The sequence below is a fragment of the Accipiter gentilis genome, chromosome 25, assembly GCF_929443795.1.
Source record: "Accipiter gentilis chromosome 25, bAccGen1.1, whole genome shotgun sequence".
NCBI classification, from domain to species: Eukaryota; Metazoa; Chordata; class Aves; order Accipitriformes; family Accipitridae; genus Astur; species Astur gentilis.
In genome coordinates, this window is record NC_064904.1 from 11,747,968 (window position 1) to 11,818,531 (window position 70,564).

The 70,564-nt window shown below is 49.3% G+C and overlaps 2 protein-coding genes across 4 annotated transcripts; one reads left to right on the forward strand and one right to left on the reverse strand.

The window, feature by feature from the left end:
- The first annotated feature begins 11,422 nt into the window (after nt 1–11,422).
- TNFAIP2 (TNF alpha induced protein 2) lies at nt 11,423–31,137 on the forward strand. Of its 3 annotated transcripts, none has more exons than XM_049828511.1 (12): nt 11,423–11,450; nt 18,449–18,800; nt 20,779–21,406; nt 23,057–23,171; nt 24,432–24,557; nt 25,397–25,497; nt 25,586–25,684; nt 25,854–25,977; nt 26,924–27,046; nt 27,943–28,098; nt 28,709–28,830; nt 29,249–31,137. In XM_049828511.1, the coding sequence occupies exons 2-12, from the start codon at nt 18,461–18,463 to the stop codon at nt 29,388–29,390; spliced, it is 2,076 nt and encodes a 691-aa protein (XP_049684468.1). In that variant the 5' UTR covers nt 11,423–11,450; nt 18,449–18,460; the 3' UTR covers nt 29,391–31,137. The 3 variants fall into 3 exon arrangements, with proteins under 3 accessions (XP_049684468.1, XP_049684469.1, XP_049684467.1); XM_049828510.1 differs by lacking the exon at nt 11,423–11,450 and adding an exon at nt 12,520–12,592; XM_049828512.1 differs by lacking the exons at nt 11,423–11,450; nt 28,709–28,830 and adding an exon at nt 12,516–12,592.
- Nucleotides 31,138–59,992: 28,855 nt separating this feature from the next.
- On the reverse strand, nt 59,993–68,114 carry LOC126050441 (exocyst complex component 3-like protein 2). Its single transcript, XM_049828305.1, has 5 exons — nt 68,045–68,114; nt 66,704–66,814; nt 65,025–65,180; nt 61,741–61,862; nt 59,993–60,173 (listed from the first exon to the last, which is right to left on the reverse strand). The coding sequence occupies exons 1-5, from the start codon at nt 68,096–68,098 to the stop codon at nt 59,993–59,995; spliced, it is 624 nt and encodes a 207-aa protein (XP_049684262.1). The 5' UTR covers nt 68,099–68,114.
- Between the last annotated feature and the right edge of the window lie 2,450 nt (nt 68,115–70,564).

Below are 70,564 nucleotides of genomic sequence, written 5' to 3' on the forward strand. Positions count from 1 at the left end.
GGGGTGGTTATACACAGCTTGCCAAGGCATCCCCTGGATGCACTCAGCCCCTGGAAAGGGGCTGGCGACCTGCAGCTGAGAGAATGATGCTGATAATCAGAAGAAAGCCCAGAAAACAGGAATGACCACACCCACAGAGAAAGAGAAGTTTGCTTAACATTTGTTAGTGCAGAGCAGTGGCCTTCAACTTTTTTCTGTCTATGGACTAAAAAAGTATTTCCAGGGAAGGCACAGAGCACAGACAGTCTTACAGTCAGTTAAAAAATTGCTGCAAAAGGGAAGGAATAAGCTCCTCTCCATTTTCTGTGGGGGTCAGGCATAGACAAACAAGCTGCTGCAGCAGCAAATAGATGCAAGTCAGATGCAGCAAAACCACCGCTAGTGCTGATAGGGCTGAAGCACTGAGGACAGCGTGGCATGCGTACCGTCAGTGGCATTCACCAGCAGGCCAGGCAGGTACCCACAAGAGATGTGCCAGCATGGCTGGTCCTGGTCTGCTGCGGGACAGACGTGCTGAATCCCTTTGAGCAGTGCTGCGTGACCACACAGACACAGGAGCAGGAGCGCGTTGGTGACCTGAGCCACCAGGCTGACAACATGTGGTGACACTGATGCTGTGGCACTCTGGGGCTATGGGGATGCGAGGGACCATGGGGCCATAACCAGCCCCAGGGGCTGTTTTACTTTCAGATGCCAACCTGCAATGAGGACCTGCAATCTCAGTGGTGCACAGTGCCAGCGGCAAGAGCAAGACAAGGGAGTTTCTCTTGCTTTCATGTGCACATATCCAACAGCACTTTCCGCTGATGCTCACAATAGGTAATCCCAGAACTAAAATTAAAGAAAATCAAAGTAATCATAAAAGTCTGGCATCCTGAGCAAGGCACAAAATGCTGGGGAACATTTTCTGAGTGAGGGAGCTCACAACTTTACAGTACTTTACTTGGGGAAAAAATATTTCCTGAAGGAACTGTGTTATGAACAGAAGCTCATTGAGTAGATAAGAGGTAATCATGGAATTAATCATCAGAGATTCACTAGGAGGAGCAAGGCCAAAAGAGCTGGTGGCTTTTGTCTCCAAAAGCATGTCACTTGAACACATGGACCATCATCTTCCCCTTGCAGCCCCAATTACAGCACAAGAATGCATTACACATGCTTTCAGCTTGAGAGCCCTTTAAACGAAAGATCCTTGAGCCCTCCAAAGCACTAGTGAAAGCCCACAGTGCCCCTTTCCCTCAGTGATCTCAAGGCTGAATCCACCCTGCGCCTGTTCTTGCTAAGCAGTCGTTCGTCACCCTCCAAAACAAAGACTGTTCCCTGGGATGACGTGTGTACCGTCTTCAAGGAGATGCGTGGAGAGAAATAACAAGCCAAAGGGCCAGGCTTAATTTGCCCGTGGTAAGAAGTTCTCCCAGCAAGCTCAGGGAGGAGCTGTTATTTGGAAGCACGATTGCTTGTGGCTGCTGAAGGGTGCACAAGACACCACATTGGCTCAGGAGACCTTTTTCCAGATCCGATGAACTGGATCCTGGCGGCATGGGGAGAGGGGCAAAGGGAAGACAGTGGGATACAGGGAGGGGAAGCACTGAGAAATAGTTTGTGCTTCTTATCCCATACATCTCCTGCCCCTGACCTAGCCTGCAGCCCGGCCCTCCACTTGCCTCTGCCCAGCAGGAGATGATGGCCCCGGGAAGGAGGCACCCACACGGCTCCGGTCCTCCATCCCCACCTACCTCAGGAGTGCCTCTGGCCCTAAGAGTGGATGTGTGGCCTTGTGGCATCATGTGTGAAATGCCTCTCTGTAACTCGGTTTTATCTGAAAAAACCAGCTCTTTTTTCCTTTTTTGTTAACCGTATGACTTCTGCTCGTTTCTTCACTACCAAACAGCACAAAACCAAATTCAGCCCTGGCACAAGAGAAAATAGATCCATGGGATTGTACCAAGTTGTGGTCTAAATTTCAACCTGATTATCCTGTGCAAGGAAAAAAGCCATGCTTGAGAGGATCCTGCGCTTGCAGTGCTGGCCAGGATCTCGGAGCAGCTGCAGCACCCTCCCAGGCTGGGCATGCCCTCGGCACGGCAGCCGTCAGCATTGTGGCGAAGGCTACGTACGCCACGGCAAGAGAGCACCTCCCAGGACCCCCCATGGTGGAGTCCCACATGGAATGTTTCAGTGCTGCCCACGGGGAGGGGGCTGAACCTGAACACACCATTTCTTCTGCTTTTGGCCCCAATCCTTGGGTCTGGGATTTCTCATTTCCATCCAAATGCCTTTTGCAAGAGATTAAATACTGAAACAGCTCAAGGTTTTCTCTTCTAAGTGAATTAATAATAAAAAAATGGACTTGTTTGGCTTGCAACAGGGCAGGAATACTTGAATGGATGCCTAGTTTTGCTTATTAAACATCCAGAGCAGGAGAAAAACTTCAGTTAACAAAACTGCCTACAGCCAGGCAGCAAAACTCACTGCAATATTTCCCAGAGTTATTCACAATCCATTGCAAACAACAACTGCTACGTCTTCACAATCAGTCACCTTGGGCCTTGGTGTGTGGATTTAGATGCCATTGTTTTAGTCACGACACAAAAAATGAATTGCATTGTTGCTGTTACAGCTCTGTTTCTGGGAAGAATGCTTTCATGGGGTGTACAGAACAGAATCCTCAAAGGAATATTATTTTCCACAGTTTAAAAAAAAAAATGAACTTTAATACTATATGTAACAGCCCTTTCAACCTCTTATAAGTGAAACTGTTTCTTCCTAATGCAGATGGATAGAAGCCTGAAGGAGCTAAAATTGCACACACGGGGTTTACTTTTAAATACTGCATCCAAAATACTGCCTTTACATAGGCATTGCAATATTGGTTTTCATATCCGTCACTCATCTTCACTTGCTTTGGAGCTTTTAATCTGTTTTATGAAGGGGATGTTAGAAATACTATGACAACCTCATCTGATGCTGGAGTGGTTTAGGAAGGATCCATGTCTGGCCCCTGCGCTATTGGGACAACTCTTAGGAGAGCAAATATGTACAAAGCACCTTACCCAGCCCAGCTGTGCAGGTTCTGCCAGGACAGGGGGAGGCAAAGAAAAATGTTATCGTCCTGAAGAGCCAGCAGGATTCCTCAGATGTTTGTTGAGGAAAGAGAAACATTTTATTGCAAGGTCAGTGGGAATTTCAGTCCTCGGGAGATCTGTAAATCTCATTCAGGAATACACCACTATTTACGAAGAGATGAAGGGCCTCTCTCTACTGCCAGTAAATTTGATAGCAACAACTCCGTTGATTTCAACAGTGCAAGATAAGCGATGAGTTCCTTAGTGAGTCAGAGGGTTTCAAACACAGGCTATTGAGTCCTCACGGCCACTTGGATTTCCCCTGAAAACTTCCTTCTGTGCCACTCACCAAACCTGAATTTGCTTGGACACATGAGGATAACCCAGCAGGAGAGAGCCTGGGAACAGCAACGGGCAAACCTTGAGGACCCAAAATGAAGTTCAAAATAGAAGAACTTCTTGGTGTCTTGCTTTCAAGACCTCAAAAAGAAGTACTGCTTTTGCAGTTTCATATGTGTTTTCCCCCCACCAGTACTTTCCACCATGCAGTAATGGGGAATTTATGGGCAACCTTTCCTGCTGGGCAAAAAGAGATGCCCCATGGCAGCAAGTTCTGGGGCAGGGAAAATGCCTGGGCTGGAAGAAAACAACTGCAGCGAGAAGATGTCCTGATTAGTCCATCCAGGTCTAAATATGATGCTGCTACCATCATGAGGGCCAGCTGGGATTTGGTTCCATCCAGTGACCTTTGAGATCTGTGTTTCATTCCCTCATCTAAAATTAGGCCTCTCACCCGCTGTATACAAACTGTGTGCCAGCCCGAGCACAGACATCGGTGTCTGGGGAGGACCCACGAACTGAACACTAGTGAGGACAAGCATGCCTCGGTCCCAGCTTTTAAACACGGTTGGGCATATTTGTCCCGCAGCCATGGGCAGCAGGTATTTGAGCAGCTCGGCCAACACGGCTGAAGCAGCTCTGGCTGCTGCAGGGTGGTTTTGGCAGTGCCAGGGTTCAGCTGGCAAGTTTTGTTTTGCGGCAGCTGTTGAGGATCACTCGACTTACAGGCAGCCCAGTGCAAGCGTTGGTCTCGAGCTTGGTTTTGTATTCAAGACCTGACGCTGCAGAGAAGGCGCATCAGGACCAGGAGATGGGCAACCCAGCCCTGCGCTGTGCAGGACAGCTGTGCTATCACATCTGGGAGCACCAAGCCACATCACAGAAAGCACGGCTGTCCGATGCTGCCCAGGATGTGGCTTCTAGCACCATTTCTTGTAGCTTAACTGGTGAGGCAGGTCCCATTTGCCTTCCCTGAGCCCCTGGCTGTGCCGACCTCTGAGGGCATCCGAGTCAAAAGTGGCCCCGTCTTCATGACTCCTTTTTAATGCAGGAGAACTGTGAGAAAAACAGCATGCATCTTGCAGGCACACACACAGATGCCTGTCTGGCTTTACAGAGAGCTGGTCCTTGTGTGTTCATGCTGCGCCCCCCCCCCCCCCCCCCCCCCCCCCCGACCCAGGGGCATTAGGAAGCTGGAAACAGAGAAGCAGTGTTATATAAAGAAGCAAGAGTAAGCTGGGGAAAATAAAGAAGAACCGTGGGGTAGTAAGTGCTGGAGTACTTTAAAAATAGGGTGATAAAAACGATGGTGCTTTTCTGTCAGAGGATCTCTGAGGCTTCTCTGAAGCAGCAGTGTTTCCCAAAATAGCTGTGGTACAGGCAGATGTGACCCTCCCCAATTGCCCCAGCCAAGAGCTCTTGCAGATCTACTCTGAGTGCCTCGTTCAGCCCCATCCCAGACCCGAGCCCGGCGGTGTGACCCCACAACATGCCCTCTGTTTCCCAATGGGAGTGGGATGGCAGGAAGCCATCCACTGGAGTGAGATGTCATGAGACTACCAGACTTCCACACCAGAAAAAGCACCTCCAATTTCCTTCAGGTGAGGAGAAAAAAGCTACACCCTTCCCTTAGCTCCTGTCGCTCCTCCCCAAGTCACCGTGTGGCAGATGTTGAGGATGCCTGTCTGTCTGCAAGCAGCTCCAAACACAGGGACAGTATCACTACTTCCATTTCATGGGGGAGGGCCATTTATCCCAGGCTACGAAGCCTCTTGGCCAAAGGTCCAGGGATAGCAAACTGGGAATGTCCGGCTGCCAGGGTTGTCAGGACAAGGGGACCTCATTTCCAGCACATGATGTCTCCTGCCCGCTGTGAACATGTCAGGGACAGCTGGGCCCAGCCAGAAACCTGTGATACGGACCCCTCCTCCAGTCTCCATGACAGGGGGAGGCTGGCAGAGCAACCTCAAAAATGCACACCTCCCTCGCACAAATATCAGGGGGAGGGTGCCAGAGAGGCCGCAGAGACGGGTGCCTCCTCCACCAGAAATATCATGGCAAAGGTGTCATCAACCTCAGCTATGGACCACTCCTCAAGCAGAAATATCAGGGTGGGGATGCAGACCACGCTTGCATACAAGTCCTTCCTTTGACAAAGATTTAGGACATTCCTGTCAGATTTGAATTCCTGGTTCATTACTCAGACATGTAGGATTTCTGATGCCAGTAGAAACCAAAATCAAGTAAGCTCTGTATGGTTAGTTTGATGCAGATGTGGCTGGAGAGGGCAAAACCATCACTATGTGAGGTTTGTACTGCTGGTAACAAAGTTCTCAAAAGGGGTTCACACTTTTGAAGCTGCGGGTCAAACCTCCGACACCAACCTCCCTCTAACAGACCTGGGTAAAAACATGCATATTCACCATTTGGGGAGGAAGAGAAGGGAGCCAGAACTGTGAGAGAAGGATGAAGATACACTGCTGCAGAGGTTGTTGCTGCTGAACATGGTTGGTGAAGGTCATCCTGCTTGGCTTTCACATCTAGATTCAGCAAAGCCTGAGCAAATCAATCTGCTCAGCACAGGGCAGCCTTTTGTCTGCAGCAACAGGGTCCGTGTTGGAAAATGGATTTTGCAGGAGGAAGGGAAATTTTTGGATCTGAGAACACCAGTTTGGGTGAATCCAATGTTTAAAAAATATTCCATATTGTTTAGCCTTAAGTTGTTGATTAAACAACTTGTGTGTTGCTTTTGACCAGTAAGATATTACTAGAATTGGCCAACTTGATGGTTCCCTTTAACGTCAGTCTGAGCTATCACAGATGAGGGAAGAGTCTGCTCTTCACCTACCACAAAACATAACCTGCACAAGGAGTTCTTCAGACAAGGCTATGAGTAGGCTTCAAAGACAGCAGAAATCTGTCCCTTGGTGTGTTTCTGTGACCATTTTGAAAGCCAAGGGATTTTGTACTTCAAAGCATATAACTTAACGCATGTCTACAGACAAAGAATTCATTGCAAATACATAATTTTCAAGGGTTGTGGGGCACAAATGAACACAAAGTTGGGCCAGGGAAGTAGTTTGTGAAATAAGAGAAAAAATGAGAGGTTAGATCCTGTCATCTCACAGGAGGTGTCTCAGACTGGCTAGAAACAATAGTCCCATCAGCCTGACAGGTTTCAGACTTGTGTCCCAGGAGGTACTCTCCACTCACCTGTTGAAGCTGGGCCCTAGGACATATAGAAGTCCAGTTAGCTGCAACCTAGGAGGTCCATTGGCACATAGAGAAACCACAAGAGGAAGCAAAACTTCATCCTAGTGATTTTGGTTATTTTCAGAAGGAGAAGTCCTGGGTCCTCCATCTTTGCTCACCAGTACTTATTTATGTCTTTTACATGAAGCAGTCATCAACAGTCATGGGAAATTTCCCCACAGTGGTTAGTACTGTGTGATATAATCTGCATGGTGAACTTGGGTCCGCTCACCTCTTATTTCCCATGCTCTGTTCCTGCTGCTCACAACTACCCTGTTCCTGTGCTATAAAGCCAATATTTGGGTATATCATCACAGCTCTTCTGAGCCTGGTAGCTGATGGAGAAAAAGAGCTCTTGTTTCCATTACTTGCAGTCATCATGAATACTGGAGAGGAAGACAACTCAATCAATCACAAGTAACATATTTTGGTGAGCACATCATTGAAGCAATCCTTTCATGACCCGAGTGGTCCGAGTTAAAATACACAACAGTCTTGAGAGCTGGATCCATCTCGTCTAGACCTCACACCAGTTACCAGCTGCTTTGCCTCAGCTGCTGAGCAGCGACAGTGCCTTTTGAGCCAGCACGTTCCTCCACCGACCTGCCACGTCCATCCACTCAGGGAGAGGAGCTGGGGCCCCTCACAACCTAGCTGCCATTGCTCTGGCCTGCAGGTCTGAGTCAGTCTTCAGAAATCAAATTCTCAGCCCTTTCACTGACCCCAAACTTTATAAGCTTCTGGAGAGAGACAGATAAACATGGCTGGTGTGACCTCTTGGTCTTTTACCCTACAGTTTAATAAGGACCCCAAATTCTCCTCTGTTACCCCTGTTTGCACATCACCTCTTCTATCAAAATATCCCACAGTGAGCAGAAATAAAAGAGGTATTTTGTGCACAAGAGCAGTGAAGCAACCAGCTATGAGCAGCTCAGGGCACAGCAGACGCAGTTGCCATGCTTCTTCATGTGCCTCCCCCAGCACTGCAGGCAGGTCAGCCACCATGGTGGCATCCTTCCCCATCCACCTCCCCAAGCTGCTGCACACCCCATCTGCCATGGAAAAACTGCTAGACATTACCTGACCCTGGTTTTCCAGTCCAGCCCCACACTGAGAGCATTTTTTTTTGACTCTCAAGCTCTACTTCAGGCAGCTCTACTTGGGCTTGTGTGCCCCACCTGCTCCAGGAGATGGTCCCTAAATCCCCAGCAGAAGGTGACAGGGTGATGCCTACTCACCCAGACGGCTGCTACCAGTCACCTACACCCAGACCTGCTGCTTTTCTAGCACTGAAACATGCACAGCTGGAATTACTTAGGACAAATGAGTTAAACTCATGGAAAATCTCACAGGAAAACTAATAGTTCCCCTGTCTGGTAATAAAGGTGAGTAAAACAAGCTTGAACAAAAATCTCAAATACTATTCAATGAATAAGCACATTGAATTAATGGATTCCAGGAAGAAAACCTCTACCCTTGTAACAATCTGCTTCTTGACACGCCTTTAGCTGGCAGTGAAGGATAACAGCTCTTCGGCAGGCTGAAAGAAGAAATTGAAACTTTACTTCAAAAATAATCTCCTTATCAACACCTCTTGTTTATAGTCTCTTCATTTTTACAGGTAAGACAAATCTTTCGTTGTCTAGTGCAAAGGATTCACAACTTTTTTTTAGTAGAGACACGTCCCTTTTATAGGCTCGTGCTCAGCTAAATTTGGATATTAGGACTGCTAGTGAGAAAGTCTTCAATGCTCAGTACAAAAGAGGTGAACGATCCCATGTAAGTTTTCTGATCAATTTAAGGAAGCATCTGCAAAATTAAGTAACAAATCTCTGAAGTACATCTTGCTTTTAAGTGTAGGTTGCAGCTGAGAAATATATCATGTATATTATGGAAGTTAAGTGTAAACCCCCAGATTTCTCAAAATCACAGACTTAAGATAGCTTCTTAGATAGCATTAACTATAGACACAGAATATCAGTGTAGCTCTATGCAATACATTCTAAGTAGTTACAGAGCACGGAAGAATTCCCATGCAGCACTAGAAGATGTGCAGCCTGGTATAACTTGGTTAGCCACTACCCAATATTATGTAAGTAGATATAAGATGCCTGTCTCAGTAATCAGACTACATAGCCAAGCAATGGCGTGTTGGTCTACCAGCAGGAGGTCAAAGTGCAGTGATAGGTTTGTTTGGGGTAAATAAGGTCACTAGAAGGACGACACCTAAGCTCTAGGTTTTAAATTAAAGACCCAGTTACAAGATGCTTCTTGTTCCCCTGTCTGCTGGCAGGATTGCCCTGACCTCACTGCAGTTAACTTACAGTAGCTAAAGATAAGGCCCAGCAACAGATCACACTATGTGAATCTGCTTTGGATCCCACATAAATCATTCTGTACAGACAGTTATCCAAGAAAACAAACAAGGATGCCTGCAGATTTGCAGCTACATTTGCTAACACCAGCTGAGCATCAGAATCCCTTGGGCTTTCCCACATCACTTGCTGCAGGAGTCTCCTACAGCCAGGGTCTCCTGTGTTAAGCTGGGGATGAGACGTCAGTGTCATAAAACAGTAGCACTACTGCTGAGCCAAACGCAAAGACCCCTGAATATTTAAAGAGAGGTTTCAGTGGGTCTGAGACACGGGTCACTGAGCCACTTCCCGCTGCAGATTCACAGCACACCTGGGGACAGACACCCCTGCGTCCTGCAGAGATCACATAACCGAGGAGAGGATGGGAGAAGCGAACCAGCCCCGGGCCCTCCTTGCATCCAGAACAGCATCGTCTGCTTTCAGCCAGCCACGAACGCTGCCTGCCCAGCCATGCCCACAGCTACCTGTGTATGTAACTCCCAGGCCACACCAGCCTCCCCAGTGCTTCCCAGGAACCACGTCCCTTTGCCTCCTGCACAAAAGGGACATTGGATGCAGTGTCAAGCTCGCCTCCAGCTGCACCATGCTGCCCCAAAACCGTCTGTAACTGCAGATGGCAAACCTTTCCTCTCCCCTTCACATTGCCGTTGGAGGAGGCAATGAAGCACAGAGAAAGTTAATGCACTTCAGGGCCAAATCTCGCACCCTTTCATGTTTCCAATGATTTTCAGACTGATGTGGCATCCAGCATTTCTGTCCCATGACGATGGTTTTTCCTGGCTACCGGTTGTCAGGCAGCAAGGGAACCCAGCCCCGAGGCAGTCCCGGAGGGGGACCCTCCACCCTGCTTAGGCACAGGCTGGCCTGAGGTCAATCAGTGTTTTCCAGAGATCACGGGCTTGCCCATTAGGGTGGCCCCTCCGCTTCTGCTTCCTGTTTTGGCAGACTTTGCTGGGGGGGGGGGGGGGGGGGGGAGTGTTCCCTGCTACCATGATCTTTTGGAGGGGAGGATGCCTGCTGAACGGCACAAACTGGGAGAAGCATCTGCTCTCCACCACCGTGCCTGCTCAGCCAGGTGCCTCCTTCCAGCAGAAACGTTGGCTCCAGACCACGTCTGCTGCAGGGGGATGCCCCCATGCTGGGCCTGCATAGCCCCCCTGAAAGTTGTGCAGCTACAGAGGCGCTGAGGGTGGGCGTCAGCAGCACCATGAAAGCTCACGGTTCACACTCAGCTTTAAGTCTCTGGACCATATTTTTGCATTTTGCTTTAGACCACAGCTATCACATATAAAACAGAAATCATCCCAGGCACAGTAACCAGGCACTGGGACCTGCTGCTTGCCCCACTCCCTGCCCCACAGCAGCTTCCCAGGAAAGGAGAGAGGAGGTACTCTCTGCAGGACCACAGTCTTTTCTGATTTTCTGCCTCCAGGGCAGCTGCTTCAGCCCAGATCTCACCCAGATGGGTGCAGAAGATGCTCCATGTTGAGGCTATCTAAGCGAGGGACAGCACAGCCCTGGCAGCCTTCACAGACCCTCTGCAAGGCCCCCGACGCCCATTGCTGTCACCCAGGCATCCCCTGGCTGTCCTCCAGCCTCCCCCTGCCGTGGCAGCGCGGACGCTTCCCCAGTGTAACGGGCTCACCACACCTCCACGGCCAGGGATGCAGGTGCCTAGGAAATCAGGGGCAGAAATCAGGAAGACAAATGTCCCTTCTGCAAGAAGATACAGGTTCAGAGGCTCTGGGGTGAGGAAGGGAGCCTGTGTCTCCAGTCCCGAGGCAGGGACTCAACCCGCTGTACTTGATGATATCAGTGGCTCCTGGGAGCGAGCCCTGCTCTGGGGAAGGCGCTTCGCCTTGGGCACAACGCGGCACCCCGATACGGCCTGGGCTGTGTTTTCGGGCACGCACCTCACCCCTGCCAGCCCGCCCGTGGCAGCACCCTGCTCGGGGAGCAGAGCTTTTGGGGGCACCTGCCCCATCCCTAACGGTGCCTTTCCAAGCCTGCCATGGGACACATCACACACACAACCCCCCGGGCAGCGAGGCCTGGGTGCCGCCGTGCCCCATCCACCGCTCCGTCAGGGCACTCCGCGGGGGCTCAGCTCCCCGGCAGGGGCAGAAGCCCCCCACGCCCGGGCCCAGCCGTTCCCCCCCGTCCCCGTCCCCCCCCCCCCCCTCCGCGGGGACTTCTTCTCCCCCGTCGGAGGGGATTTCTCGCTTCCCTTTTGGCTTTGGAGCCCATTTGGGGAGGGGAGGCGCAGCCGGAGTTTCCCCAGCCAGCGGGCTCCCTGCCTGGCCGGGTCTCCGCCTCCCGCGCCCTCCCCCTTATAGCCGGGCTGCCCCGGGGCTCCGCAGCCAGCGCCGCCCGCCGCCGCCCCGCCAGCCCGCCCGGGACCCGCCGCCGCCGCCGCAGAGTAAGTCCTTCGTGCCGCCTGTCCGTGCTGCGGACCTCGGGCCTTTCCCCTTGCTCCCCCGTGTCTCTCCCGCTTCTCCCTCCCGGCTGACTTGTTACAAGGCTAGCGAGCGCCAAGGTCCCCTGTTGGGTCCGGGAGAGAGGAGGAAGGAGTAAGTGGAAGGTGCTAAAGGATGGATTCGGGGACAAAGCGACAGATTTCAGCCCCCGCCTTGTCATTGCCGGAATAGAGAATAAATCGGGCTGCTGCGAGAAGGACAGCAGCTCCAGGCACACACATCCCGGGGCTGGGGATGGCGAGAATACGTCTGGCAATTGCACCGACAGCTGCGTCCGATTTCTGTCGCTCGTCCCCCACATTTCAGGGCACGAACACAGGCTGCGAGCAGTGGTTCCTGTTGCTGTCCCCTCGACCCCTCCCCCAGCCCCCTCCCCAAAAGCTGGACGTAGGTCTTGGGCACCGAAGCATCCTAAAGCCAGATCAGGCACTGGGATCCAGGTTCAGCGTGGCACTTCCCGCCCCCTCCTCTTTGTCTCTGTTCGGAAGGAAGTGGTTTTCTCCCAGATCACAGGAAAATAATTGGGTTATGATTCACTCAGCCCGATGGCACTGGAAAAACACCATTTCAGTGCCTGGATCCTGGATGGTCCCAGGCAGCCCCTGTGCCCTGCACCCTGCCAGGGTCGCTGCACTGAGCTGGCACATTTCTGCATTGCCATACTTGCCATTTTGTGACTATTTTTTTTTCCTAGTCAGGCAAGTCCCACTGCCCCTAGGACCTGCCTTTTCCCAGAGCACTGAAGTGCCTGTCAAAATTCCCTCCCATCCTTGGGCAGCCGCCCCACATCCACTGCAGGCACAAAGTGAAGGGTTCAACCTCAGGGTTGGGATCCTCAGCGTGTTTAAAGTAGGATTTCTTCTTGAGGCTGCTGCAAAGTAAAGAAGAGACTTTCTGTGACTGAAGCATATGGCTGATCTAGAAGCCGTGGTCCCTTGCCATCGTACCCAAGTTCAGAGCAGAAAACCTGAAGAAACAGTCATTCTCCAAGGCATTCAGCCGCCTGCCCCCGCCGAGGGACTTTGAGGCTTGCCAGTTCCAATAGATCCGATCGAACAGGAGCGAAGAGCTTTGGAAAACTCAGGTTTGGGTTTCCTTCAGTCACCCTCTCTGTAAAAAGAGGCCTGGAAAGCCAAAGAGTCTGAAAGTGCTGGCAGAGGCGAGCGCTCCAGGAATTCTGGGTCTGGCTCCCGGGGATTTTGTGTATCTTCTCAGTCACTGTTAGCTCTAGCAGTGAACTTTGCAAATTCCGGGCCTGAATGCAGGATTTTGATTTGGGAATAGTAATACGAAAACAAAATCCTAGACGGCAGCAGCTGGTTTCTCTTTCAGCAACAGCAGTTTAAAATTATACTGCCCAGATTTGAAGTGAGAAGAAAAAGGAGCACATTACACTGCATTTTCTCTGTTCTTTCCCAATAACAATATCAATGTGTAATTTTCTCTTCTCTTTCACTATTTGAAAAATTCTCACTAACAACAGGAGGCGCTGGTTTACAGACCGTTTTCAGTTGTGCCTCAGTAATTTAGGGAAACCAAATTCTCATTTAAAAATGACCGAGGCACTGAGTAACTCTAGCTATGCTGTTCCCCAGACAGGTGGTAACACAGCTGAATGCTGGTTTAAAGCATCTTGCACCAGGTGACATGCCTGGGGATCCTCTGCCTGGTCTGCCACTGCCATTCCTCTAGGCCCCTTGGGTACCCCATCACCCCCAGCCCCATGGGGGTGGCTGGCACTGCCAAAGCACGTGGATCGAGTCCCCTGGGGAGGCTCTGCTCCTGCCTTGTCTTCTTTGCTGGAGACATAGGTTTTGTTTCCCCTCGGCTTTTGACCCCATTAGGAGCAGAGCTTGGCCACCATCAGAGTGGTGTTGGACCACATGGGGTGGTGGGTGTCCCGTAGGGGTCCCCGGACAGGAGCATGGATTTGAGCAGCACAGTAAAATTTCAAGGTGGGGCTGTTGGTGGCCCAGCTCATCTGTGGACTGTGATTTCCCAGGCAGAGCCAAGTGGGAGCCCCCAGCTTCACGGTGTCTCCATTCAGTACCCAATCCAGCTAAAGAGAATGGATAGGAAAAACCCCACCTCCTAGGAGGGCTTCCCAACTTGCAAAGACTGGGGCTGGCACCTCTGTAGACTCTTTGCTTTGATTTATTAGCAGCTTATTTAGGTGTCACTGCATAGTCTGAGGTACACTAAACTCAGACTGGCTGCACTGCTTTGCCGCTTCAAAAGATGGTTTGACCAGGTGCAATTTTCTCAGGTGGGCAGAGGTGACCCCACTTCCATGGGAAGCAGGTGGGGGGAGAAAAGGCTGATGCAAACGCAGAGAACAAACTTTGCTAAATAACTCTGGATTTCTGAGACGCTGTGGGAGTGGGGGGGATTTCCACTAAAACAAGATAAATCGCTGTGACCTAGGATGTCAGCAGGCTGGAGAGGACTGAAAATCCAAACAAATGCTTGTTAATACTGGCAGCAGCTCAGGAAAAAGCAGTCAAGAAAAAGAACAGGAAAAAAATTCAGAATAGGGGTAATTAATAAATCTCTTTCTCTGAGTGCTCTCTGGCACACTATGAGCCGCCCCTTACAAATGAGCTTACTCCTAAGTGTGCAGTTGGAAAGCCATTTCCTTCAAGGAGAAAAAGGAGAAAACAGGAAGCCACCATGCCCGGAGTCTGAGTTGTGTCCTGTGTCGTGGCTCTGCTCCAGGCGTTTCCCTTGCCCATGCTGCCCACCCTGGAAAAGCTCCAGCCTGGGCATACATGCCATGATCGGCACCACGCGGGGAGTTCGCTGGGTCCCTCTCTGGCGTGCCAGCAGCCAACAGCACCGCTGTCCTAATGGTACAGGACCTCTGTATAGGGTAGCAGAGGATGCTATGCAAGCTGTGCTGCTCTTCTGGTTGGAAACCGTAAGCTGAATATATTACGTCAAAAATAATTGGAGCTAAAGACTCCCCTGGCTCAAACTATAGTGCCACAAAATAATAACGAGGATGGTGATGATTATGATAACAGTAAATTAACAGTAAATTAGTAATAATAGGGACTTGGGATCTATGTCAAGTCTTGACCTTAAATCATTACATTTCCCAAGACTTGAATTTTAGCTCTGTGCCTGGGAAATTATTCAGCATTTCCCAAAGTGTTAACTGCTAAAATAATTAGAAGCCTGCTGGAGTTTTAACAAGCTTTGCTTTGTGAGCAGAACACAGGCATACAGGAGCAGCCCATGGCCATCCGAGCCAGAGTCGAGCTCCTGGCATGTCCTGTCTGCCGCAGCGGGCAGGAGCGGGTGCTGGGGAGGGCACAAGGAGCAGTGCTGGCACAGCATCTCCCGCCAGTGGCCTCCAGCCATAACCAGTGCCGTCTCTTTTTAGCTGAGTGTTTCTTGTAGAAAGTGGGGGTTTCTTCTATAAGAAAGTTTCTTATAGGAATTTTTTTATAGGCTTTTGTTACAGTAAGTGGTTGGTCATCTAATGATAAGAGAAGAGATGGAGGGGGAGGTTTTGGTACTACTTGTCATAAGTGTCTGAGGCTGCGTTTTAAGGTAGGACTGGGAGCTGGAGTTTAATGGTATTTCCTGCTGCAGATACAAACATATGCAAACCAGCAGTGGCAAACTGATGAACGCTGGGCGAACATTCAAGCTGGCCAAATGTGAGTGAGCATGGTAGCTATTGCACTGACAGCCTTACTCAGATGTTTAACTCCTTCACTGTTTATTAGCTCAAGATGAAAAAGCACACCCTAACAAGCCAATATTGCCAACAGTTCACCTGCTGCTGATGTGCAGCCCCTGGACAAAAGTGCTGGAGCTGATATTATCTTTCTTCTAATTCGGCTGTGGGACTTCTTTAGGCAGGTCAGGGCATAGGGACGCGCTGCAGACGATGGCTCGGTCCGCTCTGCAGAGGGACCGCAGGGGCTCACCCAGGCTGCAGCCCCCGGCAGCACATGCCCAGCTGCCTGCTTCGCTCCCGGGCACCACCAGCCCCTGCGCTTGGCCCTTTCAGAGCATTACCAGGACAAAGTTCTGCCAGATGTTAAAAACTAGGCTTTTAACCAGCTTAGTCTTTCCCTTACAGACTCTTCTATGTGTAGTGTCATTTCAATGGTTTTCAAAGATACATGACATTCATCTTAGTATTGAAGCAGCAAAACCATTTTGAAATCCACCTTTCTGGCTGTCATTCATCAAAGCAAAAGACTCTAAAAGTCATCTTTAGCTATAAGAAAGGGAGAGTTACCTTCTTTGTTTAGAAACCAAAAAAAAAAAAGGAACAATAAATGCTTTGTTTGGAATAATAGGAGAGAGAAGAAGGACTCGGCTGAGTCTGTGCTTGAATAAACAGGAAGGAAGGGATTTGGCAGAATGACTCTAAACACAGCGTTGTATTGGGAAATGCAGGCTAGGAAAATAGCCCTACAAAAATTAGGAAAGTCCCAAACGTTTATAGAGAATGCCTGTTGCCATGATTTTTTTTTATTTATTTTTTTTTAATGGAAAAGTAACAAAAAGGAGCTCATTTGCACCGTTTTTAGGATTCTAGTGGGGCATCCTGACTAGAGTAGCCAGAGTGAACCACAGGGGGTTCTCCTCCCTCCCTGCCCAATAAATGTGCTAGGGGAAGAAGTGGGTGAAGAGGTAGCTTGAGCCATGACTCACTGCCGCTGGGCAGCTCGGGTGCTCCAGCGCCCTTCGCTCGCCCATGCAACCGACCCCGCAGCCCTGGGCGACAAGGGCTCTGCTCAGCAGCAACCCAACGCAGCGACCCAACGCAGCGACCCAACGCCTCTGGCAGCCACCGCCGTCCTGCTCAGCCATAGAAGCGCCTTAGTTTTACCTTCGCGCTTTGTCCCAGGGCACAGACCACCAGTGTAGCTGAGAGCCAGCCAGACTGTGCACACACACACACCCCTCCTTTCTCTCCTTCCTGAATGAGTTTTCATCTTTATTGTGTTTTAGAAGCAAATAGCATTACTAATCCTGAACGTGACCTGGCAGCCGAAGCATGGAGAAGGAAAGCTTTCAGCCGCGTCAGGCTTTAACTGCTCCACCTGGCTGCTACCACTAACCTGATGCGTCAGAACTCTCCAAGCTGCCGGGAGCCAGCAGGAGCAATCACAATTAAAACGAAAATCACAGTCTTCCAACCAGTTTGCCCAGAAATAAGTATCACAGTTTGTATCAGCATGATGCGTATCAACAGTATAAATTTAACAAGGGTATTTGAAGATCACGCCATTGTGGCCTTCTAACTGAAGCCAAATTCTTCCTTTATTTACAGCCTAATTCCTCTGCCCTTACGCAGTACAAGTAAGCCAGAACTTGCCTGACTTCTTCATACAGAAGTGCACTGGTCTTCCAGAAAGTCACTTAAAAAACCAGTGTTGTTAGAACAAAGATTGGAAACTACGAGTCACTTTATTTACAATAATTACATAGTTATAATCGTTATATAAATGAATAGAATTATGCAAATAAATCTATAGCAATATATTAAATGATACATGTACATAAATAATTCTAAATATAAATTCTAAAAAGATGTTGTTACAATAACAAATTTTTATCGTTAATTATTTGTAGCGCAGGAGTGTTGGTGGTAGAGCAGGACTCTGGCAGGATAATGTCTGTTTAAACAAGGCTAAACCTCCCTGATCCTCACGCCTTGTTCCTCTTTCCCCCTCAGCCAGGTGAGGACTGCTCTGGACATGCAGCAGCCCTGGTCACTAGCACCAGTTTAATTTAGCAGCCCTGAGAAAAGTCCAATCTGGTTAGTCCCTGCTCTCAGAACCTTATCCCCTCCACTCCCCCATTTCACTAGCATTTCTTTCTGCACAAGCCACGGCCCACATTTCAACACAAACAGATGGGACAACAATTCCTCCCAGGTGTTTGAAAACACCCAAGTCACACTGAAGTTTCAACAAGCTGCACTGAAGTTGCCTTGTCTTGGGATGTTGTAGTCACCCTGGGACCATTTTGAAAATAAGATTACGTAGACTCTGAGTGGGTTTGAAGGGTCTGAATGCATCCCTGAGCTTGCATCTGCCACCGTAGGGATGCAGGCAGCATGTAAAGCATTGAAGCCATGCTTCTGACTGGGATTTTGGGGACTAAAATGATAAGCCTCGTGATGCTCATATCAGGAGATACTGCTGTGCTTCCCACATTCCCATCCTTTCAACCATGTTTTTCACATCCCTGATGGTTTTGAACTCTCAGCCGCCTTCTTTTGGAGCTCTCCTCAATAAAGCTAAGGATTTTATTACTGACTTAAATGGGGACACAGTTAAACCAGCAGGACTTTTGCTCAGCAAAGACTGATGCATACCTGGCTTGGTAGGCTCATCTCATTTTCATGCTGTAATTGCAGACTCATTGTGCAATAAGCTAAATGGGTGCTTCCACAAACAGATCTGCAGCCAAATGAGCAGAGACCAGCAAAACCAGGCCCTGAGGAAGGTGGGAATTGATCCTGATGCCGTATACAAGTATGAGAGTTTGTGGTTGCTTTGAATAGCCACAGGACGCTTGTCCCACTCACTCACATCATTCGTGTGCAGCATCCATGCTCACGTCCGTACTCCCACAGCGTCCCGTGGGAGAGCCCCGCTCTCCTGTATCCAGACAAGCTCAAGGTCTCCAACCAGGCCATCTGAATCACCCTTAAAATCACTCATCAATTTTCTCTAAGTTATTTATTAGACCAGAGGGCTGCTTCTGTCCTCTCAGTTACCTGAGGTGACGTTGCTCAGGAGCAATCCTGCAGAGCTGTCCTTATACCAGACATGTGTAGCGCTCCCCACACAGGGACAACTCATTCCAGCATTTGGGTTTTTTAGTGGGAATACACCTTGCCACATTGTGCCATGGTAGTTTTTATGCAAACTGTTATAATCTGACCAGTTCTTTCTGAAATTTACAGGCTAGAAGGAAAATGATGAAATTGTTACCTTTTTTCCAAAGTGGTCCTATTGGAATACGCAATGGATCAGAGGGTTGCATTGGTGCAAACAGGCAGCTTGAAAACCCTTCGACATCAGTAGCTGAGCAAGGCCCTGCCTGTCCTGAACCTTCTGGAGACGAGATCTGGTCCAGGGACCAGGAGAAGATGAGTGAAAGGCCAGAGGCAGCCTGCAGACCCTCACGTGCATCTTCCATCACGAGCAATGGGAGCTGCACCTCTTCTGGGGACAGCCCTGAAAAGGGAAAGAAAGGAATAAAGGGAATCTTTACAAATGCACTTAAGAAAATGAAAAAGATCAAGCCACCCAGTGGTAAGTGCTCCTCCATCCTCCTTGCACCACCTCATAGGCCATGGTTTCCTCTAGAGGGGCTGCACAAGGTGAAGAATTGTCCCCTTGAGAAACAAGGGCACCGACAGACTGAAGTGACTTGGCCAAGGAGCCTGAGGAAACATGGGTTGAGGGAGACACGACCTCAAGTCCTAGTCCTTTGGTACCAAGGGCACACTCCTTGAGAAACTGCCAGTTTGCAGGTTTTCTGTCCAAAATGAAACTTATTTCTACCTCTCATGGGGGCACAGAGATCTGTGGGTAGGTGAGAAACCAAAGCTTACCTCTCTGCTCTGTTCCTCCATGAAACTACCACCCTGTGAAATCTCCTCTTCCCCCAGGGACAGCGGTGAGCAGCACGCGCAGGTATTTCCCGGGGCTGATATATAAACATACAGCTCCTCCAGTCATGGGCACTGTCCCTGCAGGGTGCTTAGAGAGGTAGAAAAGTATCTGCTCCGTGAAACCCAGAACTGGAGATGGAAGCGTCCTTTGGCACTTCCAAGGCTCACTTGCCACCTCAGGTGACATATCTTGTTACCTGATTCATAAACTTAGCAAGCTGTACCTTAAAATAAGTTCATTTTTTAGTCCTACCTTCTTTACTGGGGCCTCTTCCAAAGTCTCACTGGTTTAGTGCAAATTATTTCATTTCCAGGCAAGCCTTTACCTGGCTAGTTGGCATCTCTTTCTCCATGTGCCAAATGTTTTCCCTAACTGGTGGTTTTCCTTCTCGGCCTTGAATTTGCTCAGCTGAATGAACTGAGTCTGCTGAAAACAGGCCCTTCGTGCCTTTGTTCTGACTGCCCCATTTCCCCATTCCCAATGTTTTGTTTTGAAATAAAGCAACCAGAATTGCAGAAAATATTCCAGACGAGATACCATTGATGCCTGGTACAATATGTTACTATTTTCCTATCTTAGCTGGACATTCCCCACTGGATACATCCTGCGGTCATATCTGACATTTTCACCATCATCTCACAGTAATGATTTACTAATTCTCCAGGCATCTCTCTTCTTCCTCCATCTCTGGCTGATTCACATCCAGCTTGCAGCAGAAAATCCTATTTGTTACTAAGTAACCTTTGTTCTATTGAATTTGTATCTTATACTTTGTGCTATTGAATTTCAGCCCATTTACTATTCAAGTTATCCCGTTGTTCCTGTATCACACACCAAGCCCTCAGTTTCGATAATGTCTCTGAACTTTGTGTAATCAGCAGATGCCATTAGGGCACTCCCGGCTTTCATGCCACAGTCTCCAAGGAGAATATGAAGTAAGATGAGTTTCGTGAATAATGTAAGCTTTCTCCACCCAGGGTTCTCCATACAAACCTTACACACCTAACAAAACTTATTCTGGGTATAACGTCTCCAGTTTAACTAATAATTTCCCAGATTGCACCATATCGAGTAGTTCAGATAAAATAGTTCAATTGTATTTATCTTGCCTGCTAAATATGTCCTCCAAAAATATTTCGCAGGTCAGATTGTGCCAACCTATTTCTGGAACACCCATGTGGTATTTCCTCTAGCACATCTTATTTAGCTACATCTTTCCATCTACACCTTTTCTAAAGCCATGCTTCTGACTTGAGGTCATATTAATGTGAAGAGGGATAATAAATAAATAGATAGATAGATAAATAAATAAATAAAACTCCACAAATCTAAATTTAGGGGGAAAAATGCAGGTAGCTCATGAATAGCTGTCCATATGTAACACATTGGTGATGGGTATTTAGATTTCCATTTCCCCACTTAGAGGCAAGCTAGAAATAACCTGATATTTAAATAAACAGGAGAATTTTCTATATGGTGAAGGAGCCTAAGATCTAACATTATAGAATTATAAACATTTTTTTTAAAAAAGTATTCCAGAGCCATCATTTTTTTAAAAAACCAGAAATTCAAATCTTCACTACTGGGTAAAGAAAGGCTGTTCTTTTTTCACCAGTCAAACAAGTCATGGAACTCCTTGAAGAGCAAAAGCTTTGTGATGCTGCTCAGCATCTCATTGTCCTGGAGAAGAGCCTGTCTAGCAAAAGTGAGGAGGGACTGAACATCAGCCAGCAAGACGTTGAGTCCGTCTACGAAGTTCTGAAGCACAAAGTCTTCAGTATCTTGAAAGACTCCATACTGCTAGCAAAAACAAACCCAGAACTGCTGCAGCAGGCTGTAGAGGTGCTGAAAGAGCAGGAGAAAGAAGATCAGAACTACACGTCAGAGAATCCACCTGACCAAAACATGCAATTTAGACCTAGAAAATGGAAAGACCTTTGGATGGCTACAGTAAAGGAGTCAGTAGAGACTCGAATGAAGGACACAAGCCATACTTCTAGAACTGAGAACCTCTCCACAGTTGGCCAGAACCTCCTGCACATGGGAAAGACAATGAAAGAAGATTTGACAGTAATTGTAAAGTACATTAAACAGCTTTATCCCCCTGAGTTTAATGTGTTCAGCACATATGCAGAACTCTACCACAATTATTTTGCATCCCAGGCGAAGAAAAATGCTGAGTCTCATCTGGAAGACAAGGATATTTACCTTCTCCTCTCATGGGTGCACAACATATATCCAAAGTAAGTGAGACTTTTACACATGTTTACCTCTGGTGATCAGCACAGGTTCACTGACTGCAAAACCGGGCATTTGCTTGATTTATGGATCAGTATCACTGGGAAGCGGTCTGGCACCTGGCTAGGTTTTGGTGTCATTGGCATCGTGCTGATGGCCAGGACAGTTGGAAGGGACACACTCAAGGATGCTAGTCTGTAAACCATGGGCTAACCCCACCATTCAGGCTTCTGGGCAACAGATATACACACAGATGTTTAGGGCTTCACTTCTGGCGTAAATTGGACAGGTTCATTGCCCTGATCTCTATTCCAGTTGCAGACCTGAACTAATTCTTGGAAAATTTGGGAATTTCAGCCCTCTGGACCAGACAGCAGCCAATAAATAGAACAACCTGAGATACAATTATCCTGGGCATGGAGGGTGTTGCTTAGGTGTTACCCACAGCCTATGCTCTCCTCCCAGTTAGGCAACCAAAGGGTGCATCTATGTGAGAGGACATCATCAGTCAAGGGTCACCCTTCATCCTCACTGGCCCTGTATGTTATAGAACTGAAAATATTCCTTGTTGTGGCTTATAGTACTGGATGGAGAATTGAGAGCTCTCATTTCTTGGGTGAAAACCAGTAAATACACCAGCAGCATTTCTTCTGTTGTTCTAAAGCCATTCAATCTTCACCTCCACTTTTTCCTTCTCATGTTTCACTGGCAGAGTATAATGAGTCAGTGCTGATGCTGGAAGTTTTCCAGAGCCAGCGCTGTGCTCTAGGTCAGGATATTCAGGCCTGAACCAGCGTGTGTTTGGAAATCAGTAGCTGCGAGGAGCACGGCTCAGCCACAGCAGCGCAGCCTGGTACTGGGGACGGTGTTGGCCATGGCAGCGGCTGCTTTGCAGTGTGTTCCCAGAGGCCACGTCCAGGTGTCTGCTGAGGGAACACCGTCTCCATAGCCGGCAGTGAAGGGAGCAGTGAGGAGGAGGAAGAGGAGGAGGAGGAGGGTTGCACAACAGCCTGGCCCCAGCTTCCAGTGTCATATCAGAAACAGCCCATGTGTGGGAAGCACGGCGGTGTACCCATGTGGAGCTGGGTGATGTGCAAACACGGGGCTCAGGCGATGTTCAGGGTTATTCTCTGCAGCTCCAGAAGGAGAGGCTGCTTCCAAGTCAGCCCCCCCCAAACCAAGTGCTGGCCTGAGCCACCCACAGCTGGCAGGTCCCTTCCCTCAAAGCTGCTGAGGAGCACCTGGCTCAGCCAGCATGCGGTGGGGATGTGACAGCAGGATATGAAACCACCCACCCCATTCCCAGTTAGCCACAAAATGCCAGCTTTTCATCTGACCACCTCTATAGATGGAGAGAGGTCGTGTCCTGGGGCTAGATGCTTCGGTTCCCCCATCCCCATCAGAGCTCAGTGGCCATTGTTCAGGAGCTCGGCAGAACATGACTCCATTCCCCAGCATTGCTTGGGCTCCCACCCTCACAGGTCTCACCCCTGGCTCAGATTCAACTCCTCCAAGTCCTGCCTGGACTAAGGACAATATACATTTCCATCTGTTTTTTCACTGATAGCCTCAAAAAGCGTCAGTGATTTTCATCAACAGCTGTCTTGCATTACACTGCCCTTGGAAAATGTGATTGTTTGGCTTTTTCATTCCAGAGATATGAGAAAAGATCATGCTTTAGCCGAGGAGTTGGAAAAAGTTAAGCTTGGAAGCCTTTTGCCATCAAGTCTGAGCAAAGAACTTGAAAAGAAATACCTTGACAGTGAAGAGGTGAGAATCTGTTCAGTCCCCCCTCTTCCCTTTACTACTCCCATATGACCCCTCGGAGGAGCTCTGACTTGTCCTGCACACATACTTCTCACCTATGAGCCACACACCCTTCCAGAGACAAGCAAAAGCAAGAATGCTATTGTTTCTTTTGGGGGGACAGGTCGACTTGCTGCTAGATGGGACTTGCAGAGCGAACTTGATAGCCCTGTGAGCCATCAGAAAAGAACTGCTCTGTTTTTGCAAACCTTGTGGTAGGAAGGCGGGGAAAAATCCCACAACAAATCTTTATGGGTAATTTTCCAGTTATCTGTTAAATCCCCAGAGGGATTTATGCTCCCTCTCGCGGATGATGGATTCAGAATTACTTCTGGTCTCTGCAGCAGTGCCAGACCTTGGGTGAGCGCAAAGCATACAGGTCTGGTCTTGAAAAATCTGTTTCTTTGATGGAGAATTGCCTGTTCTGCAGAACATAACAGTTGCTCTGGTTTTTGGATCACTCTTGCCTTAATGGAAACAAGAAGCAACTTTTACAGTACTCCCAGATCTTAGGGCTTTTGGCATTTGGGGCTGGAATTCCTGGAAAATGAGAAGACAAGTTCCAGATTTAGCTGTAGCCTGTGATGATTTGCATATGGGAAGCGGTGGGTGTGAGGGCTGCAAGGCGCATGAACAAGGCACCTGGAGATCAGAAATATAGGCCAGCCACCGTACAGATCGTTTCCAAAGCCTTGCTGCACAGTGTGCACACAAGAGGGGCTGGGGCAGAGAAAACCTGAGAACATTTTGTTTCACTTCCCAATGCTCGTAAGATGTCAGAAGGGCTCATGAAAAGCGATTGCAAAACCAGGCCCAGAGGGTAGCACTAAGTGTGACACACAGGCAGTGCGTGGCTGGGGGAATTTGGGCTCCGGCACGCGTAGCTGCCTGTAACCTTCTTATCCACCGCTCCCCTCCCCTGCCCTCCAGACCACCACTGACGTGGTGGGGTGGCGGGCAGGTACGTGGATCTTGGTCTTCATTCCTACCCTGAAATATTCAACTCGCTATTGCATAGGTGGATATTGGGGGAGGGGGAGGGTCCTTGCTGCCGTGAAGTGGTGGGAAAGGCATCTCATGACAAAGAGCCTTAATTTCTCAGCCAGGGCCAAGGAAAAAGTCTGCTGAGCCAGACAAACGGTGGGTGGGCGAGTAAAACCTGCATAAGGCAGGAGCTGCTACATCCGCTTTGTGGTAAATGCTGTTGTTCTTCCTTCCCTAAAGGCTACTATCAAAAATTCACTGAGCAAATGTTTAGATAAAGAAATTCAAAGATGGAAAGAAGACAAAGAACCGGAGAAACTAAATGGGCATTTTCAGAGTGAACTACTAGCAATATTTGTTATCCAGGTAATACAGATATATATGAAAAATAAACAATTGCATCCTGCACATATTTAGGCTTTGAGAGCAGCTATGGTCAATGCAGGAAAGCAAAACGCCAAGTCACTGGTGTAGGGCAGTAGTAGAGGTAGGTGGTACAGGGGAGCCCATACCCACGGTCTGGCATGGTCCTGGTCTACCACGTGCTGGAAACAAACTCCTCTATAAGCAAAACGAGCAGGAAAGCTGCCTTGGTTTCTCCCTGTGCAGTCTCTTCTGCACCCCTAGCCAACACCAAGCCACTAGGTGCTGGGTAATGTAACAGCAGAGAGACCAGAGACAGGTTTCGCCGAGTGAGGAAGCAGCACGGTGCTGTTGCCTTGCTTGCTCCCGGGGAAACTGTCACGGGCAGAGCGCTCCAAGCGCTCACACCCTTTCCCCACGCTCAATGCTCTCCCTCCTCCAACTGCAGAGGATTAGTAGAGGTTTTTATTAAAAAAATAAACCTTGCATATATTGAGATTGTTTTCCTTAAATTGCTTTTTTTAAAGCAATCATATGACGTTCAGCAAAAAAAGCAAAAAAACCCCAGGTGTCATTTTCCCCATTTTCTCAGCTACTTTATAGCCTTTCTTTAACGCTTCTTTCTTCTTTACTTCCGTCCCCCTTTGAAGATGGAGTTCAAAATTGTCTTGAACCCACGAAACAAGTATAGCTGCTCTGCACGGTCCCTGGCTCAGTGGCAGCGCGGGATGCAGGAGAGCTGGGTGCAGTTACTGCAGTTAAGGATCTGTAGCCTTTCTAACCAGCAAACCTGGCCTTTTTGGAGCGGGCGACCTTTAAAGTTGATCTCGTTTGTCTGTTAGAGTATCTACAGCGGCCAGAAGCGAGCCAAGGACATCAGCGCGGCAGTGGGCGAGGAGCTGTCGGATCGCCTGTGGAAGGAGCTGCCTGCCTTCCTGAAAAGGTGCGGTAGGGCAGCGTCGGGCAGCGGGGCTGGCAGGGCCACCCGGGGCACGCACTCATCCGCCTCTCCTCTTCCATCTCCCCTCCAGCTACAAGGATGCTTTTGAAGACTTTAAGGAGAAAAGCAAGAAGCACAGATACTACAAGGCTATACTAATTGCAAATATTAACAATTGCTGGAATTTTAGGTAAGGGTCCAAAAGAAAAGGCTTTGCTCCTTCCTCTGCAGGCAACGGACAATAGTGTGGCAGAGGGGAGGTACTCCAGAGTGGGCAGAGGAAGGTTTGGAGACCTCTGAATTTCTCTCTCTCTCTTTTGAGGACAGATAATTCTGACCTTGCTGATATTTCCCTGCAGAGACTACGCAGAGAAAAACATGGCAGAAACGGACTACAATAAAGCCAGTATCCTCAGCACTCTCAGCGACATTGAAAACAGCGGCTTTGATGTGCTGCTTCAACAGCTGTTTGCCCAGCTGAAGGTACCCTACCCATGACCCACACCCTCCTGCCCTATGGCCCAGCCTGTGCCAGTGCTGGGCATGTTCTCCTGCCGTGCTATCGGCTGCCCAAATCTCTGACTGAAATGCAGCAAAGTTCAGAAGGGCGTCACTGCCAGGAAACTCAGGCTCACCTCTCCTTGAGCTGCTCCTGGAGCCCGCAGGCAAAACGGGCGCAGCTACATAGGCGTTACTGTGCAGATGAACGTAGAATGTGCTGATCACATCTAAGATAACTGCTGCAGGAGGGAGAGTCTCAACCTGCAAGAGTTTACACTCCAAACTGTAGGAAGCAATCACAAATGACATGAACTGCGATTACGCAGCTTTTGGCTTCTTCATAAAGGTGGCCTGAAAGGCACTTTTGGCTTCTTTCTTTTTTTTCTTTTCTTTTTTTTTTATATATAACACAAGCCTTTTAAGTTAAGGCTTAACTTAACTTAAGGAAGTTAAGGAAGTGTGGTGGAGGAGAAGGCGTAGGAGTCAGGAACGTTCAGCCACAGTCTCTCCTGCTTTCTCTGTAGGGCCTTTTGGAAGGCATGACAGAGCAGGGGTGCTTTTTTTATTTTCATATTTATTTACTGTGGCCAAGAAAACTTGTGATTGAAAATGTCTCATAATGATTCATGTTTTTGCCTGATGGTTCCATAATTCTCTAATCAGACAAGATGGTATGGACAAAACATTAACAATGTGGAAATAAAAAAAGCATCTCCAATATGAGCCTCTCAAGCCTTCAGTCGTCTTCATCATGAGAAACCCAGTACAGCCCCCTCTCCCCCTGTCCCTGTAAGTCATCGTCACATGTCTCTGCATAGGACTGCACACCACGCTGTCACTATGTAGGATACTGTACATATAGAAATGCTAAATATACATGTGCATAGAATTTGTTTTGAGGGAACTAAGCAGATTTCCCTTTTTTCAGCCAATTTATAAGAAGTTTACAGAAAATAAGTGGGACTCCAGCAATGAAATTATGAATGAGATCATTAAAACCACCAGCAAACATATTTCAGACTTCCGGACCCTAAAGGACCCTTTCTACCATGTAAGTCCAAGAGAAATACTGGAGGGATTATGGGATGCCAAGGCTGCATTTTCAGCACTGATCCTCTGCGACTCGAGTTGCCTTGACCTGTATTAAGCTGGTGAGCTGGCCTGGCATCGGAGAGCCCTTTCAGGCAGGATTTCCATCAGCATGCGGTATACTTAGATTAGCCAAATAAATCTCACTCTTCTCCAACAGAAGCAAACTCCTGTAGCTCTGCTGCAGTGTTTGCAGAGAAAACCAGCCCTTCTGTAGAGAAAATGCTTTAGGGACTACCAAAAATACCGCTTTATTTATGTATGGGTATGGTTTAGCAACGCTGAAGCACGGATGCAATTGCATGGTTCTGACTCATGGCTCCTTTGATTGCCCTAAGGACTGGAGGAGATGGATGCAGCCGGGACAAATCCCAGAAAACTGAGCCACAACCACATTTTCAGTAGTGCTGGAGTATATATCAAACATCATTATATAAAAAAATCTTTGATTTCCTGCCTTTGTCTTTTTAGTAGATGAAACAAAATTATGATGTTTTGTGTATTAGAGAGAGGAACAGGAGGAGCAGCATGAATTCCTGTTTCTCTGGAGTACTGTTACTTCTCTAACACACAGAGATCTTTTCTATGCTTTAAACTCTTCCCAGAAGGAAACAACACTTGGAAATTCCCACACTTCATTAGTTTGAGTACAAAGAAATTACTGGCATCTAGGATGTCCCGTAACCAGTTGTGGGGAGGTTGGCAGCTAGCGCCATTCCCGATGTGTGATCAGCAGCAGGCATTTGGTGGGGCACGTCTTAGAGCACCCAAGATGTTTTTGTCCTCCATCCACACACATGGCTTGTTTTGTCCCCAAGCAAAAGACAGATGGATGACCCCCCCTTTCCTTCCCAACAGGCTATCATGGAGAAGATCCACACCCGTTTGGTTAAAGAGTACATCGTGAGGCTGCTGAAGAGGAAAGTCAGCCTGAAAACTCCAGCACAACAGCAAAACCTGGCCCAACACATCTCCAAGAACGCTGCTGACCTGGAAGCCTTCTGCACCAGCAATGTACGTGAGTGCTCGCTGCGTCCGCAAGAGCACGGGGCATGGGCACGCTGAAAAACAGGAAAATAAATTTTATGGGGCCTCTTGTTAAACTTTCCAACTCAGCTTAATTTCCTGGAAGGCAGGACCTTAGACAGAAAGAGGTCTCCAAGTGCCTGTGGCAGGAAGGCTCCCCTGCCACCAGGCTGCCCTCCCCCGGATGGAGAGCGATTATTTCATCCTCCTTTGTCCCATGGACAGCGGTTGCCTTTTGGAGATTTATATTAATAGGGTCAGAAGATATAGCTAAACACTGCACTGCTCTGGTTTCAGTACAGCTTGTGTGGAGTCTAGGTTTTGACTTTTCCCTCTCGCACTTGATTTCCCTCACTCTGCTGCTTTTAGGTCAGGCAGGGGCTGGCAGGGGCAGTGCTGGGTCTCTGGGACACAAGAGTTTCCTCCACAAGAGGCATGGCTGAAAGACCCCTCTCTGTCCTTTGAGAACACCTTCCTCCTTTCACGCCTCTAAATTTGCCTGCAAAAAAGCTAAGCCAAGCCCTGTCCTCCACCATCCTATGTACATCTGAGTGGAGAAGGAGCAAGCCTGAGCATCACTCGCTTTCTCTTCTGGCAGGGCTCTCAAGCAACGTGGCTGAATTCGGCGCTCCCCAAACTGGCTGAAATAATCCGACTTCAGGATTTAGGTGCTATTAAAATTGAAGTTGCAACACTCGCCACGACATACCCAGATATCCGGTAAGAGGCGCTGAAACAGATTTGCAAATACTCGTATGGAATTTTAGCTGAGCCAGGAAACAGTCAGATATGAGTATAGGTGAGGTTCATATAGCCTGAGTCTATAAAAACAGGTGGGGGCTGCCCGCCAGGCTGTGGCAATCCCAGTGCCATTGGACAACAAAATAAGATATTAAAAAAAAGCCTATTTATATATTCCAAATTCTGGTCTGGTTTTCTCCTTTGTCTCGGAGATTCTCTACCCTACCCCAAGCCTCCTGGGATGGTGCTGGGTCCCATGTAGGATGGCCAGATGCCTACCTGGCATCTGCCAGGGACCTCGGTGCCATGGCGGGGTGGGGGCCGTATCCTGGCACAAGGGACCAGGCACACAGCGATCTGCAGGAGGAGATAACACCTGCCCATTTTTCTTCCACAGCAAAAGGCACCTGGAAGCATTCCTGTACATCAAAGCCAATTTGTCACGCAGTGAACTCAAAAGCATCCTGGGCTACTTGGCAGACAGCACAGCATCCACGCCACCTGGGGCCCCACTCTTCTCCAACATAAATGTGTCCTAGGCCAAGGCACCCCTTGACATCCACCTTGTGCCGGACTGTGGGCTAAGCCTGGGATGGAGACCATCCTCTGGAGTGATGCACAGTGCACGCTGCTGCCTTTTCCTACGGAAAACACTTTGTCCTAACCTGGTGCTCAGCATCTTTACAGGAATCACTGTCCTCCATGCACAGCTGGGAAAAGGGGGCACCCGTGGGTGGAGCAGTGCTTGCAAGGAGCAGGGCTGCCCCTCACAGCAGTCACAGACTCCCTCCAAGGTCTCCTAGGTGCCACCACGTTCTCTGCCTGGACACTGCCCTGGTGCTCTGACCTCCGTCTACCTCACAGGGTGCCACGAAGGCCACGTCACTGACTCCCCAGCTAGCTCAGACTGAGCACGTACCTCCTATGTAGCTTTTTGTCTTCTAAGGAAACGGAGGGAAACAAAAAACGAAGCCAAAATCTAGAGATGTTGGAAAAGTCCCATGTGAGCGTGCTTGCACCCCATCGGCCTCCCTCTGAGCCGGGCAGGGGCGGCGGCATTAGGCTGATGGGAGAGGCACCAGGTTCGGGGTGAGGAGGAGCTCTTGCTCAGCCACGGCAGGACTCCCGCTGTCCCCCTGCGCTGCAGCATCCCCAGATCTGGGGCTTGGAGTGGCCTCGGCTGCACGCTCTGCCCCATGCAGCAGCGTTGCCCGGGGGCATCGAGGTTTCTGAACCGGCCCCGGAGAGCCCTGGCTGGGCCCACAGCAGCAGTCCAGCCAGGGCAGCGAGTGCTTCCTTCACCTCTGTGAGGTGGGAGCGCCCGACCCCCCGGCAGCCACCAGCCGCTCTGCAGTGACCCCGTCCAGTGCGCCTGCACTGGGGTGGCACCCCGCTAACAGAGGAGCAAGCTGCCTATTGGAATGGATCATGTGGGGTAAGCCCCAGCATCTAGTAAAGCACTTTGGGTGTCGCTTAAGCCTTCCCTATTGAGGCAATGACTTGTCCAGACCCCATTAAAGTCGTAGGCTTTGGCTGGGTGGTGGAACTGGCCTCAAATGCCATTAAAACGTATTGAGCACCCTGTGTGCGTCACCATTTTCTTGCTCACTCCTTCCCCTCTTGCTGTGAGGTAGATATGATGTGAAAACACAAATGGGTCTGTTGTGAAACTATGTTTTGTTTTTACAGCCCAGTTTTTGGGGAAGCAAAACACTTGCCAAAACAACAATGTGTTCAGTTGAAGACCTTTCCCTTCTGTTTTTCTCTGTTTCAACTTTTGTATCAGGCTGCAGAAAGTCAGTTCGGAAGGGAGACACATAGTGACTGTGCAAACCATGTAATGTATTTATATGCATATGCAGTATACCATGGGTGTATTTTTGCATCCAATTTTTTTTTCTCAGTTAGAGATATTAATTTGCAATGTTTATATTTAAACAGTATTCAAATATGCTAGAAAAGTGACTCATTTATTCTGTCTCTGGCTGTTGTTTACTGTGTTGCCACATGTAGTCCTATGTACTCCTTCAAAGGGCCAATTCTTCCACTACTCCCAGCCTGCTCCGGTGAATGTCACCCACTGGTTCCAGGAAGGGAGCCTCTTACTGGACTACAGACAAGCTGGAAACGCAGAGGCACCCTCTGTTTGTGCTGTGTATGGGTCTCATAGCATGGCTTTCCTTGCTCTCTGGAGCAAGGACTGCTGCGTGCACTGTGTTTATGGCATCTGGTATAACAAGGTCCAACACATCAGACTAAGCACTACTGCAGTGTCAGTGTTAAATAATAAAAGATATATATTTGACACACATCTCATCCTTACTGCTCTGGCATCCCCCTTTCTCCATCTCTGTTGTCTCCTCTCGTTCATACAAGTCTTTAGCAGATGCAGCCCTCTAGAATTTGGCCCCAGCTGGCCCTGCTGCCCCCCTTTTACCCTCCTAGCAGCTGCTATTAAACCTGTGGCTTTGCTGCTGTCCGCAGTGAGACGGATGCAGGAGTCCCCAGCCAACAGGTTGTATGACAAAATTGTATACTGGGAGAAAAGCAGTGCTTTGGTTTCAGGCTGCTGCCTGGCCGTGGGTAGTGCAAACCACCCACTCCTTCCATAAGCACACTCATGCTCACGCAAAACTCATACATACACATAATTTAAAAACTTATTAAACATTATTTAAACACTTATCCCAGCTACAATTTAAGGCCAAATGCCAAAATGATTTCTAGCAGTGCTGAACATTCATGGCATATGTCACCTATTGTACAACATTTTCTTTTCCAATTAGTGAAAGGTCATATTATTGCTATAAATAATTGCATTTTGATTTAGTGATCTGTTAAGGGCCTACAGAAATGCATCACACAAGTGATTACGCTGGTCTTTAAAAAAAAAAAAAAATTCCAGCTAAGTAAGTGCTCGAAAGAAAATAGCGAATCTATTTATATGTCATAATTAGGATGGGTAGAAGAAAATGGTTTTCATACACATTTCATAAGCCATATGGAACTGCATTGTGCAATTCTCTTCATCCTGCTATAAAAACCCAGCTTTCAGCTCTAATGAGCCCAGGAAACTACTTTATTTATCTTCCTTTATGACTCGACATTTCCAATGGCATTTATTTATATGTGGCATATTACACATAGCCAGGTACTTTCAGGAAGTTGCACGAATGTCTTCTGATAACAGTGTTAGATTAATACTTATAAATAGCACTCCTATAAAATAACTAAATAAAATTTTCTGAGGTCAGCGTGGCTAGATTTTCTTTATCATGCAACCTCTGCTGATGTTGATGTCTGCCCCTCCTTGGAAGCAGAGCGGATAGCCAAGATGAAAAAAATAAAATCTGTTTTGTAAAAGCTGGTTGCGGTGGCATCGCCAGCTCTCCCAGTGGGTTGTCATCAGTGCCACCAGGACATCAGCCTGCAACAGCCACCGCATTGGACACGGACTGAGCTCACACACGCACGCACGCACACTCCTGGCTCCCTACTCATCCATCGCACCAGGCACTTCCATCATTTGGCAGAAGACTTGCAATTTGCAGTGCAAAAGGCACAGGGACGCAAACCACAGCGTACCAGTGGGCGGACTGAGGCATTACTCACCTCCCCTGCTCCTGCAGGAGCCATCTGCTGCACCCCAAGTCCCCGATGACACCTGGGGAACCTCTGCCCTTGCTGCAGGGCAAGCCAAAACCAGTCAGGGAGCTCCTGGGCTCCTCCCAAGTGTGAGCATGGTGTAAAAAAGCAGAAACCTTCTGTTAGAACCTGCTGAGAAACTCTGGGGTTTGCAGACCTCGAAATAAAACGTTAAGAAACCAGAAAACCTGCAATACTTCCCCTTTGAGGCTGGATCTTCTCACCAGGATCCCCTGAGATAGGACAGCACTGGACTAAAGGCCATAGGATTTATTGATGTACTGGTTTTAAGAGAGACACACTAGACCAAAGTGCTTTGGTAATTGGGCCTTTCTGAATTCAGCCCACATCTCCGGGCGGACAGTCCTGGTTTCATTGACATGCACAGTGACAGGCACAGGTGACAATTCCTCACCTACTAATCGATGTAAAGCAGGCAGAGTACATGCAATTACATATTCACAAAGGGTGTGGCAGCAATTTGCTGACCTCCATTTGCAAATCTTGTATTTTGTTTAGCTGGTATGTACTTTAATAAGAGAAAACCAGGAAACCCCAGTCCAGTGGGAAGAGACTGTGAAGCCTGGCAACGCGTGGAGCATCCCGAAGGAAAGGTGCATGTGGAGCAAGTGGGGACAGCAGAACCTCCTTCCCCAGGGGAATCAGAGCACACAGGCTGCGGGTCCTGCATCTCCTGGCACGGTTTCACATGCTGCCTCATCACCTGCCTCTGCTTTGCACAGCTTGGGTCAAAAGCCAGTGCTGGGGACCAAATGGGCAGGAGTCGGCATCACCGAGCGTTGGGGAAGAAGGATATTTCGAGAATGGGCCAGAGGCCAGTAAGCTTGGGTGTGACACTAGCAAAATCGCGCTTTGCCTGACTGTGGATTGAACCCCATGAGAGTAATTGCTGCCTTCCTGCATGACTTAAAAGAGGATGTGGCAATACCACTCACACTGATATCCTTGAAATACAAAATAGCTCTTCTGTAGCCACAATAATAGAGATGGCAGGTAATGTCAGGGGATTTCAATAATTACTCATCAGTGCAGCAACCACAGATTTCCCACTTAGCAAAGGTGCAACTCCACATTGCTGGGGAGGGAGGCAAATCTCACCTCCTGGGGGAAAACCAGAGGAAATGCGATGGAGCAGACACACACATCAGGCTGTTCAGGTGCACATTACTGGAAGAAGGTTAATTGCATTTTTTTAAAGCTACTGTGATTGTTTGCACCTGCTAGGCACCATTTCTTCTTGCTACCCAGGGCTTTCTCCTCTAGAAATCAGGTTTAAAAAAAAAAAAACCTTTTGAACTGACCAGATTGAAGGCTTCCCTATGAACCCATTTTTCATCTCTTCTCTGGGTCTTGGCCCTCAGAGGTTTTTGGTTGCTTCCTTCACCTCTCCACAAGTCTTAGATGTTTGCCCCAGCTCCCCTCCCAACACTACCCAGTAGTGCCTTTGGACCACATTCTCCTAATCCTCCCACACTTCATTCAGCAGATGGGACATGCCAGAGCACGTCATGTACCTGCACCCGGAAAGACCATCATTTGAGGATGAGGAATTCATTGCTATTTATCTAAGTAGTTTTCATGCAAATAGTGTAGAGCACTTGAGCTGTAATAACTCTCCTAATGGACTAATAACAGAGGAAAACTTATCATTTAGCAAAAAAAGCTGAGCTCTCTAAAGTATGCATTAATGTTGGAACGGCTGCGATGGGAAGAGATTAGCTCTGAAAGGGAGGAGATTATAACAAACTCTCGGGTAGAACAATATTGGTCCTGGAGTCTTCAAGAGCTTTTGAGCTCTATCCCAAAGGCTGAAGGCCAGTCCCCAAGTCCCACTGGCAAGAGCAGTGCAGCCTGAGAGCTAAACCAAGTGTAGATTAGAGAAAATATCAGGACAAAGCTAACAGTGCTATGTCCTAGTTAACGGAGGGTTGTTTCTGCTCTTTGGTTTTGTTGCAGTCCCCTCTACCCTACACCAAGGCTACAAGAAGCGGTGACAGCTGACCTGTGGGGCAGGGACTGTCATCCTCCCACTCCTGCACAGCAGACGCCTTGTCTTTGGCAAGGTCCCAACCCCAACCTCACGCGTTGTGACACAGCCCCTTCACAATCTGCATGGGGCTATGCAGACCCAAAAAGGTTGGTTGAAGCTACCCACTCCCTCTGCTTAACATGTGGGGAGTGACAGAGGTATTTCCAATGCCTCAGGAGAGGCATTCAACCCAGAAGGATCCTGGCAGCCACCCGCTTGTGACAAGATTGGGCAGACACTCCGGGACCCCACTGGCCTTGAGGTCCCTTGGTCGGCAAGCAGGTGTGAAGCGAACGTCATCTGCAGAGGCCACGCTTCATTCAGAGGTGTCGTCGTTGTCCTGCCTGGGCACGGGTGGTTTGCAGTAAGCAGCTCTGAGCAGCCTCGTGTCCCTCCCCAGGATGCTTGGGAAAGGGCACCCTATTCCACCTCTGAGGGACCACAGGGCTTGGGGTAACTCAAGAGAGGCAGGTAGAAGCCACAGACCACTCCTGTGATCTCATGGGGCAGAGACTCATAAGAGTTACTAAAAAAGGGGGGAAAACCAAACCAGGGTAACTCTTACACACACTGGGTGGGCTAGACCTGATCCTGGAGGAACCTTGGCAGCTTGCAAAGATCTCATAGGTAACACTGTTAATCCTGGAGCTGGCAAAACATAGCACGAGCAGTAATCCAGATAACCCTTGCTGTGTATCAGTAAGAGAAACATAGGACATGCCCTAGAGAAACAAGGCTGCAGAAGTAGACGCTGAGAAGGTGGGAGAGCAGCCTTCAAGTACCTGCCATGCCTCTGGCTGTGCTCAAAAGTTTTTTGTTGGTCTTTGTTTAACTGTCCAGCTCAGCTTCCCCTTCTGATCCATTAAAATACCACAAAGACTAAAGTATTACTGTGGAATGCATGAACTGCTCAAGCTCCCATTTTTGTTTGATTTGATTTCTCTACGAAGTCTCTCTTAAGGAGCTCAGATTGCATTTACTTGGGAAACTTTTTGTCAGATCAGCACGTACAGCATGAAATCAATAGCAGCTTTTGAAGAAAGACCAGATTCATCCATTATCCAGAACAACCTCTTAAGCGAACTTTTCTTGGGTAGAAACCACAGTTAATAAAAGCAAAAGGTTCCACCTTCCTTCCACCTACCTCGAAACCTCACCCTCCATGTCCCCTGTGGGCAATGGGCAAAAGCCCATCTCTCCATGTAACACTATTTCTGTACAAAAAACCCCTATTTCTATATAAAATAACACTATTTCTATCCAGATATGATGTTCTTCTTTCCAGTGTGAGTTTCTACTATCTCATATGAACAACTCTATACTAGAGGTTTCAGTTTGTTATTCAAAATGATACCGATTGCCCATTTTCATACATTTCAATATAGCTTGACCTGAAAAACAAATTTCTGCTTTCAGCAGTACATAAGCAATGCTTCCATGTTAATGTGTAAATTGTCATTAAGAGAACCAACACATAGCAGATTTCTGCAATCTGTTTACCTCTCTCTATACACAGAAAAAATTCTTCATAGGGGTGCTTTCAAGACAGAAATGGAGGCAATAAAATCTATAGATTTTTGAGACCTGCTACCTGAAGTTGTAATGGATACTTAGATCATTCCTTAGTCTAAGACTCCTGCATCACACACGTATACAGCGTCTTCACACAGACGCTACTGCCATAACAACTGTTTTTCTTACACTCTGTATCCAGCCTTTTGCTCAGTTTCAGCCCTTCAAAGAACACTGTTTTCTGGAAATTCAACATTTTTCTCCACAGAAAGTGGCCAAATCAGCGTGTTTTGTTTGGCAAACTCAAACCATGAAGTCTGGGACCTGAGAACTAGATGTGCCAATGTGTGAAACTCCCTTTCTCTTCCCACGCTCTGCCACAGCGTGTGCTTAGATGAGTCCCAGTGTGGGTTTTGGTCATTATTCCTTGTGGTAACTTTCACTTCAAGGAAAATATCAGAAAATTCAGGCCATGCAAGTTCACAATGTCGTAAGAGCTTTGACATATTATGAAAGAAATACAAATAACGTGCAGAGGACTTCTCTGTCTTCTCCAGGTTTGTGAGCTGTCAAGAACCTCAGTGTTTCAGCCATGCAATTCCCACCTAATGTACAAAATAATTTAATAACCAGAAAACATGTTACCATCTTACCTCTACTTCCAGTATTCAGGACTGACAAATTGGGAGTCCTGAAATTCTGAATTCTCTGAATTCTGAAGCTTTTGGTAGACAAATATATGCATGGTATGCCCAAAAGGACGAGGGTGAGCATCAGCCCCCAGAGGCTGATGTAACTGGTCTCGGGAGCCAGTGACAAGCCACATGGTTGTTCTGTTGAAGAGTTTCACCTGCATGTCATCAGGGCAGCCTGTGAGGTTTGGTGAAGGAGGTGTTCCTCTCAAGGACAGGCTGAGAAGTCATCCAGGGGCACTGTCACCTCTCCTGGCAGCAAAGAGCTGCTTATCGGAAAGCTGCTGCAGGAGGGAAAACCCTGCTTACGTATGTAAGTATGGGAAACGACCACTGCTGTAATCAAGTGGTTGTCTATCTCCTGGATAAGGAGGGAACAGGAAGAGTTCCCAGGAAGAAGGTAATACCTGCCTGGATGTCTTGGGATGATGTCAGAGAGGGATGGTTGTGCTGTGGAAGGGGAAAGTGACCTAGCACCAGCACCAAGAAGGGGGACCCAGAGCTGGTCTCTGGGAAAAGCTTTTTAAATATTTTCTCTGTCAGAGGCTCCTGACAGGCACAAGCCAGAGAGCAGGAGGAGGCAGGGAGCCTTCCTGGTCTAGCATTAGTGCAAGCGGCAACACTTGCACATCTTTCATGCCTTCATTTGCATCTCTCATGAGCATGTGCAATGGTGTTCTCAGGTGGAAGAACAAATTAGGAACACCTGGCTGTGTTTGTGCCCTTACTTTAACCTGGCCTGTGTGACTGCAGCGTGAGGTGACTGGGCAGTAACGGGCTATCCTGACAGACCATGGTATTCCTCCTCCAAGGACACAGCAAACCCACAGTTAAGGGCTGAAGCACCAAAATGCAGTGCCCCAGCTCCCTCACGTACTCCTAGCCACAGGCATGACATGTGAGGGCAGCAAAGGCATCTCCTGGGGGCCTGGTGGCTCTCCAGTACACAGCACGAGCTGGGGGCAAGTGCCTGGACATGGGCAGAGCCACAGGAGGATTGTCACAGCTGCGACTGAAAGCCAGAGAGATGCAGTCTTCAAGGTCAGATGATGACCAGCTTAGGACATTTGGCTTTATATTTGGCAGTGATGCAATTAGCTAGAAGCAAATATTCATTTTGCATTGATCTGTAGGCAGGGCAACCGTCACCAAAGGTAACATGAGCACTGTCAGTGATAGATGATACGTTGTCAAGGTTCAGACCATCTGACTCCTCTACGTTTCTGTGTGGTCAACAGTTCTTAATGCAGTTTCACTTCTCCTGGAAAAAAAAAAGGTGCAGAACGGATTATTTCCCTCCCCTATACAGTACCAAGTGTGCCAAGAAATGGTGTGGTATTTCCACAACCTGAGGCAGAGGTTTCCTTTCCCAGCCAGGATATCCTTGTCAATCTGCAAAGCTTCGGTGCTATCAGCCACAGCTGTGCTGCACACAGAAGCCAGTCTGAGGCCAAAATGCTTTCAGGGGTGAAGTTTCAGGCAGCAGTTTGTGCCAAGTGAAAATTTAGCTAAACAGCGGGAGGAACCTGGAGGACGGAGTACCCTGCCCTGCCTTCTGCTGCCCCTCAGCTGCAGGAACCACAGCCCTGCAGATATACCTTCACAAGTCTGTAAGTGACCAGTCCCACAAACATCATCTTGTCCTAACCCTGCCTTCAGCCACAGCATCCAGAAAACAGAGGCCCTTCTTGAGCTGCTCAGCCAGAGCTCTTTCCTAGCCTGCTTTTAGCTGCTGTCTGCCCAGATCAAGGAATTTTCTTTATGGCAGAGGAGTGTGTTTCTCAGCATGTGTCTGCTCTCCCGTCATCATCTGTCTTTCATCCAGCTGCATTCAAGTAATGCCATTAATGAAGGTCATCAAGCATCACTTATCATCTCTTATAGCCAGACCAAAATGTCTAAATGCTGCACATTATACAGATCAGCTGAGGGGTGAGCAGGAAGGAAGGGGAGATGACCACAGAATAAGAGAGCATTTACATGCATTGCACAATGCTGGAGCCATGGGACAGAAGTGACCCCGACTTCCACCAAGCCAGAAATATGCTGAGCTGTGTCTGCTGGTGCCCCGAGGGTTCCGTTCCCACTGGGCATTGATCCTGCCCCAGCAGCTCTGCTGGCCACCAGGCAGGTGCAGCGCTAGCTGATGGAGTGGTGATCAGCCACCTCCCTCCCCACTTAGCCATGACAGACACTGTTATCTCACTTACCTCTGACAACAACCCACCTAAGCCAGGAGGGAAAGGAAACCTAGGGAAGAACTGTGTTTGCGTAGCGTGGGGAGCTGGCCCTGGGGAGCTCAGAGTGCATCCTGCCAAGGTCTGGGTTGGAGATTGTGGGTTCGCTGCAAGAAGAAGAAATGCGCACCAACCTGCCTCCTGAAGCCAGGTGTCAGGGACACACAGTGTTGGTCTCAGAGGGGACCTGGTAGCTCTGGAAAGCAGATTGGTCTTTCTCACTTATCACATGGAGGAGACAGGTAATTCATTGGTAGCGTGTGAACTTTTGAAGTCCTCAATGTGGCTCCTCAGCTGGGAAGAGGAAGAAACCTCTGAGGTCTTAGTCCAGGTAGCAATTGCACCTTTGGCTAAAAACTGCTCCTCTGAAGAGCCACCTAGAGAGATTGCTGTGGGCAAGCAGAGTACAGAGGCGTGCATGGAGCCCACGGTGGCTGAGCATCCATCAGGCCAGCACCTGGGCAAGTGCTGTCCTCAGCCTCCCTCCAGCCTCCACCACAGCACCGTGGGCACTGTGTTTACCCTGAAAAGAAGCGAGACAGATGGTAATTTCATCAGCCCAGGAATGCACATGCCCTTTGAGTCGTCGGTCTCATGTTTCCTCTGCTCTCTCACTTTTCTCTCCTGTCCTACACACGCTTTAGCTTGTAGCATTTCGGGAAAGAGGTTATCATGTGTGAGGCTGGCTTGGTGCCTAACCAAACCTGCTTTTCAAATATAAGTAGAGCCGTCAAGCATCTCCAGAAGCACAGCAGAGTAGGTCACACAGATTTCACCGTGCCCCAGTACAGCTGACACAGCCACAACGTGCATCCACCAGGTCAGCCCACATCAAGCGAAAAATGAGGACATCAGGCATTATTTTTATTGGCTTTCCTCCATGCAGTGAAACTGTGTGTCCTTTGCTTTGGGTTTGTTTGCTTTAATTTATCCCTCATTACAGGAAAGCATTGGCAAAAGATCTTTGAACAATCTCAAGTCTCATTAAGTTAACAACGGCTGGGAGAAATCAAACGGCCTGTGTAGTTCAGTCAAAAACCTGTAAGTTGAGTTAATATAATAGAGTCCATATTGCTACACTTATACTTAGTTTTAAGCACACAAGAGATTTTGAGTCATGTGTTTCTGCATGGATGTAAGCATGTAGATAAGCTAGACAGGACCGGGCTTAAACGCCTTTACTACAGCGTGCTCTCTGCTTTACATCTCCAGTACAACCACTTGCCTGCTCCCATTGAAACACACTTCAGTTCACAATGTAAATGGAATTGAGCCAAGCAAAAAAATTCTTAAAGAAGTGGACTGCACTTTTTTCAGGGCAGATGCACAGCAATAACCCCGCAGAAATCACATTGTGCTCAGACTGACTTGAACCACACTGCTGTTTCACTGGGGGAAGAGGTATTTGGCCTTGTTCCTCCTTGGAACAGCCATCTATTTAGATGGCCCATGGGCCCAGGATCACAGCCCAGTGCTGAGTATTTATTCCCTCTGTGCACCAGGGAAAAGAGCTGTGCTGCATTTTACAGACCAGGAGATGAAGCACAGATGTGACCTGCCCTTGGACACGTCATGAGCTTGCAGCAGGACACAGACTTGAGCCCAGGCCCAAAGGTCCCGTGCACCCTTCATCCACCAGACCAGCTTAGATTTCCAATCAGGCTAAGGCAGCAAGTTTGGAAATGGAGAAGAGTCTCCCGCCATCCTCCCTTCTGACATCTTTTATGCAATACTGATGGCACTGCGATGCAAAAGGCACCAGCAAGAAGATGCAAGCTATGGCTCAGGAAGTCCCTGTGTTGCATGCTGCTGGGGGCTGGATGTGTCAGGGAGCAAGTATTTAACTACCCCACAGAAAGGAAGGGACAGAGAAAAGTCACGTGTCCTTTGGCAAGGAGAACGCATCAGCCAAGCCAGGCTGGGCAACACGCAGAGGGAATAACCCAAGCTGCACCCCATGCCCCAGGCAGCTGCCCACCTTCACACCTGCCCAAACTCCTGGGACCGACCTGAAGGAACTCTACAGCTTTGGGGCAATTTTGTTTCTGGGGGCTCCTGGAAATCTGACAATTTAAATCACTTTCCTGGATCCAAAGTTTTCTGCATCTTGCTCTGGAGGGCCTCCCTTGAACCCATGGACTTTGCACTGCTGTAAGCCAGCGGCAATCAGAGGCCAGCCCCACATGGGGCACACTGGGAAAGGGTAACTGTCACATGAATGGCATCCCCAAATATGTGCACTCCCTCCTACTCACAACTGGGTCATTTCCCCATCACAACCAAACTGACTGTTTTTACCATTAAGTAACCCCAGAAAAGCATCTAAGTGTTTTCCTTAGTGGCCATCTATGTGTCTCTTCCACAGACACCCTTCCTGTCTGCCACAATGTGTCCCTCACATATTGATTTTCCAATTTTAAAAAAAGCATCTCCCAAAAGGATCTACAGTTGGTGCCCCCTCCCTGTGCTTGCAGCTTTAGTTTCAAATCCTGTTTGCTTGAAACTAAGTGAACAACCTCCAGGGTTATCAGAAGGAAGGAGGAAGGCCATCATCACGGGCGCAGTGGACTGTCCCCAGGGGCTGTCCTCCAGACCGCCGTTGGGACATCCCTGGTGTAAGGCAGCAGCCTCACCAGCACGTCCCAGTCTGCTTCTCGAGGTTCTTATGAAACAAATCCTAAAACGTTGGGGACAACAAGGAGGGACCCTGCACCCTGAGACACAAAGCTCAAATGTAATGTGGGGATGGAGAAAGGATGGGTGTGCAATACGCTTGGACAGACACACATAAAAGCCTTAGGAAACCTGGCAGATCTCTCTCTTTTTGCAGCAGATTCAAGTGGGAAGGATGCAAAACCGTTGGGCGAGCTTTGGAGAAGCACAAAGCAGCTGTACCCCCTTTGCACTGTGGCCCATGCCCAGGAAAGGCTCCTCACCAGGGCAGGGACGGGCAGACTCCCTCCAGCACGGGGGCTGTGTGGCAGCAGGCATGGACCCTGTGGCAAGGACAGCCCTTGGATGTTTCCAAATAACCTGGAAAACACCCACAGAGCCTGCCCCCCTCCCATCGGGTGGCACCGGCACCCAGCAGGAACCTTTGTCACCTTTCCCATGGCGATGCACCAGGGAAGAGCCAGCCCTGCTTGGCAAGGAGAAATGGCACCTCGCAAACCCACTGGTGTTCTTGGAGGGGGTGAGCAAGGGAGCGCAGGGGTGATATGGCTGCTGTAACCTACTGAGGTTTCCAAAAGGCATTTGACAAGCTGTTGCCAAAGGCTCTGAGAGAAAATGGGAAGCAATAGGATGAGTGAGAAGGTCCTCACAGGGATGAGTAACAGAGCAGAGATGGGAAATAAGGAGCACTTTTCGTACTGGACGGGTGTCCTTCCATGCAGGGTTGTGCTGGGGTGTCTGCAGGAACCTGGGCAGGGGTGGACAGGCAGGTGACCCTATCATTTGCGAATGAAACCAAATTACTTACGGCAGTAAAAGTGACCTTATGAGGCTGAGCAAGCAGGTGTTCAAGTGGCAGAGGAGATCTATGCAAAGGGATGCAAAATCCTTGTTTTACATAGAAAGCAGGGGAGCCAAATGAGACCCTGGGCAGACAGTGCTGTGGAAATGTTACCTAATGCAAGGAAGTGAGCAGAAACCTCAAACTGAATGCTAGGAGTTATTAAGAGAGGAAAAAGTGAACAGATCAGGAACAAGAAATCGTGCCATAAGACAAACTCATGGGAGCCCCAGCTCAAGGACAGTGCACGGTTTGGGTCCCTCTATCTCAAAGATATGCCAGCAGAAGTGCAGAAGGTCCAGAGCAGAGGAGTGAGGTTAGCAGTGTCATGGCAGAGCTTCTGGGTAAGCAGGACAGGATCCTCCAGGCTGGAAGTGGGACAACTGAGGATGGAAGTCTGCAAAATAACGGAGGACTAGAGAGGGTGGAAAGAGGAAAACCGTCTCATCCTACAGAAGAGGAATCAGATGAACGTAATAGGTGCAAGACCCAAAACCATAAAACTGAAGCTTTTTTCACACAGTGTGTAATTAGGCTGCAGCAACTCCTGCTGCAGGATGCTGTGGTTGCTAAAATCTAAGCTGTGTGAGGAAAGCAGCCAGACAGGGATGGAGAGGGGGCAAGAGGAACAAAATAAGGCTCTTAAATACAGACACTGCTCTGGCTCAGGAAATGTGTAAGCTACAAATTGCTAGTGTCTGGGAGAGTACATGTGGGTGGATCATGCTTCTCTCATCCCTTCTGCTTTCCCTGGGCACCTCTTCAGGCTGCTGTCAGGAACAGACACTGCGCTGGAGAGATGTTTGGCTTGACCCATGCAGCTATTCTGCACCCGCTCCCAGATTCCCCAGCTGTTTGAGGCTCGTGGATTTGTCATTTGGCTCAATACTATCCGAATTTTGTGTTTATTTTAATCATTTTGATATAATGCCCAGAGGTTCAGGAGAAGCAGTGAGTGCCTCTATGAAAGGTCACCCTCAGACTCTGCCAAACCTCAGTCACACTCATTTTCAAACTCAAAAGCAGTCTGGGAAGTCAGATTGGTAAATCAGTCTTCTCATAGTTTTTCCCCAAAAATATCTTCTGTGCACTTTCTTCTTGTCACCCAGCAGAAAAACAAAACAAAGCTGATACTATGTTAAATATAGACAATATCTTTACAGGAGACGAACTGCACTTATAAATTCAAGTCAACTTTAGCTCACCAAAAACTCCTAAATCTTTTCACTGTGGAGTTCTGGTTTCACGGAAGCCTAGAGCTCCGCCTCATGTCCTTGTGAGCGGTTAGGACATGTGTTTATGCTCCAGTCATGTCAACAAGAACAAACATCCTGAGCAAGCATCACTTCTTGGTTTGATGCCTTGAGAAAGCAGAGCCTTGTGGGAAATTCCAACCTTGCCACAGGCTCTTAGGAGGCCTCACTTCCCAGGAAGCAATACAAAAATGTAGCTCCTGGGTGCCAACAAGCTTCAGGCTCCCAGTGGCACAAGGAAATTCCCGTCCTTCCACTCAGCTCTTATCTGGTCCCTGGCAGGGACTTTGGCTGTCCCATCTGGTCCCATCCTGGCATTGTTTGTGGTGAAGAAAACAGACTCCTGACTTTAAGGAGATGCAAACCCCTCTAGTCTACTCTTAATTATGTTTTCCCTCTCTTTGTTTGCTCCTTCTCTTAGTACAATAGGCCAACGTTTAGAAATTACAGAAGGATAAGAGTGTTCTTCACCCCAGCTTTCTACTCCATCAACCTCCCTGTTACACCATGCTTGGGAAAACAACTCTTCATGCAAAGTCCACAGAGCCTTCACCACCTATTTCTTTCCAGGCGGGTGAGAAGTGATAATCCATTACACATAAGCACCCAGACAAGCTGTAAGTAAGCTTGGCCTGGCCACAGAGCTCACAAGATGATGGCACTGCTAGAAGGGGGTCTGGGGACCTCCTGTCCACCTTCCCATTCAAAGCAAGGCTATTGCCAAAACTAGCTCAGGTGAGCCCATGGTTTTGCCTAGCAAAGTCTTGAAAACCTCTAAGTGCAGAGTCCATCACCTCTCTGGGCTGCATTACCTCCTAGGGAAGAAGTTTTGCCCTGATGTAGGACTTGAACTTTCCAAACCACAACCTGTGCCCTTTTCCCCTTGATGTATATCACCTGCTGCTACTGAAAAGAGTTTGACTCTGTCACCATTGTAACCACCCTTCTTGTAGGTTGTTATCAAATTGTCCTTTATCTTCCTCTTTGCCAGGTGCTTTGGGTTTGTGTGGCAGGGTTTTGATAGCAGGGGAGTGGCTGCAGGGGTGGCTCCTGTGAGAAGCTGCTCGAAGCTTCCCCAGCTCCAAGTCAGACCCGCTTCTGGCCAAGACAGGGCCCATCAGTGACAGTGGTAGTGCCTCTGGAAGAACAGATTAAAGAAAGGGAAACCTGCAGCGATGGGAGGAGAGTGGAATGTGAGAGAAACCTCTGTGCAGACAGCAAGGTCAGTGAAGAAGGAGGGGAGGAGGTGCGCTGGAGGATGGGATGCCCCTGTGGCCCGTGATGAGACGGCAGGCTGTGCCCCCCCCCCCCCCCCCCAGTCCATGGAGGGGAGTGGGGGAGCAGATGCCCACCTGCAGTCTGGGGAGGAGCCCACGCCGGAGCAGGGGGATGCCCCCAAAGGTGGCCGTGACTCCATGGGAGCGCTGGAGCAGTCTGTGCCTGAAGGACTGCAGCCCGTGGAAGAGACCCATGCTGGAGCAGTTCATGGAGAACTGTCTCCCATGGGAGGGACCCCACACTGCAGCAGGGAAGAGTGTGAGGAGTCCTGCCCCTGAGGAGGAAGAAGTGGCAGAGACAGCATGTGATGAACTGTAACCCCCATTCCCCATCCCCCTGCGCCACTGGAGGAGAGGAGGGAGAGAGAATTGGGAGCGGAGTTGAGCCAGGAAGGACACAGGGGTGGTGGGAAGATGTTTGAAGATTTGGGGTTTACTTCTCATTATCCTTGTTTTGATTTCATTGGTAGTAAATTAAATTGATTTTGTTTTTTCCCCACGTTGAGTCTGTCTTTTGCCCGTAACCATAAGTGGTGAGTGATCCCTCCCTGTCTTTGTCTCAACCCATGAGCTTTTCTTTATGTTTTCTCCTCCTCAACCCACCAGGGCCGGGGGGGGGGGGGGGTAAGCGTCTGGCTTTGTGGTGCTTTGTTGCCAGCTGAGCTTAAACCACGACACCAGGTTAAGCAAGCCCAGTTTCTGCAACCTCTGTTCATCGGCCCCATGATCTAGACACCTCAGCTGGACCTTCTCACTGACGATACGTCCATTACTGGGGCAATTCTCTCCTGCATGTGTTTTCAGATATGGAGGGCTTTGGTGGAGATCTTTCTAGCTGATAGGTGCGGTTTCCCAAAACTACTGGCTCTCAGATGGCAGGCTGCTGCCCCTGCCTCCAAACCCCTGATGCTGGCTCCCAGTACAGCCCTGGGGGACATCCTGGAGGTGTCAGCCCAGGCTGAAGGACAGCCTTTGCTGTTGGTGCCTAGTGTCAGCACCTCCGTGGTGCAGCGGTCCTGCCCTGACTCTGCTGGCAGCCCCATGGGGAACCTGGCCAGCAGAGGAACTTGTGCCCAGCCCTCACTTACGGCAAAGAGGGAGGTACCCATCTGCATCCTATCTGAGGTGAAAGGGGAATTTCATCAATGCTGAAACCATAGGAGTCCAGCATCGTGCAAAATACTTGAGGCTAACATAAACAGTTCTGCATTTATGAAAATCAGATGGCACCTAAGTAAAACCAGAGTGCTGTTCCTTTGGGGCAGCGCTCTGTTATTTCTCCATGGATGGAGGAGCTGCCCCTCTGGGCAGAGCACAGCTTTTCCAACCAAATGAGGGAAGCCATGCTCTGCCTTCATTGGTAGCTACAGCCTTGCTTTGACGCACTCCTTAAAGCATGCAGAAATATGAGCTTGCATCATGCCTGGCAGCTTTGACTATTTCCAGAGGCTTGGAGTCACATGTGATTTCCCAGAATCGCTGCTTTTCCTGCATGCTTCCACCATTGCCAGCCCATAAATGCAACCCCAGCACTCTGCTGGGATAGGAAAGGGAAAGCCCTAAATATACACCTTAACCCCAGAGGGTTTGGCAGCTCAACCTCTGCTGAAGAGAAGGACGCACACGACCTAGACACCAGCTTGGGTTTACCCGCATGGCCTTGCAGCAAGACAGGACAGACAAACCCCCTGCACCGTCCTACAGCTGGGACACGCATGACAAAATGTGTCAGGGCATCTAGTGCCGCAAATTTAAATGGAAACTGAGGCACAGTGTTGCTGTCTGACAGCTCTTCCCAGGGCCATTTGCTGAGGTCTCCCTGGGCATCCTGCAGCCTTTTCAGCCTGAAGCTCAGCTGCAGAAGTGATTTATCTGGAGTCACCCACTGAGGTTAGTTCCCATTCCCAAAATAGCCTCGTACTGCCCCAGAGGCTGGCAGCATCGGAGTCACCCATGTATGTGAGGCAGCCTGGCTGCCCTCAGCCTCTGGGCTATCCTCGTCCTCAGATCTCTTATACCTCCAGTCAGCTATTTTGAAGAGACTGCCTTTTCCTTCCAGGGCCCCCTGCTCCGCTGCTGTCCCCGCTTCCAGAGAGGCTCAACCTAGCTGTACCTGTGGGCTGCCCTGCTTCAACCCCAGGGATGCCTCTCGTGAGCCTGAGCCTCCACAGATGCCTTGGGAAGTGCTCCTCACCCCTGCACTGAGTATGCAGGACTCAGCGGTCCTTTCCTGATCCCCTTCTTCATAGGGTGGGAGAACGGATCCAGCCCTGGGCAGAAGAAGGTAGGCACCAGGCATGGGGAGACCAGAGAGACGCCAATTCTGAAGACAGGAGGAGCTGGAAAAATTAAGTTGGTGGGGGCAGGTTGCAGCAGACACAGATGCAACAGGAAAGACCTGGAGGCAGGTCAGTCTAAGGGGAAGGTGGAATTTAGATGAGCAGGCAGCTCCTCAGGAAATAATACTGAAGGCACAAAGAAATCTCCTAGTGCGGAAGGAGGATGTGCAGCGTGATGGGAATTCAGCTGAATCATAAATTCCTTAATCCCCTGAAGTTTAAGAAGGAATTACAGAAAGAAAACAAGTTATTCAAATTCCAGGGGATTAATGTAAAACTGCAGCACAAGCATCTGGGGAGCAACTGGAAAGCTGAAGCGCAGATGCCTGTACTGAGGGATGAGAATCACCAGGGGAACACAACTGTAAGTGCTCGGAGGTGCATCTGCTCCAGCACCAGTCTTGGCTTCAGCAGCCTCGGCTTCAGCAGCCTCTGTCACCCCCCATCACCGCTGCCCCCTCCCCAGCCCCCAACGGCTGCACTAGCACAGGGTGGGGGGGACACATACAGTGGGGGCTGCTTACACCAATAATGCTGCCAAAAAAAAAATTAAATAAGATAATGCTAACAAACTGTGCATCCTACTGCAGCCTAAATAAACCAGAGGCTTCCAGAGGTGGATTTCATCCACCCAACTTGTCCTAGCACAGTGTGTTTGGAATATCGGACAAAGCCATCTCTCAGCCATCCACCGACATGGCCAAGAGGGAGGTGGCTCCCTGGGCAAGGGGAAGCAGTGCTGATCTTAAAAGAGGGAGAGGAATAAGCCCTGGGGTTATTTCCTGGAAAAAGTATTGGTAGAATTAAAGAGTTTTAAGCATGAGAAAGATACCAAGTCAATGCACCAAGATTGTTTTAATCAAATTTGTTCTGCATAAATTTATTTGCTTTCCCTCCATGGCAGGAGTTTCTCCTCCCTGAGAGCAGAGCAGCTGCAGATTTTGGAACTCTTGACTTTAGTAAAGTTTTTGGCACCGTCTCAAGTACCATTTGTGTAAATACACGAGGTAGGGAGTGTGGTTCCTGCCAGTGCCAAGCGCTGCCCCTGATAGCGGCAGCAGAGATGAGGCAGCAGAGCAGGAGCATTGTCACTGCTGGCCATGGCTTGGCACAGGTCTGGGGAGCACCGTACATCTCTCTGGGCATACAGACCTCGAGCTGGGGGTCTGCGCTTGTAAAGCTTCTGGGAGGCAGACAAAAAAAATGGATGGAGATTCATGATCAGAGCAAAACTGCATGGGGTGTTGAGTGTGAGTCCAGAGGAGTCTGGTCTGAGCCAGGTTCATTAAAGATTTGGATGCTGAAACACAGAAGATGCTCACAAGAGATTCAGGGACTGCAAGCATGGTGGCCACAGGTAGGGGACAGGATCTGAACTTGGAGTTATCTAGGAAAAAAAAATTGATAGGATGCAATTCAACCAGAACAAGAACAGCATATGGCAATGACACAGAAGTAAACAACTGCACAAATACAGGGAGGAAATTGCCCGTTCAGTAATCACTCTGCAAAAACCCAAACACTCTGGAGTAATGACAGATTATGAACGAGTTGCATCAACATATTGCTGTGAAAAAGGAAGCCTCTAACTGGGACTTGCAAAAAGGAGTGACACCTGGACAACACAGAAACTCCCCTGCTCTAGCTGTCATCGTCGGAGCTCGGCTACTGTATTGTGTCTGCTCTTGGCACTCCAGAGTCCAAAAGACAAGAGAGAGAATGACTGACAGTCCAGAAAAGTGATGTCTGACTAAGCATTGAAGGAACCAACATAGCTTAATTTAGGAAAGACGGTGGGGCTAGACAAGATGTGGGCCCTCAAACAGGTAAAAAATGCTTCTAGAAAGAAATGCGACAGGGGGAAAGGAGGGGAAGGCAAGGCAAGGGCAAGGCAAGGCTGTCTTCAGGGAAGTTCAGCTCCACTTTGGATTTGATACCAAGCCCCGGTCGTGTGATGGCAGCTTTTCCCCAATCACTCTCAGGAAACCACTCACTCAAGGCTTCCTCGTATGTTGTAAATTCACAAGGTTTGCCTGCAGCTCCGTGCTCCTCCAGGGTCCTGGTTTTTGAGCAGGCAATAGGGGAAGCAGTGTCAGAGCTCTGCCCCTCGAGCCCCCATCTGCCCCACAGGACATGGGCACTTGGCTCCCGCAGTCACTGTCACCTCTCCTCTCTCCCTACGACAAGTGTCTGATACACAGACATTTCCCACTGTTCCCACACAGTAATCCTGGCCCATGTGGCTATCAGACAGTCTTGGGGAAAACATCTTGGTCGTGACTATTTTTAATTATGATCTTGTAACCTGAGCTCCACCTGCCTGGTCTTGTTTTGTTTAAGAAGGAGCCAGGAAGGAGCTGCTGACAGGGCTGCTTATCGATGGCCCTGTGGGACATAGAGCAGGAAACTCATTACATCCCCACTGGCCAGGGACAGCCTCTATAAAGAAACCACCATAGGTTTGGGCTTCGACTTTGTGCACCGGGTTTCTCCCCTTGCAGCGCAGACTCCTGCTATGGGACACCCCCCAGGACTGAAGCACCAGCAGCAAGTGCCGTGCACTGGGCACAGGGCTGAGCCGGGGCCAAGGGACAGCCGGGACAGCTGCAGCCCCAGGATGAGCAAATTCCACTGTGGCAGGGGAGTTTGGCTGCAGGGCTTTCCCCAGGGCAGGGAAGAAACAGGCTCCAGCTGGGAAGCCTCTGGGATCTGGTGGGATTTGGCCACAGGGCAGGGCCAGGATGGGGACAGACCTGGCACAGGCTTTTGCCCTAGCTCAGGCCCTCAGGGAGAACAGATGAGTGAGCTGGTGGGGATTTTCTGGGAGACATAAGTGTAAGCAGGTCGGGAGAAGGAAGCGCATCGGTGGTGGCCTCTCTGCCATGGCATAGAGCTGCTCCCGGCGCTCAGCCTCACTCTGCATTACCCTGGCAGGAGAGATAGGGGGGAGCCTGCCAGCAAGGGACTGCAGCCCCCCGAGGACCGGGGGACCGAGAAGCCCACCCCAGGGCCCACACTGGGTGTTTGGGAAGGACACAAGTATGTCTCGGTTTTGCAGTGCTCCAAACAGCCTCTGCAAGTGAGTCTAGCTCCACCGTCCTGTGTTTTTAAGCTGAAAGATGGTGGGACTGGGCTCAAGAATAGCAGATACCAGTTAGCAAGGGGGTGAGAGTCGGCACCGGGCACGTGTTTGGAGGGAGAAACCCTCTACGCCTTACACCACCGACCGTGCCTGGTGTCCCCTGCACGCAGGTGACTGCCCGGGCCAGAGCGGGACGGTACGACCCCCCCCCCCTTACCCCCAGCACCCAAAGGCAGGGAGGAAAGCGGCTGCAGGTCACCGCGGCCCCCAGCGTCCTCCCTGCGGTGACCGGCATCCCTCCCACGCCGCCCTCCTCGGAGCACGGCCCTGCTGGGCCGCCCCCCGCGGCACCGCCGGCCCCACGCGTGGGCCGTGCCCCGCCGCAGCGCGCGGCGCCGGGTGTTCCCGCAGGTTTTACCCCCATCTAGTGGCGGGTCCCAACTTCACACGGGCGCTTCACCAGCAAGGAAAGGGTAGCCGAGGACTAGGGGGGGGGGGGGGGGGGGGGGGCGGCAGCTTGGCTTCAGGCTGGGGCAGTCTGTCCTCCTCGCTTTTGGGGGGACGAGGTGACTACACGCAGGGCTGTGTCTGGGGTCTGCCCTGAGAGCAACCCCTCTGCCAGGGGACCTGCTGGTGCAGGGTTAAGGGGTAGAAACAGACCTTATTAAGAGCTGAAATTAATTACAGGGGAAGGGAGGTTGCAGCACCCCCAGCCCAGGGTCGCACCTTGGCAGGGGGAGGCCCCCGTCTTTGCAATTCCCTTCATGCTGCTGCTCCAAAGGAGACCCAGCAGAGCCCATCACCCGTGTGTCCTGGCAGCCAGCCCAGGGCTACATCCCAGGCACCTGGACAACCTGCAAAAGACGGTTCATCACGAAAGGGTCATGAACCATGGTTACAATAAGGCCTCTGAGGCCATCACCTTGTGGGTTACTGGCTGAGTCGGCCCCGCTCCGCATCACCAACGCACGCTCAGGGGGTACGAACTGTCAGGGAGGTCCGGAGATGTCCAGCTACCCCAGCAGCAATTGCTTCAGTCATCTCTGAAGACAGGCAGGTTGCAGCACGGAGGGGAAGGAAGAAGCTGCAGACAGCCGCTGCCGTTGTGGCTGCGTTCTGCCCGTTGCAGCGCGTGCTTTAGCCTCGCGCCCAGGCGCCATCACCGCTGTCTCGCACCCGGGGCAGGCAGCAGGCCCCAGCCTCCCCAGCTCCACTGACAGACCAGCTCCAAACCAGCCCCCGGCTGCCCCATCCAAACAGCTCTGCCTGGAGCCGCAGCGGGGAGACCCACGGGTGCGAGGGGCAGCTCAGACCTGGGGGGATGAGGGTGCCCTTGGTGGTCACAGCCCAGAGCTGCACAGGCAGACAGGTGCTGCCACCCACGCCGGGCCACTCCTGGTATGTTGTCACCCGTGCGACGAGGGCGAGGCCAGTGACGTGTGTGGCAAGATTGCAAAACGCAGTCTTGTGCGATGCCAGAGCTTTCTCCACGCTCATCTTTACATGGGTGCTTCACACCAGGCAGAGGACAGCCATTAGCCTGTGCACAGAAGTAACCTCCCCCTTCCGCAGAGCTTTTAATAAAGAGGTCGTGTCTAGCATCTACCCCAGGTCCTTCCTGGGCTGTAACACCTCAGTGTGGGCTCATCCTTCCCCTTGCCAGACCCAGTTCTCCCTCCCAAGTTTGGATTGTTCTGGATGAGACCCCAGCAGATATAAGCAAAGTGAGCCATGGACCACGTGGCAGCATCAGCAGGAGCCGGAGCTAGCGTCTGGGAATGAAGATTCAGATCTTTCTCAGCACTGGGCAGTCCGGAGGGGAATAAAATGACATCATTCAGCATAGCACAAGCCTGTTCTGTTAGGCACAAAAGATCAGTATGGAGAAGTTCGGAGGGTATAATCCAGTGAAGGAAAAAAAAATCTGATACTCATCTGTGAACCAAGATTTGCTTTACATTTTTTCCAAAACCCTGCAAGGATGTATGATATAACAAACTGCTCCAGACAGTCTGTTCTTGCAAAAGTCCTTGCAAATACTTTGTCCCAGCCCTGAAACACAGGGGGTTTCCCAGCAGCTGTTTTAAACCCAGCTCATTTATTTTAACTGCTGGCTGACTGGCACCCCTTTCAGAACAGCCCATCTGGGCAATAGGCAATCACCCTGGCACAGGCTGTGTGAGCCAGGACGGGCAGGACAGGCAGCACCACAGCCCCACCTTCTCTGTGATGCTGCGGGCAGCAGCAAGCAAACTGCCAGCGAGGGAACGGCTCCGTCTGGTGTGGGCACGGGGGCAGTGGGCAAGGGGGCAGCTCAGGGAGGGCAGCTGGAAACAGGATGAAAACCCCAAGCTTTGGGATGGCAATAGGAGACAGGAGAGTTAGCAGGTGTGGACCTGGCAGCTGGAGATCGGAGAGAGGTAACTGCCCTAGAGCCCCTGAGAAGGAAAGAGGAGAGGGAAGCCCATGCAGGACTACTTATTTTGGCTGTTAATTTGCTGTCACAGAAGTGGAGCCGACCCCTAGAGCCAACGTGATGGAGGTGGTGGGGAGGAACCCAGGGGTGAGGCCAGGAACCCGTCTTCTGGCGCCAATATGGCCTTAGGTCATATTAAGCCAACTAAAACCTTATCTTAAAGCCTTTCACTGCAGCAGGAACCCTGACTGTTGTGGAGAGGGAAGAAAGCCTTTCCTTGGGTCCTAGCTCTGCAGTACAGTCTCTCAACCACTCCTCTGTAAACTCACAAGCTCCAGCTGGTTTTATAAAGTACAGGACACATCCTGACAATTCTGTTCATCGCTTTCTTACACAATCTTCCCGTGAAACTGCTGGTTATTTGGCTGGCAGAAATATCTACATGCTCTGTGCATCCTACTTTACACCAGAATTCCCAAATTTTTGTTTTCCTGCAAGTCTCACACCCCGGTAAGGGGTCACTCCCAGCCCACACAACTGATATGCCATGCAGGCATATACCCCATAATACCCCATAACAATAATAAAAATAATAAATATAAAAGAGCCACGGCCCTTTCCGTGTCCCAGTGCCACTAGATGGCACCAGGTGTGTACCCTTCACAGCCCAGGGTGTCCCCAGGGTCACAGGGAAACTGGGGGGACCCAGCCCAGCCCTTGGTGCAGACGCTGGTGCCTCCTCTTCCTTCCCACATGGACCATGGGGTGCTGGGGTAAAGACAGACATTTAAGCCTTAAAATCAAACCCTCAGCAATGCGCTGGAGTGTTTCCTCATGGGGGAATTACCTGTGGTGGCTTTTGTCATGCTGCTGATCCCACGCACGCACCCATGTCCACCCCTGGGTCGGGCATCGCTCCTCAGATGGGTACTGGCAGAGTCCAAGGCTGGAGAGGAAAGCCTCAAAGGTGGGTGCAAGTTATTCCGGTTAATATTGGGATCAATGTACGGGTTTCCCAGCATTGACAGGCTCCTCTTGGGAGGGGGGAGAAAAGGGAATAAACCACAATTTACTACATCATTTTGCAATCAGCAAGTGGCTTGCCCTCTCTGAGGTCTCATGGTTTTAGGGATGGATTCTCCTCGTGCACATTTGCTATCCAGCAGAGCTCAGCATGTCCCAAACCCTCAGTATTACCTGTTTTTTCACCATCAAGCCTTCCATTCAGTCACACATCCTTAGCAAGGCCATTAAGTAAACCAAGGAAGTGCAGGTGGCACCTCAGCAAAAGTCAGGTCTTTCCTCAGACCTTGCAGCATAATTAAGGAGCGTTTTCTTTTCCACAATCTTCAGCGTCAAGTACTGAAGGTGACCCTCAGAGACAGGAGCTCAAATGACGGGGTTGGCTGGCGAGGCTCTGCCACATGCAGCACTTCAAAGTGGCCAGCCAAACCCCAGCCCCAAGCAGTGTGGAGGACCTGGGTGACAAATCGTTGCTCACCACACAACCCACTGGCCCAGTGCAGAGCCAGAGAGGTGACGGATGGCGAGCAGCTCCCAAAAAAGCCAGAGCATCGAACCAGCAGAAGCCGCATGTCACTCCTTGCTGCCCATGTTCCTGGGGCTGGCACGTCCGGGTGATGAGTGAGCATGGCAGTGGCATGACCCTGGTGCCAAGGGAATCCCTGTGAAACCTCGGGTGCAGAGGGAGTGGGACAGGGTCTTTGTGCAGGGAGCCTCTTGAGTGTTGAGCTCCGAGCGATGCTGTCCTGCTCATGTTGGTGGAGCCGCTGGACACGAGGGCAAATGAGAGATGCTCAGCACGGCCCCGCGGTGGCCCTGGCAGGCTGACAGCAAAAGGTAGTGCTGCTCCTGCCCACATCCCGAGGCCATGAGATAATCCTGTAGAAGGATCCTGAGTGTGACCCTGCTTCCCAGCCCTCCACAGAGTGCAGCACAAATCCCACCCAAGTGCTTTAACCCCAGCCTAGGGTGAAGGCTAGAAAGGAGGAGGCTGGGTCACTTGGCAAGGTCAGGGCACATAGCAAAAGGGGTTAAAATCCCCCCAAATAAGGGAAATCCCTCATCCCCTTCCCCACAGCCTCCCTTCCCCTCCCTGATCACCTCAGAGAGCCCCAGGGAGCGACCCAGCATCCCCCCTGCCGCTGCCTCCCCTCCCGGGGAGCCACCAGGAGCCTCCCCACACACCATCTGTTCTCCCCAGGCGACTCGCGGGTGGCCGAGGACATCCCTCCCACACCATCTGCCTCCACACCAGGCGGCCTCTCCCCGTCACCCCCCTGTGCCCACCCCAGCCAACGTCCCTGGGCCCTCCAGCTCTGGAAAACCTCATGTGTGCCGCCAGCCCTAAACCACATGGACAAAGTCTTTATTTGCCCTCTCCATGACTGGATGCTACACACAGGGTGCAGAAACTTGCTGCTAAGAAACCTCATCAAAAGTGGTGCTTCTCCACCCAGAACAGAACACACAGAACAGAAGGTGCTGCCTGTCCCCTGCCCACCCAGCGAGGACAGGCACAGCGGCAGCCATGATGGTGCGGGGCTTGTCCTCAGCCAGCTCATCCACAGGGTTGATGGTGGCAAGCCCGGCGTCCCCCACGGCTCCCAGACACTGCATGCAAGCAGAATATACCCTCGTCAGACTGCGAATGTCAAATGGCAGACACGTACATAGACATCGACATGTACGTGGCAGGAGCTGTCCGCATGTTGTGGGATTATTTTTAGCCCAACCGTGATCGAAATGTCAGAGGGGGTTTTATTTATTTTCTCTGGAAGGCTTGTTGCTTGAAATCCCCATCGGCAGAGGCTGACTCTGACCCCGCTGTCGCAGTCGGGTCTGTCATCCTTTCCCGCCCTTGAAAAAAACGTGCGATTAGGCGGGGGGGAGGGTGACTGGCCCAGCATGCCCAGCAGGGCTGGCACCCTTTGGCGGGCAGGCGTCCACCCAGCCCCACAGCCCGACCCACGTCCACCCGGCCAGGCTGCAGTTCTGCCAGCTCTTCCAGCCTCCCCGTATCCCAGAAAAAGTCTCACTGAAGCTGCAATGGACAGCTATAAAGTGCAAGGGACACAGGAGTTGGGCCTTTGAAGCAGACGTGCGGTCAGGAAGGGCAGGCAGGCCACGGGACGCTCTCACTGCCCGTTAATGATGTGAGGAGTGTATCGATGGAGAGGTCTCATGGTGCCCAAAAAGCCCACAGAGGACTCCCTGCCGATGGAGCAGCCTGTTCTTTCCCGCTTCTCTGCCACTTCACCCCATGCTCAGCGCTGTGCCAGGAGCAAAGCTCATGACAGTTATAAACCTGCCCCGGCTCCTGTCAAGCTCACAGGACCCCGTCCACGGACAAGCTGCCTCTGAGCCAAGACACCCGCGTCCCTGGGGTGACGGCACGGCACTGCAGAGGGTGGCAGCACCCACAAGAGTCTGCGCTTTCCCAGGGCCTGACACGTCCCCTGCCTCACACATTGATGGGTTATGCACAAATTTGCCCCTTTTCTTGTTAGGATAGCAGATTTGAGGGGGAATGGCTGCTCAGAAAAGCACTGGCACGTCTGAGGTAGCAGAGCTTTTTTGCTTGTTTACACGGCCAGAGAGGAGCGGTAATGGCCTATATTAACACAATAGCAAAGGAGGGCCTTGAACCAAATCCAGCTTGGAGGTTGTGACCAGTCCATAGATAACTGGGAAGAAAAGTCAGTGTTTTCCCGGCGGAACTGCCTATTTACATCTGAAAACAGCACAGACCTTGCCTGGAGGCTGGGACAAACAGCTCCTTTCACTGCCTGCTTCCCATGAGGCTTTCCCTCCCTCTCCAAGAGGAAATTTCCAGTAACTGAGGTATAAAAATGAATGCAAGACTCTGCTCCAGAGTCAGCTGTAAAAATCATACGGGAAGAGCTTCCCATCCCACAGCCGGCACCGTGGCAGGTTGCCCCCAAAGCAGGTCACAGTCTTCTTGTGTGGGGAGCGAGGGAAGAGGCAGCTCTGTCTGCACCCCTCCTGGTGCAGGTCAGGCTTTGGGGGGTGGATCCAGGTGCCCAAACCCACAGGCACAGCTAGCACAATGGGCTAGGCAGGATTCGCTAACGGAGGGTCCTGGGTCCCTGGGGAAGGTTGCGATGCCATGTCATCTACTAGGACACCATGTGGTGCAGCAGTCCCTGGTTTCATGTGAGATTGCATGAAAGGAGGGATGGAAACAGAGAAATTTGGTGAGGGGGAACCTTCCTCCTCCTCCACACACCACCATGCCACATCCTGGGAATAACCAGCAGGACTCAGCTAAGCGCCAATCTCTAGCAAATTTTGAAGGAATGTCTTTCTGCCATATCCCATTCATCTTCCGCCTGGACTTTGCGTAGAAGATTAGAATTTGGGCCACATGGTTTTCCTGCAAAAGTGCGGGAATTGCATCTTCCATAGCTGTCAGGCTTCTTTGTGCACCCGGCTGCATGGGTCCCTGAGGGTTTCAAGGAGCTGAGATTGCAGATGCTGCCACATGGGAGCGAGACCTCATGTTTCTCACAGCAGGCCTGAGGGAAAGCAAGATAAAAGCTGGGTAATTAAATAGCACTTGTCAGAAGACATGCAAGAGTCAAACAGCAAAAACATCCCTCCTGTGCACAGACTCTTGCATGAAGCTGTATCAACACTTACCTGCTGAAAATCTCTAGTTCCTGGGCTACTCTGGCTAACAATCCATGGGCCCACATCCCTGTTGCTCCCTGCCCACTCTAGCCAAACCTGCTCACTCCTCTTCTGGGAGGTGTCATGGTTTAACCCCAGCTGGTAACTAAGCACCACGCAGCTGCTCACTCAATGTCCCCCACCCAATGGGATGGGGGAGAGAATTGGGGAAAAAAAAGGTAAAATTCATGGATTGAGATAAAAACAGTTTAATGGAACAGAAAGGAAGAAACTAATAATGATAATAATAATAATAATAATAAAATGACAATATTAATAAAAGGGTCGGAATATACAAAATAAGTGATGCACAATGCAGTTGCTCACCACTTGCTGACCAATGTCCAGTTAGTTCCTGAGCAGTGATCCCCCCGGCCAACTCCCCCCAGTTTATATACTGGGCATGACAGTACATGGTATGGAATACGCCTTTGGCCGGTTTGGGTCAGCTGTCCTGGCTGTGTCCCCTCCCAACTTCTTGTGCCCCTCCAGCCTTCTTGCTAGCTGGCATGAGAAGCTGAAAAATCCTTGACTTAGTATAAATACTACTTAGCAACAACTGAAAATATCAGTGTGTTATCAACATTGTTCTCATACTGAATCCAAAACATAACACTATACCAGCTACTAGGAAGAAAATTAACTCTCTCCCAGCCAAAAGCAGGACAGGAGGTCATTTCATGCTAACATGAAATAATCAAAGATAACACTTTTCCAAAGTGCTCCCACCTCTGCATACAGAAAGGACAAACATGCAAAACTATTTTGTTCCTGGCTGGAAGAAAGCAGATGATTCCAAATGTACCTGCAGGTCACACCCCCGAGAGTGGCAGCAAAATTCCAGGGCTGGGATGGAAGGAGGAAGGTGACCTTCCTTTAAGCACATCCCATAACTGATTTCACCATTACTGCTACCCCTGAGCTCGGGCGAGGCTACCAACCTGCGCTACACACGTGCTTCCACCGCACTGCAGTCTCAGCCAGGTCTTCTGGGTTTTGGGAGCCCATTTACCCAGGGGATTTCAGCAAATAGGAGATTAAGTGACTTACAGTGTTTTTAAAACATGTTCCTGAATATCTTTTCTAACGCGAAGGTGATGCCATGGGTAATTTCTTTAAAGGAGAGTATAAAAGTGGGTGGCTGATAGCCAGTTCATCATATCAGTATATCAGTTCTCATTAGGATGGGAAATCTTGTGTGCTTATTAATTGTTTCCCTAATTGCTTTCTTTCCCTGCTACCAGGGTAACCCGCTGTCTGCTTGTGCCTGGAGGCCCAGGTCAGAGCCCTGCGTAACTCCTCCCTGATCTGCTAACATGGGGAACTATAAATAAATGGTGACACTGGAGAGCGGAGGAGGAGGTAGCAGGGGACTGTGCTTCTCAACCTGAGATACTCAGGCTAGTCAGCTTATCCAACAGAAGGTGACTGGTGGTAACCTGTAAATATTGGCCAAGGGGGACTATTTCTGATAGCCGAGGGCTCTGGCCTGGCAAAGATAAAACAAAATTCTCTGAGCTGGAGCTGGACAAATTTGGACCTGAAAGAAGTTGCAGATTATTTAAATTGAAGCAAACAGCTGCACATTCTCCACTAAGAAGTATTTTGAAACCATAAGGACCTGCTTAGTTTCAAGATCTGCTGCAGCTTACCGCCCCCCCCCCAAAAAAATCCCCAATCTGTGACTGCGAAGGAATCCCTTGGGAAACTGAAAGGAGATTGCAGGTGCTCCAAATGAGCACCTTACAGTGCTCATTTATGATTTAAGACCTTACAGTGACAGTCATCCATCTGACTTTTACCCCTCCTCCCTTCTGCCACCGTCTGCTGCTGCCAGCAAGGAGAGGGCATGCTCTCCTCTGGTGCTCGCAACACGGCACAGTCACCTGAACAGGACCGAGCCCAGTTTTAATTAATACAGCTCTCATGGAGGGAGCAGCAGTGGGGCTCACATATCCATCCCTTCAGCACCAGGGAAGCAGGCGGACCACAGAGGAGAAAATCACTCAGCATGCCCTGCCAGGAGACAGCAGTGCTTGCCTGGGAGACCCTGCCCATGCACACATGGTAAGAGCTAGGAGGGAGGGGATGCTGTGGAGAGACCTTGCTGCAGGGACACACAGATAGGAGCGAAGGACGGGGAGGAAAAGCCCTGTCTTCTCCTTTGTCCTTTCTGTAAGCTGAATCACACATCTAAGCATTTGGCACCCTGCACTGCCTACAACACAGTGCTTCATGATGTGGAAATTTGCAAGTGGAGAGAGGGAAAGAACCAGCGTACACAGCAATGAGGACCTCAGGGAGGTGATGCTACAGCCATAGTCGTTCCAGCTCCCTGTAAGTAGGAATGCCTACACCTGTGCTGGTACACGTGTTACACTCAAGCACACTCACACACACCCCTACCTTTGCTAACAGCAGAAGCATCCACAGAGTCCATATTTTCTAGGATTTACTTCTATATCTGCAAAAAGCAAGTTTGGTTCTGTTTCTGATTCCCTGCAATTATCGTGAAATGCCTTCAACAGAGCAGCTCTGTCTTCTCGGCTGAGCGAGTCTTTGATGTCCAGCACTGCACTCAGATGTTCCTTCCTTTCCAAAAGGATAAGAGGGCAGGTCAGTGAACAAGTCAAGGAAAAAAGATTGCTTCCTATCACTCAGTTTTGCTGGAACAGACCAAAGATCGGAAGCTGCTGAGCTGCTTTTTGACACCCTTTGGCCACCTAACAAGGAGGCAGCTGTGTCACAAGAACTGTGTGGGATATGGCTGAGCTCACGGGTCCCAAGCCCAGTGCACACAGCATCCCCGTGAAACTTTGGAAATCTTCACCTCAGGTTTCTCCAAGAAAAAGATCTGTATCTGCCATAATAGGTTTCGGGTAACTCTGCATTTGACCATTTGGAAGCATTTTTGATATCTTTTCTCCCCTCAGATGGAGCTACTTATTGTTCTTCTAGAAGGCTATAGGATTTTTGTTATACTTAGCATTGCTTTGCTGAGCGGAGCCACGCCATATTAGTCTGATTAACAAACAGGGCAAAGGTATCCCAGCCAAACAGTTTTAAACATACGGGAATCTGCTGAAATCAAGAACAGTGCATCTGCTCACACCAGGATGACCTCCTCTGAGATCTGTATCAAAACAATATTATTCTGAGTACTTCCTATGCCCACTTCCTATACTATATATCTCTCTATATAAATATATAGTTATATGTGTGTGTATAAATATAGTAAGAGAATAAGAATTGCTATGCTGTATCAGATAAGCAGCTTTTTAGCTCCATAGCATCTTCAAAAGTAGTAAATGCTTAAGAAAAGAATATAGAAACCAGATGAAGCATAACATGATCTCTCTTTGTCTTTCTGGTTTTTTGCTTCTGGCAGTCTGCAGTTTAGGGACTTCCTTCGCTGGGGGTTATATCATGACTGTCACGTTGAATAGGCACTGAAATAATTATCTACTACAAATTGTCTGGTCCCCATTTGAAGCTATTCACACTTTTGGCCTTCACAGCATCCTGTGACAGAATGCTTTAAACTGTAATCATGTTAACTTGGAAAAACACAGTCAGTAGCATAAGACATCAGAACAAAAGATAGATGTAGTAAACCACAGACTTTGGAACAAACACAGTTAGCTAACGTCTCACCTTCCTAATAAAAGTTGGGTTTCATTTTTGTTAACAGCTTCCTGTGAGAAATGGAAGTGTATATTCTTGCTGAACACACCTAGGATTTTGTGGAAATAGTTATACCTAGAAAAGGATTGGTGAAGCGTTAAATCCAAAAGCCAAGTGCTTGGAAGTTATGAAATGCCTGAGTTAAGGATGTTCTTGAAACCTACATTTGGCACACATGTGCCTGTAAATTGTCTATTCGGGTAGTATTTTTCCACAGCATTCCTGCTTTGCTGACAGCCATTTCATCCATCCTTCACCTTTACAGAAGGACATCTCAACTCCACTGGTTAATGTCTGGCAAAGTCCTAAACCATGTTAATCAGTATCTGCCTAGCACCAAGTGCATTCAGAGGTAAGCATTGTGCCTGGCTTAGCACAGTGCAAAAGGTATTGCAGGACTAATATTGCTGTAGGTCTTCTGGTGGCAAGTAATCATGTAAGAAACTACAGAAGTCAAACCAATAAAAGACCTTACCTTAGATCAGGAAATTCTTTGAGAATGGGCAGAAGGGCTATTTTCATCCCCTCAGCATCAGAAGTCTGAATAAGTTCTAAAATTGCTTTTATAGGATCCTTGAGGGGACCAGCTGCAGGACCCTGGGGAGAGAAGCAAAGGTGTGTTCAGGATAAGGAAAGCAGCATACAACATTAAAGACCTGGACTCGTATCAGACTGGGGATCTCACTGTATGGGTTAGGAGCTTTGCAGGACTGTCTGTGCATGTATAGAAGCCTCTTTTCCCTCCAGGGTAGGAGAAAAGAAACCGGGGTGTAGCCACAGACTGCTTCCAGGGCGGCTGGGGAACTACCTTCAGCAGCGCAGAATCCACTCCTGCATTTCCTTTGGCAAAGTGGGCAAATGTACCTCATTTTTCCCTACCATCGCCTGTCCTCTCAAGGCCATTTTGCCCTTTGGTAAGTGGTTTGCTTCCAGAGGTAAGCACAGCCCTGTACCTATGTGAAAACAAGCTCTGTTGGCCAGGCATGATGGCATTTCTGCTGCCCTCGAGCAAGCCCAGGAACAGAAAACTGACCTTGGGGAAAGGGCGAGGGGACAACATCCCTGGAAGTGTTCAAGGCCAGGTTGGATGGGGCTTTGAGCAACCCGGTCTAGTGGAAGGTGTCCCTGCCCATGGTAGGGGTGGAACTAGATGATCTTTAAGGTCCTTTCCAAGCTCTAACAGAAAAACAAAAAAAATGGGAAGGAGGGCTGGACGCTCTAAAGGATATGACATGGCTGGTACATGCTGCGTATGGTCAGCTCCCTCTGAACTGGAGGACACAGAAGAAGAAAGCCTCATCAAGAAACACAGCATTTTTAGCAAAGCCTGAGGAAGCAGAATGCAGATGAACTGCCAAGAGAGAGCTTCAGGCCTTGTTCGCATTTTTCATCGGTGCAGTAATGCGATTAAATTGCTTCCCTGAATTATTGATGCCATCACGTCAACAGAGACTCTGTGACAAAGCAAACCTGGAGAACAGGCTGCCAAACTGGGGCAGGAGAAGCCCAGGTTCCCCTGATCTCCACAGGGCATTAGAAACAGCAGGCCACATGCTCGGTGCGGCTCACCTCCACATTGAAGTTAAATTTAAAATAATAGTAATATTCTAAGACAGCCTTCTTTCTCTTCCTCTGCGCTGCAGACACAGAGCAAGTCTAGCTCTGAACAGCGCACAAGCTGTACTCAGCTCCTAAGGTACCAATACTGTATAGCTTCATACTTGGCAAGCTCACTATTACAAAATGCTAATTAATTTGAAGGTGTCAGATTTAGTTAAGCACTATATAGACAGGCAAGGTCAGAGGTAAATAGCCTGCAATCTAAAAGGACAAAAAAGAGGTGTCTTGTCAGCAGTGCTTAAGTGTCTTTGACATGTACTGCTCCGTGGAGAGAAGCAAGGTATTTCCCAAAGTGTTTTGAGGACGGAGGGGAAGGAAGAGCCTGAAGAGAGGGCAGAGCAGGGCAGGGAGCAGGTGCAGCCTGTGCAGCAACTGCACGATAAATTCAGTCTGCAGCAGAGTACATATTTTGCATGCATAACTGTGTACCTCATTTGACTGAGGATCAGGCTGTCCTCTGCAAATCGCTTACGAGTTTCCTTCCCAAGGTTTTCAGTGCTCCCACATCAAGTAAGAAAGCAAACAGACTGGGGATGCAAGGGAAATAGTGCCAACTAGATGCAAAATTTTTTCACCCGAGCTGAATATAGGGGTGTTAGTAGATAAATAGATTTCCTGTATCTCCTTTACACTATAAACCCAGCTTTCCTTGCACATTACATCCAAAGATGATGCTGAGCACAGCATTACTGGTAAACTTCAGAGTTAAGATTAGAGAATCCTCCTGCTATTCCCAATGGCTCGAATGCTCAAAGCATTGACTTGTCTGTGATTGATCACTCCAGGAGAGGTGGTTCTTCAGCTAAAAGCACTGGCAGCTTCCAGCTTTCCACCATGAAACTAATGCATTAATTGTAATGAGTCTGAGAGATTTTTAGAGGAGCCTACAGACAATCATTTTGATCTCATTTTATTCTTTGGACAAAGTAAGGATTGCTGACAAATGACTTGCAGGGCAGCTCGTCTGGGAGAAAATAGATTTCCAGTCCCTAGCACTTAAATTCACAAGTCATGAGAATGACTCAGAATTTATGAAATTATTAAAACCAATAAACCCAAGGTTTTTATCTGCTCTGTCACATCTGAGTCCTGTTACCAGGCTGACCTTGCAACTGTTAACGTGATTCTCAGTCCAGCCTCTTACAAAGTGCTATGCCTGGGTATTCTCAGCCTGCATTTGCAAAAGAGCTGTGGCAGGGGACATTGCATGGCCCCGATTCTGTGGCTGGAGCGGCCGCAGGCGGGTATGCTGCTGGCATTGCAGTCCTTGCCCTTGGCTAATCAAGGGACCCATGTGACAGCCTGGTGGCATCTGCAGATGCTGTGTGCAGTACTGCCAATTACACAGGATTATGAATTAAGCAGAGAGGCTTTTTTAAGCTTCCGAAGTTGCTTCTGCAAATCAGACCTAGCATTTTTCCACAACTTTTCTTCAAAGGTGTGTCTCTGCTTTTACACCCAAGCTATCCCTTCTGCAATGCATCTTTACCTCCTAATGGTGTGAGGTGTTTATCCCTGCAGGAAGACTCGCTGCCCCCTGTAACCATCACCAACCACAACAGCATCAGCATGTTTCCGCCCTTGAGGAAAGACTGCAGCACAGGGAAATGGCTCATGCAGCCATCAGCCCAGCTCTGAGGGGCTGGGAAGGGCGTGCAGGGAGGGAGGAGGCTGGATGGAGGGGTAACAATGAATACCCCATGTCCAGGGAGGAGTAGCCATACAGGGCAATCCATGGAGAAGGAGAAGATATGGAGCAGCTGATTTAGTCCATCGCTCCAGAGGCTCAAGGGGAACACAGCTCTTCCTCATCTGCACCCCCATGCCATGTACCAAAGTCTTGCCTGGGGGAGCTGACAGCTTTGCAGCTGTCTCACCAGCTCAGAGGAGCGCGTCTCATTCTTATTACGGTGGCAGGAGTGCAAAACTTGCCTCCTCTAGTCACACATTTCAAAACTATAAACTAACAGCTTCTGGCAGATCAGAAGGGCCGTCAGCACATCTGATTGTCATTTCTGTGAAGCTGCATACCACTGTGGTAAGACGTCTTAAGCTTTTCTGTTGCTTTCAGAGCCTTTTCCTCTGCTGGTACTGTTCTTGATGACGGAGAGCAAAACGGTAACCATATCAAAGACTTACTAAGCACTCTTTAAAGACAGTTTGCAGCATCCTATGATCTTCTTCTATCTTGCTGACAATCATCCTCCTCTGCACAGAAGATGGTTTCCTGGAAGTGGTCAGGAGGGCCTGCACATATTCTGTAATAATGATGGTGTTGACAGCCTTGACCAGGGCCTGTTCCAGAGAAAAGACACCCAGATTAACTTCCCTGTACTGAGCAAGGACCAGATCATACCTAGAGGACTCTGACCAGTGTAGACAGAGGATACAGGATGGCTGTCCCATTTCTTTGTCTAAGTATCCCTTTAAAATGCCTGGTCTAACACATGGAGTACCTACCTCCAAGCTGTATGTTGATGACATAAACATTGATGATAAGTGTGGAGACATCCAGCCAAAAACAATGGGACCAGTTAGCTGAGCCAGAGGTCACTCACACTGCAGAGCAGTAGTGACATTTGGCTTAGCTCCAAGCCAACAAACACATCACTTGGGGACAGCTTGGACTACAGACAAAGCCAGATCCAGCCTCCCTGGAGCATCCCCACTAGACATGTCCCAGGGCCGTACCCTTGGGCACACAGTTGCGACTGGGCACAGAGAAGTCACCTGGGCATCTCTGAGCCACTCACTACCTGCTGAGAAACCCCAGTGCCGAGACCATGCAGTGCCTGCAAGGGGAAGGGAGGGTGAGCCTTTCCAAGGGGAGATGGGCTGCTGCACAGAAACCACATTTTCATTAGCAATTGAAATCAGAGCAGTTTTAGGCTGCAGTCCAAAGGTACAGGAAATCCCCAGCCCTTTCCAAAACAGACAAAGCAAGAGACAGATAGCTCTGGCACAGCGCTCCACCACCAAGCTGCTGCTTGCCCCAGCACTAATGTGACATAATGTCCAGTGACAGGCTCTGCACAACAGCAGAATAGCTCCTAATTTTTTCTGTTCCATTACTTTTTTCCACATTTCAAAACGTTAATTAAAATCAGCACTGACAAAGAGCCTGCAGACCTGTTAGGGTAAGAGAAAAAGGGTCCAGTGCTTCGGGGAACATATGCGGCACAGGTAGCAGCAGCAAATACAACCTGCGTGCAAAAGAGGGTACCCCAAGCACCAATCTCATTGCCAAAGTGACAGACTCAAGGGTGTCATGAGACCTAGACAAATTGTTTAGGCTACTGTAAAGGTGAAAAAACTTAGGTACTCTGTGAGGTTGTTCTTTGCCAAGCCTGGCATATTTAACTGTGCTTGAGAGACTATGTCCTTTGCAGAACTGGACCTTTCACCTCTCCGTGTGTCCACTCTCTGTCAAAGGGATAAATATTCCTTACAACTGAGGATGAAGCACATTAGAAGCTGAGATTTCCAATACAATGGTATTGGGGCAATGGTAGGATGAGAGATGGCTCACTGCTCCCCCTCTGTATTTGGGAGGTACTTTCCGTTTCCACATTTCTTCACTTCTTGATTTCCCTGCTGAAATTACAGAAAGGTCCTAGCTGTCACAGTGAAGAAGATAGCCAACTCTGTTGGATAGAGGAACTGGACTGAGACCACTAGATCTTTAAAAGCCATTTTAACAACAGACAAAATTGTACTTTGGATTAATGTTCAAATACTGTGCCATCCAGAGGTTCAAGGACTAGTTGTCCTGATTTCCTGAGTAATACCTTGTTCTTACTTTCTTACTTACTTCTTACCTCATACGTGTCTGTTTTTTTCTTCCCAAATGCCAAAAAGCTTTGCTTTAAGGATTCAAGGATGTAGTAGAAACCACTGTCACACTTTCTGAAGTGCTCCTTCAGTGTTCCCTGAGGAAAAGGGACAGAGTCAAAGGGTGCACATGTAGAGACACTGCACAGAAGACAGACACGGATTATTGTGCTTTTGCTCTTTCTGCTCTCAGAAACAGACTCCTCCACGAGCTGCAACATCCTGTGCCTTCATTTCAAAGAAAAGCAAAACATGAAAGAAAGAAACAATTCAAACTCAGGAAGGATGTATTACATTCTTAAGCCCAAACCTGGAAGACCAACAGCTATGAAAAATGGGTGGCAATAGCTCTGATCCAGGGACTATGTAAAACATGCCCCAAAAGATGAGGAGTGCAGGAAGAGCCAGCCATTCTGCACCTTTCTGCTTTGGCATCCTGCTCCCAGCATGGCTGTTTGTTGCCTCTTATTCAATGCGAAAGTATAAGAATCATTTAGCAGGCAGGCAGGGGATAAACTCTGTCTTTCATGATTCAAAGCCTGTGTCAACACATCCAGAGAAGGACTGAAAATCTGAGCCCTTGATCTGCTGTTTCTCCCCAGGGTTGTCCGTGCTCCCTGTCAGAACCACCCACAGCTCCTGTCTTGACACGTGGGCCCATGGGATAGGCTGGCAGTGAGCTCTGGAGACCAAAACTGCACAGTGTGGCCAAAGTTTCTTTTGTTATTTTCCTTTTGCCGCCTTCAGCATGCTTGAGGGACCCTGTGCAATGAGCCTGAAGATGCTCAGGGGAGCTTCCCAAGGAAACACAGAACACCACACATTATTAGGAGCCTGCAATTGTGCGTTACCTAGACATGAAGTCCAGAATATGAAGGTGCGTGTCTGGGCTAATAGTCTAATATCAGAAAGTATGAAGGGAGAGAAACTTATCCCAAGTGAGGGATCCATTTCTGGTCAGCCTTCTCTACATCGTGACTACCCACCACAGCCTTGGGCTCTGTGAGTTACCACTGCCCCAAGAAGATGCCCAGCTGCTGGGGATGAGTAGGTAGCAGATGAGGTTCAACCCTTGGGGTCTGGGTGCCCAGGGGCACCATGGGGTGCCCATTTGTAGCACAACAGCAAATACTACAAACAGTGGAACTGGGATCCTAAAAACTGGAAAAGACAAAGCTGTCAATATACAGCTTCAGACAAGACAGAGGAGGGTACTGGGCATGAAGATCAAACTATGGTCTCACCCTTTCCAAATCAGGACATGAGAGTGAAGTGCATGCCTGCCCTACAGCCTGAAAATATTCAGTGTTAACATGGGTCTCCCATACCTTGACTTTAGAAGTGACAGCCTGCAGAAAATGCCCCGAAATCTCATCTTCCATCCTGTCCAGAAATCCATTTACCTTAACATCCTGACCAGTGCTGGCACTGCAAATGTATGTTAGCTTATGCCAGACAATCCTGTAAAAAAAAAAAAAAAAAAAAAAAAGGATATGGAAAGTATTGATCAGATCAAATCAGGCTATTCTCTCAGATCAAAATTCTTCCTATGGTAACAAACACGACCGCCTGGGTAATTGAACGGACCAGGTCCAGGGCTAGCTCAGTGACCCACATATGTGCACCCATCTTTTGGAAAGGGTCTCATTAAGATGCTGCCACAAGGACACAAAAGCTCAATGTACACAAATGCCGCTTGTAACCATCACTAGTGATATTTGATAAGTAAAAATTCTAGTATTTTCAAAAATGAGTACACATGAAGTGGCCTTGATAAATGGAAGCTGGGTAAGCATCCTGTGTGCTTCCAACACCCTACAAATACAAGACAAACAATTATCTTCCATCAGAACATTCTTCAAGTCAGCAAATCCTAGTTAAAATGACCACCAGCTTGAAACCAGACATTTTACTTTCTGGAAAAGCTCAGTGTGTAACTTCATTCTCAGTATCACTGTAAAGAATTACACAAAAGAGCCTCATAAGTATTCAGTCTAGGATCCAGCATCAGCAACACGCAAATACAACAAATAAAACAGCTACCTAGGCTCAACGTGAGGCTCCGATGTCAAGTAAGCACTGTGCATATGCTGGATCTGGGCATTTTGCTGACTCCAGAGATCCCCAGATAATTTTACACAGGAAGAAGAGAAGCAACCTTGTTTTCTCCATCGCTGCAAGCACTTCTGAAATTAGCTCGTAGGTGCAAACAGCCTCCCCCACCCTTCTGTGCTTTATTGCTTCCCTCCTTCCTAGCAACCCCAAGGAAAGCCTGGCATGTTCGACTGGGTTTCACTCAGCAAAGCACTTACTTAAGCTTGGGCTTACCTTGAAGTACACTAGCACATGCATCTCAGTGCAACATTTATGAGGCTTTCCTAATGAAGGAGAATCAGGCCAGCGAAAGGAACCACATCGCAGCTCACAGCAGGGTTGGCCAGGATAATGTCCCCACACGCAACATGGCATTGCTGCCTGCCTCCTGCTCAGGGTCGCGGGTACCAGGAAGAGCAAGATGGTGGACCACAGGCTATGGCCCCTGCACCTGCAGGGCCTGGGAGCCGGCGAGAAGCAGCAGTATGGTGCTGCCAACACAGCAGTCCTGGCCCTGGCCACAGGCACAGCCCTCACCCAAGTCTCCCTCTCACTGGGGCAGCCAGGGCAGCTGTGAAGGGGTCTTGCTGACTGCAGCTGGCTCCCTCCATGCTTAAGGGTTGGCGTGCATGGGGTTGGATGACCAGATCCAGCGGAAGGCAAGGCTGACACCATAGCAGAGTTAGAAGAAGATCAGAAAGCAGAAAATTCATTTTGCTTCCCACGCCATTAGGGTCTGGTTTCTAACCTGAGAATGCAGCAGTTCTCCAAGATTCGTAAGCCGCTGCAGATCCCTGGGCAGCCATCGAGCTGGAGAAAGCTTCTTACTTCATTTTCATAGCTAAATTAAAACAGGAAGAAGTATCTTTAAGCTGGTGTGCTCCATAATGCATCTGACAGTATTAGCCCAGCAGCAAATGGAAGAAATATTCTGTGATTATTTGTCTTTTCAGCACACGCAGTTTCACTCCCAAGGTAGGATCTACAGCAGGACAAAGATGGTCTCTGTCCTGCCCAGCTGGCAAGGAAAGAGAGCACAGGAACAGCACAGGGAGGGCCCTCAGGCTGCCTGGGTGCCACTGCTAGGGATCGAGAGGCAGGAGGTTCACTTTACTATTGCTGTTGCTGCAACACTTGCTTCTGGGAAACAACTCGGGCTTTGCTGATAAAGCTGCAGAGCAAAGCCTCAGCATGTATGAATAACCCACAAAGTCTATCAACTGCTTCATCACAGGTTCAGTCTCACAAATGGTTCCTGCATAACTCTGTTTTATAGGAATTTCCTTCCTCTCATAATGTGAAGGGCCAAGGATCTTAAATCAAACCTCCTTCTGAAATATTCACCTACAACCAGCAGTACTAGCGTTTTCTGCTGCAGGAGGTACACAGGGAGGCAGATGCCCAAGAACAAAAAGCAGATAAAGGGACCCAGAAGAAGTGGTGAGAGGACAGAACATGAGAAGAAGACATTCGTCCTCCTCTGAGAAGCAGGACAGAGCAGAGCTCCTCACCCTCCCAGGGAGCCAGCAGAAAGCACCATGCCTGGGAAGTGCAGCCAGGGTAGGAAGAGCCAAGCCTGGGCACTGGCCACGTGGCTGCCGCTCTTTCTGGTTGTTTTTAAGGTTTGAGCCTCTCCAGAATAAACATCCCCCAAGGCTTTAACCTGTCCAGGCAAGTCCAGGTGCTCCCTCAGCTTTAGTTCAACAGCAAATGCCGAGCGCATAAAGAGCAGTGAAGCGCTGTCTCTTCAGGAG

Coding starts and splice junctions, on each gene's coding strand:
- LOC126050441 (XM_049828305.1), bottom strand. CDS start 68,098: ATGGAAGATGAGATTTCGGGGCATTTTCTGCAGGCTGTCACTTCTAAA. Junction 61,863..65,024: donor CTGTCTTTAAAGAGTGCTTA/GTAAGTCTTTGA, acceptor TTCTCTCCCCAG/GGTCCTGCAGCTGGTCCCCT. Junction 60,174..61,740: donor AAAGAATTTCCTGATCTAAG/GTAAGGTCTTTT, acceptor CCTTTTGGAAAG/GAAGGAACATCTGAGTGCAG.
- TNFAIP2 (XM_049828511.1), top strand. CDS start 18,461: ATGATGAAATTGTTACCTTTTTTCCAAAGTGGTCCTATTGGAATACGC. Junction 23,172..24,431: donor AATACCTTGACAGTGAAGAG/GTGAGAATCTGT, acceptor CCTTCCCTAAAG/GCTACTATCAAAAATTCACT. Junction 25,498..25,585: donor CTGCCTGCCTTCCTGAAAAG/GTGCGGTAGGGC, acceptor TCTCCCCTCCAG/CTACAAGGATGCTTTTGAAG.